The sequence below is a fragment of the Camellia sinensis genome, chromosome 6, assembly GCF_055761805.1.
Source record: "Camellia sinensis isolate YWXY chromosome 6, ASM5576180v1, whole genome shotgun sequence".
Taxonomy (NCBI): Eukaryota; Viridiplantae; Streptophyta; class Magnoliopsida; order Ericales; family Theaceae; genus Camellia; species Camellia sinensis.
Genome location: NC_138966.1, coordinates 173,091,951 through 173,164,039, shown reverse-complemented (window position 1 = coordinate 173,164,039; position 72,089 = coordinate 173,091,951). Strand labels below are relative to the sequence as shown.

The window sequence follows — 72,089 nt, the reverse complement described above, 5'->3', positions numbered from 1 at the left end:
CTATCATGGGTAATCAAGAATGCCGACGACCGAGGATCGAGGCACATTTCATCACTTGGAGTATGAAACGTCCCTCGTTTCCCGTGTTTAGACTAACTCCTCCTTCAAACACAATGCAATATGCATGACATGCACAAATGCAACTAGCATGCAATCCTAATGCAATGCGACCTAACCATGCAAACATGCAAGGATGAGACGCAAACATGCTACTAGCATATACAATGCTATAAACTATATGGCATGCACAATGCGACTAACAACCTAGCATACGCAATGCACACACGAAGATGGACATGCACAAAGGCATAATCAAAGCATACACAATGCGATGGTCAAATATGCAACAACATGAACCAAATGGCATACACAATGCAAGGTGGACTTAAACCAATATGAGTGGACCTCAGCCACACTCAAATCAGTGGCCATGTGATGAAAATGAGACAACCGAGATACATGCAAATATGCACGAATGCAAATGACCGATCCTAAGGCACAATATGCAACTCTAACTAAGCATGGCAAAGGATGAAATATGGCATAGAATGGCACATGATACAGCTCTGAAATGGCATAAACGATGGTCCCAAAACATGCAAATATGTTACCCAATGCATGCTAGATGGCCCAAGTACCGAAACTAGTGAAGTGCGTTACACTAGAGGTACCCAAAGCAATGCACGAATGGCAAAACCAACCCCAAATAGACCCTAGGCAGGTCTGAAACAGTGGGAAAATAGTCTAAAATGATGGCTCAACATGCAAAGAAATGAAGCTCATTCAATGGTCCGAAAACAAGGCATTCATGGACAACTCTCAAGCACACTTAAGGAGTAGAAAACATGAGAATATGGCATTCATATAGGCTCTGAAATATGATGCAAAATGACCCCAAAGCATGAAAACACCTCAATATATGCATGCAATAGACCTCAAATCTCAAAGCTAGGGATGGACATTGAACTACAAGTATGCAAAACAAGCATCATTCGACCATGAGACCCAAAAATAGAGCTAGGGAAGCCCAAAATATGCACAAAATCAGTTTAAGGCATAGCCAAAAAGTGCTAACATGAAGGGCCAAAACAACATGCAACATAGGCTAGTAAACATGGTTTACACTACATGTATATGAAGCACAAGAGAGGTCACCAAACCAGCCAAAAACAGAAGTACGTCATGCCAAAATATGCCCAAAAACTCACTGAAACTCAGTCAACACATGCAAGAATGAAGTGCTCCTTTGGAAGGCCATGCAAGGGGTTGTTCTACACAGGCAAGATAGACATCAAGAATGGCAAAATCACCTTTGGACAGAGGTTATAAGGGTCCTAAAACCCACCAAAAAAAGGCCTGGAATGAGGCTAGGAAGCATACGAGCGAAAGCCCCTTTGAAAGGCCTTGAAGAGGATTACTCTACACATGCATAATAGACATTCAAAATGGCCAAAAGGGCTTTGTACAGAGCTTATGCAGGTCACAAAACTTACAAAAAGTGGCCTGAAATATGGCTTCAAAACATGAAAAATGGAGCTCCTTTGTAAGGCTAATAAAGCTAGTAAACAAAACAAGGGGTGAGAGAGTCACCCCTCTCTGATTTTGAGGCTCAAAAATACATGTTAGCCACTGAAAATCCATTGGATTTCAGTGGCTAAAGGGCCAAACCAAGGCCAACACAAATGCTCTAATACATGGCTCAAAACATGAGGAAATGAAGCATGAAAAGGGGTAGATGACCCCCAACAAAAAAATGACCTTGAACAAACTTGAAGAGGAGCTCAAAACAAATCCTTTTTCAGTTTATGACAAAACCCAGAAATGCTTGAAAATTGAGCTAAAACATGGAGAAAAACAATGACCAAAAGAGGAAACTAGTGTCTTACCCTTGTGGAGAAGAAGGCCAGCAACTTCTAGACCAAAATAGGAACTCTCCAATCTCTGAAAATGAGCTCCTAGGTGCTTAGGTTGATAATGGAGGTGTTGTTCTTGGAGGTGTAGGGCAATGGGGCCAAGAACTTCAACCTTTGAAGCTAAATGGGAGAGATACAAATAGATGTGTGTGCCTGAGCCTTAAACAATTTCCCAGCAATGGAAAAGGGCCCTTTCCTTTATAGAGGAGAAGGTTTAAAGCTTCTCCAAGAAGCTTAAGAGCTAGCTTAAACATCCTTCATACACGTGTATGGAGGATGCATTCTGAGGCTTCCAGCTGGCACAGCTGGTTTCAACTCAGTGAGACAAAAAAGGAGAAAGCTGGCCGACCAGTTCAGGTGGTCGGCTGACCCCTTGCCCTGGTCCGCCGACCAGGGGTCAAAAGGTTCAAGCATCAAAGGTGGTCAGCCTACCCATATTGGTGGTCTCCTAGATGAATACAACTCAGTGGTGATATGGGAGACCAGAAATTATGGCCCAAAAGTGAGGGAGACCAGTTTCCCGACAAGAAAACTAGCTGGAGGAGAGAGAAAAGTGGTCTCCAAGGAGAAAGCTGGTCTTCAAGAAGACAAGGTGGTCTCCCACCCTTGTACCACCTTCCTAACAAAGAAACTAGGGTCCATGCCAAAAATGAACCCACACCGATGTAAAACGAAGGTTCGGGGGCCAAAACGCGTAGTCGGGTGCCCCCAAAAATAGGCTGTTAGGCACCGGAGGTGGCGCGTGACCACGAAGGTGGTCTCTCGGGCCACAGTGTCCCTCTAAGGAGAGGAAACAAGGTGTGTGCCAAAAATCGGAGCAAACGAAGGTAGTTAAGCGGTCCTGAACCGAGGCACATGGCCGACAGCTCCAAAAACCGGAAACTGGTCTCCAAACGGGAAAAATGGCCTACGATCACGAAACACAGCCTACGGCCATTGAGAGATGTCTACGAGACCTCTCCCTCCCTTCATAAAGAGAAAAAAGAGAAAATGGGACCTAGTTCGTAAATCGAGGCAAGGCATGAAAATGTTCCGAAGTCCAGAGGTAAGGCTCTCAACCGAGACTTTGTAACCTCAGAACAAGCACAATATGCAACATCACCAAGCGCTCAGTTGGTGACGTCTAAGTCTTAAGGTTGGTCAAAAATGGGGTGTCTACACTGAGCCATTAGTTTTGGCTGATTCGTTGCTAGAAATTTTTTAGAGCTCTTCCTCCAGTAGTAAGCTTTCTTCACCTTTGATAGACTTGGACAACTGCTTGGAGCTATTGACATCTTTTTCGAGGATTCCCTTCGAGGCCTTAGAGAGACCTACAATAAGAAATGACTTCCTTTAGTGCTGCAAGATTGTCGAGCAGTCTGGTATGACTGTCTCAAGTCATTTATCTCAGGCAGCAGCCACTATTGACTTCTATATCAACATTTGCCATGCTGCCAAGGCTGCAGAGGAGAAATTGGTTAAATATCAGAGCTTTGTTTCCACAGTGCATACTGAAATATCAGAACTAAAGGAACAACATTCTTCTGCTTCCCACTTTCGAACTCAACTACTAGAGAAGAAAGCTCGACTTGAGGAGGAGCTATCTGCAGTGAACCAGGCCTTAATCTGAACTAACACCAAACTGCAAATCACCAACCAAGGACTGGCTGACCGAAAGCAGGAAATGACCACAGCCATCTAGTTGTTCTCATCATTTAAGAATAGAATATTCATTGTAAAAGAATAACTGAGACATTGTAATGATTTCTGGGTCAATTTATTGCAGAATGTATTCAACTCTTTATAAAGAACAAATTCTTATTTATTATTTGAGTATTCTCGTGTTCTTGTACTTAGTGTTTATTTTATTCCTTGTGTTTCCCAAATGGTTGGAAAATAAGGCTTCAATTATCTACCATTAATCTTTTTGGGATGTATGTATCCATTCAAATTTCTCAAATGGTATGCTCCAAAAGGCAGGACTCTATGAATTTGATATGGTCCTTCCCAATTAGGTGACCATTTGCCAAACTTATGGCTTTTAATCCCTATTGGGAGTATTGTCTTCCATACGAAATCACCTTCATCAAAGCCAATGTGTTTGACTTTTTTATTATAGTTTTTGGCTGCTTTCTTCTTTTGAAAAAGAATGCTATTTAATGCCAGAATTCTAGCTTCATCTATGCTTTCTAATTCCAAGCACATACTCTGATGGTATTGCTCAGGATCTAACTGGTCTTGGCATCTTACCCTCAAGGACTTGACATTAATTTCCACAGGTAACACTGTATCATGCCCATATACTAAGGCATAAGAAGTGACTCCTGTGCTTGACCTTGGGGAAGTTCTATAAGCCCACAATACATCCAACAATAAGCTATGACAATCCCTAGGATTGTCTTCCACAACCTTTTGTATTCATTTTTTCAAGGACTTGTTGGATGATTCAGCTTGACCATTGACTTGTGCATAATAGGGGGTGGAATTAACAAGGCTAATTCCAAACACTGCCACAAAAGACTTTACCATCTTCCCATCAAATACAGTCCCATTATCAACAGTTATAGTCTGTGGGATACCAAATCTATGGATTAAATCTTTAATGAATCCAATGACCTCAGTCTAGTCTACAGCCTTGTATGGCTTACCTTCGACCCACTTAGTGAAGTAATCAGTGGCCACTAAAATGAAACAATGATGCTTCGAAGAAGGTGAGTGTATTTTCCCCATCATATCCATGGCCCATCCTCTAAATGGCCAAGGCTTCACTACTGCATGCAGGTCAGTTATGGGCACATGCCTTATTGTGCCATGCTTTTGACATGCCTAGCAGCCTTTTGCATATTCTATGCAGTCTTTAAGGATAGTTGGCCAATAGTAGGAATGCCTTCGAAGCAACCATCTCATTTTCACCCCAGGCTGATGAGCACCACAGATGCCCTCATGAACCTCAACCATAGCTGTTAATGCTTCTTTTGGGCCTACACATTCCAGCAATAAACCATCTCCCCCTCTTTTGTAGAGAGCATTACTATACATCATGTATTGCATAGATTGCAATTTAATTTTTCTACTGGCCTTTGAAGATAGGCCAGCCAAGTACTGCATTATTGGATGCCTCCAATCTTGTTCTTGTAAGTCATTATGGTTGACTTCCAGGACCACATTCCTTTTATTCAAGGGTCGTATTAATTTCTGATATGTTGTTTGGCTTATATCCCTTTGAGCATTATCCATTCTCTTGAAATTTGAAACTTTCTGAGCTACATCATTAGCTCTATTATTCAAGAATCTTGGGACATGAGTTACATTTGCTATTTGAAATTGAGAAAGCAGATGTAATGCAACAACATAGTATGGCAACATGCTTATACTTTGACATTTGAAAATCCCTTTCACTTGGTTAACCACCAATTGAGAATCTCCAAATATGTCAACTGCATGAACTTGTAATCCAATAAGAATTTCAAGTCCCACTATTAAGGCTTCATATTCAGCTTGATTATTAGAACAAGTAATTTCATCCACTCTGAAACCATGTGTGGTTTCTACTCCTCGTGGTGACTTAATCACTATACCAATTCCAGTTAGGCCATTGGCTTTTGATCCATCGAACCACATTTGTCATGGCTCAACACTAGCCATACCAAGTTCCATTATCTCTTGGCTTTCTGTTTGAGATGGATGGTCTGCCAAAAAATTAGCTAAAACTTGTCCTTTTACTGCCTTTTGGGGAACATATTCTAAATGAAATTCTGATAAGGCTAGTATCCGTTTGCCAATTCTTCCCCTCAACATAGGTCTAGATAACATATACTTAACCAAATCTGTGGTTGCAATTACCAAGATAGTTGTAGGCAAAAGATAGTATCTTATTTTCATTGTAGCAAAATACAATGCAAGGTACAGCTTTTCTACAGCTGAGTATTTACATTCACAAGAATTTAAAAACCTACTAAGGTAATAAACAGCTTGCTCCTTGCCTTCTTCATTGTCTTGGGCTAAGAAAGCTCCCAATGAATCTTCTACTGCAGCTATGTACAACTTCAAGGGCTTATCACCCTTTGGTGGCATCAGCACTGGAGGGTTGGCCAAATAGGCTTTGATACCTTCGAAAGCAATTTGATACTCTGTTGTCCACACAAATTCCTCTTCATCTTTCAGCCTTAATAAGGAAGAAAATACTTTAGTTTTCCCTGCAGTATTAGAAATGAATCTTCGAAGAAAATTAACCTGCCCAAGGAACTTTTGTAATTCTTTCTTACTTGATGGAGGTCTGGCTTCAATGATGGCTTTGGCTTTATTCTGATCAATCTGTATTCCTTTCTGGTGTACTACATAGCCCAAGAAGTTTCCAGATGATACGCCAAAAGCACATTTAAAAGGATTGAGTTTCAACTTGAACTTTCTCATTCTTTCAAAAGCTGCTTCTAAGTGAAACAGATGCCCCTCCATAGATTGGGATTTAACTACAATGTCATCAATATAACACTCTAAATACCCTCCAATGAGGTCATGAAAGATAGTGTTCATAGCCCTCTGATATATAGCCCCAGCATTCTTCAGGCCAAATGGCATCTTAACCCATTCGAAGGTGTCAATATTCCCAAGACATCTGAATGCTGTCTTGTGAACATCCTCCTCTGCAATGCAGATTTGGTTATAACCAGAGTGCCCATCCATCATTGATAAAATTTGATGCCCTGCTGAACTATCTACCAACAAATCTACTATAGGTATATGATACTCATTTTTTGGAGTTGCTAGATTTAAGTTTCTGAAATCAATGCATACCCTCATTTTACTATTCTTCTTAACTACATGCACAATATTGGATAGCCATTCAACATACCTGGCTGTCCTAATAAAGCCTGCCTTGAGTAGTCTAAGAATTTCCTCCTTAACTTTCTGAATCACTTCTGGACTCATTCTTCTTGGTTTTTGCTTGTATGGCTTGAAATTAGGCTTCATAGAGAGCCTATGTTCCACTAATGACCTATCCAATCCTAGTAGTTCATTATAAGACCATGCAAAACAATCTTTGTATTTCTTCAGAACAACCAATAACTGGTCCCTGTTTAGAGCATTCAAACAAGCACTTATATGGGTGGGCTGTTGTATAGAACCTTCCCCTAAATTTACCTCTTCTAAGGGGTCTTGTGTCTGAGAACTTACTAAAGCTTCTTCTTCGATTCCTTCTAGCTTCGAAGCAATCTTCTTGCTTTGTTCTGCTCTCAGATTCTTTAATTCAACATATTTACCCTCCTGCTCATAAACAAAGTCTGTCCATAAGGCTTCTTCTTCCTGTACCTCCTGGATTTTTGTTTCAATGTCCAATGCACAGTATTTGTCAAGGGCCAAAACTCTGGTCTGTTGCTGCTCCTGCTTGCAGCCAATTATCATGGTTTCTCTCTCTTGCTCTTGCACTTTTTGGACTATTGATTTTACATCCAATATTGAGAACTTAATTAGAGCCAAAGACTTGGCTTCTTGTGCGTCATCTCTTTGCCAACAACCAGGCATCATTGTCATCCTTAACGACAACCTCTTCATCAGCACTTTCCTGGACTAAGTGCTTCAGGTGTGTCACTTCCTCATCAGCCGTCACTTCGGCTGAGCCATCAGGTTTCCTCAGTATACTAAGTGGTGTCACTCCCTCAATATAAAATTTGGCCTCTGCGAAGTCCATACAAGCTATAAAGGGTTGAGGATCTACATCAATTTCCTCTAATAGCCTATGGCCATCATTATTTTCTAATGCAAAGAGGAAGGCACACATTTGTTAGTGTGGATCCAATCTTTACCAAGTAAAGCATTGTACTTAGCATTGCTGTCAATAACGAAGAATGTCGTCATGCAATCCCTGGTTCCCACACTCAGGTTGATGGGTAGAATTTCCTGAGCCATCTGTTTGTCCCTAGCAAAGCCAGCAATGGTTGTGCTGGTTGGGATTAACCTGGGGTTCTTTTTCTCTAGTTTCTTCAAGGAAGATTTCGGTAGTAAGTTCACTGCTACCCCATTATCCACCAAGACTCGGTTCAATTGTATCCCATCAAAGAAGGCCTTGATATACAAAGGCTTGAAATGTTGTGTCATAGAGTTCGAGGGACACTCAAAAGGATATGAAAGGCTAATACTCACCTCTTCTTCACTCTCATATTCAGTTTCCATTGGGGTAGCCATTCCGGATTCATCTTGCACCATACTCACTTGTAAGTCTTCACTAGAGACTGAAATTGGGTCAATTTCTTGCCCTTCTTGGTTCTAATCTCCAGCTTGGAATTCATGCGGTAGTATGTGTACCATATTTACTGACACTGAGCCAAATTGGATGGCTGGCTGTGCCTGTTTCTCCTCTTGGCCACCTTGTTCAGTTACTTTAGAAGCATCCTCCATGCTGCATTCTGACACGTCATTACTAACAGACTCTTTTGAATGGTCTTTTCCGACTGGCTTTTTAACCAAAAATGTTTATTCAGCCATGAAGGCTTCGAACATTTCTTCCTCGACCAATCCTTTCTTTTGGCCTAGGCCAACTTCTTCTTCTGTCCCGCTATCACTCTCCATCAAAGCTTTCTCCAATCCTGCTAAATTGGACTTCTCTCTGGCTTTTAGTTCAGAGTGAACTTTGGCCAACTGTTCTCTCCTGCAGCCCATTTTGCCTTGTGGAGTTGGTTTTGGAGTATGGTCTGACTTTGGATTCTTCTTTCCTTCTGTCTGGACCAATGAAGAGCTCTCTCCACTTTCTTTCAGGTCTTTCTGGTACTGAGTGTACCTACGCTGAATCTTCTTTCTTTGTGATCTCGAAATTACTGGGACCATATCTGGTTCATTTGTTTTTGGGTGTTTAAGTAATACCCAATTATTTGGGGCCACCAAAGGAGGTTTGATCATCCTACCTTGGTTTCCAACAACATCTCTTTGGGTAGATACCTCCCTAGGTTTGTTCTGCATGAGAAACCAATCTGGAACTCTAGGTACCCACGAACTTACTGACCCAGATGTTGAACTGTTCCTTTCTTCATTCGAAGCCAACTTCGAAGCTGGCTGTGAAGGCGACTGCTTGGTTCTGACTTCATGTTTTGGGCCTAACTCAGGCCTTTGATGAAGGGGGCCACTTTCTATCCTGCGTGAGGCTGATCTAGGGGGCCAATCTCTGGCTTTGATCCCATGAATCGAACCCTTCTCCAGTCTCCTTTCAGAATGATTGCTCTCCATTCTGTAGTAATTAGGTGGCCTAGACTCATATAAAGGTCGCTTGCCTTTAAAATGCATTCTATCAGCTGTTGGCTCAACCATTAATGGTTGCTGCCTACCACTAGTTGGATATGGCCTTTTGTTATAAGCATTGGTTGGTTTAGGACGTCTCTGCACATCCTTGTAATATTGCTTCCCATCAATTGGAAGCCCTTTCAACCACTTATAACTCAGTCTGCACCTGGGACACATCCTTTGCATTCAGCTGCCTCTAAGGAATCGTCATCCAGTGCTTCTTCATCAGAGCCTTCCCTCTGTTGTGAGAAACCTTGTCCAATAGCTGGTAGATTTTCAGTGTCTTTCTTGATAGTTGTCTGGTTGGCAACATGCATATGCACATTGACTCCTTCCAATTCTTTCAAGGACAAATTTTGGAAGTCTGGCATAATGACATTGGCTGCCACCTCTCCAATTTCTGGAAATGGATTACTGTCGATCCCCATGGTCTTTTCTACTTTAGCTGGAAATTTTAAGCTTTCTTTCCGAATTTGTTCTTGGATCTTGTCTTGAAAAACAATACAGTTCTTAGTCGAGTGAGACCAAGAGTTATGCCATTTACAATATACTTTTCCTTTAAGTTTATCTGGAGATGGAATTTTGACTCTTTTTGGTAACTTAAGGAAGTTGGCCGCAAGTAAAAGATCAAAAATGTCATTTGCCTTAGTTAAATCGAAAGAGTATTTCCTATGAAGGTCTTTCTTTTTAAACTGCTGGTCAATTGTTGTATCCTTATGAATTAATGCTTCACAGATCACAGGTTCTTCCCTACAATCTCTACTACATCAATCTCATAATTAGGATCTCTATAATACGTCTTGTACGATGCATTATTTCGATCTTGTTCCGCCTCTAGTAATGCTTCGTACCTAGACACCTTATAAATCATTTCCACTAAGTTTCTGAACTCAGTTGAGTCAAACTTCTTTCGAAGCCTAAACTCTAAGCCATTTTGAGCCAATCTGACGAATTCTAGCTTTGGTAGGATGACTCTACATTTATTTTGAGCCCTTTTAAATCAGGCAATAAACTGGGTAGCCTTCTTATCAGGCCTTTGACTCAATCTTACCAAGTCTACCATGGAAACCTCTGGCTCCGATTAGAAGAATTGGGCATGAAATGCCTTTTCCATTTGTTGCCACATTTGGATAGAGCCAGATGTAAGGTTAATATACCACACAAATGCTCCCCCAGCTAAGGAATTTGGGAATAACCTTAACTTTATATAGTCATTATTAGTAAATTTACCGAATTCACAAATGCTCCCCCAGCTAAGGAATTTGGGAATAACCTTAACTTTATATAGTCATTATTAGTAAATTTACCGCATTGAGCAGCAAACCTAGCAATATGCTCCACTGTTGATTGGTTTCTATTCCCATAAAAAATGGCAAAATCTGGTATACTGAAACCTCTTGGGTATTCATGTGCCCTATCTATCCATTCTCGGTATGGTTTCCTGTAGACAGGAGTCTGGACCCCCCGAGCCATCGGTCCACACATCTCTCTAACGATATCAGCAATTTGGTCCCTATAGACCATATTTTGTGCTTACTGAACCAGTACTGGAGGAACAAACACAGGATTTGGTGGGCAAACTTGTGCCTATGGTCCTCTTGGTCCATAAGGTGGTATATTTGGGACTGGTTGTCCCTGTGGTGCAGGTTGCTGTTGGGGGTGTGGGTAACCCCTTTGAGCTTGTCCTGCGAAAGGACCTGTGAAAGGTACTGGAACGGTGTTGTGTCTCTTCCATTTGTAGGAAAACCTTCCAACCCCCCGGGTATAAATTCGAATAAGAGATTGGTGAACCCCCTCGTGCTAGGTATAGCTTTGAACATCGGATTTGGAGCCATTCTTATTCCATTTTCTTATACTGGGCCAGATCCACCAATTTGCATGGCTTCACTATTAAGCACTGAGGCATTTTGACCTACTATAGGCCTCAAAAAAGGTTCGTACAAAGAGTGAGGTGATGGTCTTTCATAGTTTTGATTACTAGTTTAACCATTAGAATGTCCATTAACTTGCATAGGCTGTTTATCTCTAGCCAATCTTTGCTGAGGGACATTTGAAACTTTCTCCATGTGTCTTGCAATTGTTGGTTGGTGGTTATTCATTCGATCCAAAAAGGATGTTGCCCACCTTTCTATCGTGTTCATTAACTGCTGTCCCATGGCATCTACTAAGCCACCCCATGGATTTATTAGCTGAGTAGATGGAACAGTGGATGGTTCAATTCCTTGGTCTCGTCCAATATTATGAACATGTGGTACTTGTTCTAAAATGCTGGTCTGTTCAACCATAGGTTCTGATAAAATGGGAGTTTTTACAGGATATGTTATCACATTATCCTCTGGATTAGGTATCTCTACCTCTCCTTCCACGCCTTCTTCCAAGCATTCATTTTCTCCTTGTCTCCTACGTCTAGCCATTTCAATTGGTCCCACCGGGCATGCCAAAAATATATGTTGACTTTTTGGCTTTCGAAGGTTATTTTTGTAATTGCGAGCGTGCCAGCAAGGATCAATCAGTCCTTACAGAAAATTAATTGCCAACCAATTATCAGACGATTGTGTTTTAGTTCTTTCAGCCTCAATGAAGAGGACTTTTACATGTGGCTTGATTTAGGAGAATTAAGCAAGATAACAATTAAATGAAGAATAATTGAAGCATTTCATTAACATAAAAACTTACAATGATCCAAACTTAGCCTCGTAGAGGTTTACAGTAACAATCTACTACTTAAAACTACTCCTATGAACGAAGTGCAGTGCAAGAATTTAAAGTACAGGAATGTAAAGAACAGGAAATGTAAGACTGGAAATGTAAAACTGGGAAGGAAAATAAGTAGAATAAGACTGATTTTTTGGATCTGAGTCTGGGGGTCTTTTTCTAGGCCTTCTCTGCTATTTATACTTCTCAAGGATGACCATCGAATTGCATTTCCAATCGTCGAACTGTTTCTCCATAATCGCTGATCATGTTGCCTTACAATTGGCTCCACGGTGCCATCACTTGCAGTTAGGCTTCCCTCTTAAATTTGAATTTAAATGTGAGTAACCGTTGAAGCCACATTACCTTGCATCTCTTTGTTGATCCACTGCTACTCAGATCTCGCAATAACCAATACTAACTGCCACGTGTGCGATCAGGATCGAAGACTTGAATAATCTTCCTGTATTACCCTTATTCTACCACATGTCGAATTGTAATTGGCTTATACAAAATATGTAACCAACAGTAACGTAACGTGACACCTACATAAACGTAACGTAACATGTCACGTTACATTTCGCAAACTTAATGAGTTTTTATTTTTTTGAATTGTATGTGAAAATGTTACTGGTTTATCTTGGTGTCACGTTACGTTTCATATAAATATGATGTATGATAACATTCAATTAACATTCAATGTTGCCACAGATCATAGGTGTCACGTTACGTTTATGTGGGTGTCACGTTACGTTACGTTTATGTAGATCATAGGTGTCACGTTACGTTTATGTAGATGTCACGCTACGTTACGTATATGTAGATATGATCTATGGTAACATTTAATTTCCTATATATAGTTTTATAATTATTTATGATATTAACAACTAATATTGAGGGTAAATATATCAACAAACTTCCCACGAAACTTATGGAAACATAAGTTTTTTAGTAGGACCATATGTAGCATAAATTTTCCTAATAAAACTTATAAATAATTTTTCCTAAAATAAAATGTCACATTAAATCCATAATCATTTCACTTTTTCTCTCACAAATATCATATTTAACTATAAAAAAATTCAACTATCTTTTTAAACATAAAAATTTTAACCTTCTAAAATAGTTAAAAATTAAAATATCTTACTAAAATAACAACTTCTCAAACACTCACAAACAAATTGTGCTTTTATAATTGTGTAACGCTCTTTATATTGTGAGATTTTTAGTTAATACAGAGGAGTTTGATATTTGATAGTCTTGATCCAAATTTTCAAAGAATTTGACTAAGCACCTCACAATTTGAGCGATAGGGTCATTGGTGTGTGGTCAGGTCAACAAGACAAATCAAAGCCAACAAAAGTGCAGATGCTATTTGGGAGTTTATTGAAGATCCACAGTTCTAGAAGATCCACCCAGCAAAGCAACCGAATGCAGAGTTGTTGGTGGTTCCGCATATGCATGCTTCAATAAATGTCATCACACGACTTGAAATTAAAAATGCTTTTTGACTTCGTATTATAAAGATTCGAAAAAAGCACATTCTTTAATAATTATGAAATTAATAATGTGATAATGAAATTCTTAACTGCAGAATACTTGTAACTTTTAATTCTAAAGCTATTTACAAGGAAAATAACTATTTTTTTAATTTTATACCTTTTTTTTTAAAAAAAAAAATATTGTCCTATAATTTATTCAATTTTGTGTTTGCTCTCTATCCGCCCATTGAAAAAATATAAATTATAATCTACTCGAATCTCAAAAAATAATAATAATAATAATAATTTGTACTATATGACTTGATGATTATCATACTAACAAGAAATCTCTCGAAGATAAGATCAACTTAGACTAAAAAATTTTATAGAATAAATTCAAAATGCATACAATTACCTATCAATCAAGTGTATCAAGTAAATCTGGACAAGTACCAGAAAATGGATTAGAAACCTACTTTGCCCAACCATAGTGGCAGCCCTTACTCCTCATCCAGTTGATTCATTAATTAACTTAAGCCGAAATGCATGTATATTGAGAAAGTTATCATAATTTTAAGAAAGATATTTCAAAAATTCAAGAAATCTAAAGGAAGAGTGATCAGACCATCTTTGGCTGGGTAGTTTGGTTAATGAAAAATTATCTACTGGTCTTGGTGAACGAAAAATTATGTACTAATTTTGAGACAAATTCACATGACGTTTCAATATGATATTTATTGATTAAAATTGTAGAATCTAATACTTTTTATTAAGAATTTAGAAGACAACTTGATAAGTGTGGCATGATAAAATGGTGTGCAAGCAATATTTTAAAACAACCCAATAATCACTTCCTGACTAACATGGGTGAAATTGGACCCTTTTGAACCAGTCCCAGTCTCATCTTGGGAGGAATTTTTTTTATTTTTGTTTTTGTTTTTGTTTTTTAAGTGCCAAAATTAGTTTCAATTCAAAGGCCCAAAACAAATTTAAAAAGGGTCCAAGATGATTTAAAAGGATTGGTTTAGCCCAATGTCCAATTGTTGCCATGATTTTGGACATTTCACAACCAAAGCCCAAGGTTAGCCTTGAGAGCGAAATACTTGAAACTTCCTAATTCTAAAGCCATTTACAAGGAATTTTATATCATTGAAAAGTGCTATGAAAGCACTAAATAATTTATGTTTATGAAATTCGCAAAAATTTGCACGTAAAATGATGCAAAGAAACCAAATTTCTCGAAAAAAATCATTGCACAAGTGGGGATAATTAGGTCTCGTTTGGGAACTTTTTAGTTATTTGGTTAAAATATGAATTAAAAAAAATTAATATGTTTGGGATAACTTTTTGACTTTTTTATGAAAAGATGTGCAAAGAGTAGAGAGAAAAGAGAATCTTTGACTTTTTTGTATGAGTTGTTAATTTTTTGACTAATTTAATAATTTTTTGACTTTTTACTTAAAAGGGAAGGTTCCCAAACGAGGCCGTAATATGCTTTGAAGGCCTAAAAAGGGTTTTTAAATTTAGAAATGGTTGAATCCTAGTCCAAGATTTAGCCAAAAATAATAAATAAATAAAATAATAATAATGCAAGATTTAGCATACATTCACATTTTGTTTTTATTTTTATTTATTTTGAAAACGTATGTATGTGTACCAATCGTTATTTTTGTGAAAAAACATGCTTTTTTTTTTTTATTTATAAAACTGGCAATGTTACATTATGCTATTTAGGACTATTTTCATTTATTTTTTTTAAAGGAGTTCTTATTTCCTTCTCACCACCACTTCCCACCTCCAATTACCGTAACAAATATGTTTTTTGTTCTTTTTTTTTTTAATTTTTTATTTTAAACAAATATATATATATATATATATATATATATATATATCAAGCACTAAGGATTTATTTATTTATTTTTATTGAAACATCAATGGTTCATCTGATGGTTAAATTCGAGCAAAAAATTATATATATGTATACTATATATATAAAGTAAAAACCAAACTTTGTGTCACGAAGCTTTTTTTATCCCAAAATGCCAAGTATTTTTTTTAATGTTGCTTTCACTTTTAGTTTTAATATATATATATATATATATATATATATATATATATATATATATATATTATATTTTAATAAATAATAAAAGTCCACGCATAAATTGTAGCCCACACACAGAAGAATGTTCCCAAGTAGAGTCGATAAGGAACCTAAATACCACATAAATTGGAACTAAAATCATTTGGTTAGAATTTTTCAAAAAATACTTTTCAGAAAATTTTACTTTCTTATTTTCTGATTTTTTTTTTTGTTTTTATTGAATTTTTTTTAATATTTTAAGTAATTTTTTTAAATTTTTAGACATACATAACATAAATATATCTAGAAAGTAAAAAAATTGTGAAGAAAACTTTTAAAAATTCACTAAATACAAAAAATATTTAAAAAAACGAGAATTCAATACATTTTTTATATTTTTATGTATTTATTAATTTTTTAAAATATTTTTTTATAAATTTTTTACTTTTTAGATAAATGCATTTAAAAAAAATAAAAAAATATATATTTAAAAATATTCATTAAAACAAAAACACGGGAACCAAAAAAAATCAATTTTTAAAAAACTTATTAATCTAAAAAACTGAAATCAAACGCAGTTAATAACCATCAGGGGTGGTAGCCCAATAAAAAAAGCAATTCGTCTCCACAGGCTTGACCTAAGGTCGAATCCTGAGAGAGTGTGGAAGTGTTCTCTTTGAGACTTCTCTCTATATTTCAGTTCGAACTCTCGGTGGTCTGTGGCGTATAGTTGAGCTCTATAGTTGAACTCTCCTAATATTTCAGTGATGGGTCCCTTGCATGATGAGAGTTAATCAATTACCCGGATCAGGGCCCACGAGCCGTGATGACACCTTAGAGCCATTTTTTCCTGATAAAAGAAAAAAAAAAAAACAGTTAATAATTTTCTAACTTTGCTCTCCGAAATGCTCTTCAATGGAGGTGGTCCTAATTGGATCCTCTCATTATGCGTCTCTCTCCTCTCCTTTTCTCCTCTCCAATGCACACAGAAACCCCGATTTCTCTCTCAAGGTAATTCACAAGAAAACAGCCCCACGCAAAATTCTGAAATTCGTTTTCTATTTCTTTTTTCCTTTGTTTTCTCGGTAACCAAACAAAGCTAATTAAATTAACATATGAATTTGGGTTTATGCGTTTACTTGATATCTAAATACGAGGTGAAAATTCTGAATTCGATTTCTGTCTGTTTTCTTGGTAACTGACATGGATAGGCCCACAAGGCATACGGCCCACAGCAAACCACCCCAAACCCATCGCTTGGGACCAATAGCATAACCCGGTTGGCAAAGCCCAGGACAGCTGGAGGCCATCTAGGCATGGGGGGCCAATGGCATTCGGGCACATGGCAGGTGGAACACAGGCCACATCAGCAGACAAAGATCTGTAGAGTTATTACCACAACACATCACCATTAATGCAGCCCATCACAGCATTTATTTCGACAACACCTCCCCGTCGGAACAGAGCCCCCTCACCCTGAACAAGGCAAGCTACGGCACAGGCTTTCGGCGGAAGGGGGGCACGTCACAAGGGACAGTGAAATGATTACCAAAGGATATAAGCAAGAATAAAAAGACACGAGGAAGGTTATGCTTCTTATCTCTCTCTCTCTCTCTACATTTCCTTCTTCCACTGCTAATTCTCTCGCCGGAGGGTTCACTGGGGGACTGCCCCGTTCCCCTTTGGACTTGCTTGCAGGTCATTTGACGGAATCATCACCCTGAACCGGAACTTGAAGAGCCTGGACCAGCCCGACCCATCCACCCAGGACGGACAGCATTATCAGTTGGCGCCGTCTGTGGGAACCTTGTGGTTTATTCGTGCGCTAGTTGTGTTCACTATCGCCGGAGCCCTCCTTTTTCACCATTACCTTTTTCCTCTCACCCGTCCAGGTGTATGGTCACGACTAGGTCCATGGCCTCCCACCATAATACCACCGATCATCAAACAGACCCTTCCCATCTAAACAACCCACCACAGTACATCATCGAACTTACTAACAGTATTAACCGCATGGCCGAGCAAAACCAAGCCCTGATCAATGCTTTACTCCAAAGAAACCTCCCCGCTCCACCTCCAGACATTCCACCCAACCAAGAAAGAACCCGGGCCACACTGCTCCACAACCCCCTCCCCTCAACCCAGAAGGTTCACAACCCCCTCCTCCTCCACATATGAACCTACCACCTCCACCTCCACGCCCGCCAGTCGTGCCACTAGCCCCTGAGGGGGAAGCCAACAGTGTCCAGCCCCCATTGACCGGCCATGGAGACAACATTCCCCTCTGGGACGCTAAACTCCGAGCTATGAAACTCCAACTACAAGGGGTCATGCAGAACATTCAGCACAAGCCCTCAATCACTGCCAACTCGCCTTTTGTTGCCTTCATCCGCGACAAACCGTTGCCCGCCAAGTTCAAAATGCCTACCATTGACTCCTTCGATGGCACGACGGACCCAGTCGACCATCTGGAAACCTACCGCACCCTCATGATCCTCCATGCTTTCCCTGACGAGATCATGTGCCGAGCTTTTCCAGTGACACTAAAGGGATCAGCTCGGTTGTGGTTTAGCCAGTTACCGGCGGACTCCGTCTCCACCTTTCAACACCTCAGTGACTCTTTCTTGAGCCATTTTATCGGAGCCCAGCGTCAGAGACGCCCAGCCACCCAACTCCTAAACATTCGTCAGACCGAAGGGGAGTCGCTCCGCAGCTTCGTCACCCGTTTCAACACCGAGGCCCTTCAGGTAGTGGAGAATGACGACAAGGTCATCCTCACTGCTTTCATGGCCGGCCTGCGGTCGTCGAATTTCCTTTTCTCCCTCTCCAAAAACCCTCCAACCACCATGGCAGCCCTACTATCCAAAGCCCAGAAATACATGAATGTTGAAGATTCCCTGGCCGCTCGGCAAGAGCCAACCCCTAAAAATCCGACCCCCAGAGACAAGAGGAAAGACTTCGAACCCAGAACCGCCCAGTATAATACCCAAACACCCCACTATAATGACCGATCGCCCCGAGCCGACCGGTTGACTCCGACCCGACCGCCCGATCGGTTTGAGCGGTACACACCTCTCAACTCCCCCATGGGGCACGTCCTCAATCAGATCCAGCGGGACTACCCCCTCAAGTGGCCCCTACCCTCACGAAACCCTTCCACTCGGAAAGACCAGTCCAAATACTGTCGTTTCCACCAAGACCATGGCCATACCACCGACGAGTGTATTAACCTCAAAGATCAAATCAAGACCTTCATACGCCAGGGCCGCCTCAGCCGATTCACAGACACCCGCCCTCCACAGAGGCAAAGAACCGACCTTCCCCAGAACAATCGCCGACACACACCATCCCGCAATCAAGCCCCACCTAACCAACGCCACGATCGCCCACCACCACAGCCTCGGCCTCCAGGTAATCCCCCTCTACCAGTCGCAGAAATCAGAGTCATTTCAGGCGGCCTTGCTTGCGGGGGACCATCCTGCTCGGCTCAGAAGGCAGAGCTCAGAAAAATCAGGCAGGGCTCAGACAAAGTAGTGGCGACGGTGGACCGACCTCCCAAACAGTCAAAACAATGGATCGAACCCATCACCTTCACCGACACCGACTGTGCAGGAGTCTGTTACCCACATGATGACCCCCTTATCATTTCCGCCATCCTCTCCAACTACAAGGTCAGACGAGTCCTCATAGACAACGGCAGCTCTTCAGACATTATCTTCCTCAATTGCTTCCGCCAGCTCAAGATTGGGGAAGAAAGCTTGTCTCCTCTCCAAACACCTCTGGTCGGCTTCACCGGCGACCGTGTGACCTCCATCGGCTCCATCGATCTACCTATCACCATTGGCGAGCACCCGCGGCAGACCACTAATTTGCTCACCTTTCTTGTGGTCGACTGCCCCTCTGCTTACAATATCATCATTGGCCGCACAGCCCTAAACGCCTTCCAAGCCATCACATCCACATATCATCTTGCCATCAAATTTCCTACCGATCTCGGTGTCGGAACTGTCAAAGGAGAACAGACCGTGGCCAGGGAGTGTTATGTCGCCTCACTCAAAGAAGTCAAGCTAAAAGAGGCCATGATCTTCGAAGGGCTTGACGTCCGAGACGAGGACGAGCTGGTCAGAGGTGAACCCGTAGAGGAACTTGTTGAAGTTAACATTGATCCCACCAACCCAATCAAAACCGCCAAAATTGACAGCCAATTACCTTCCCAAGCCAAGGCTGACCTTACTGCTCTCCTGACCAAGCACAGAGATGTATTCGCCTGGACCCATTCTGACATGCCAGGTATCGACCCCTCCTTCATAACCCACCACCTCAGCATCGAACCCCACTTTCGACCCCACCGCCAGAAGCAACGCATTTTCCATCCGGAGCGCAACACTCTTATAGCCGCAGAAGTTGACAAGCTCCTCGAGGCCCAATTCATCAAAAATGTGGACTACCCTAGGTGGTTGTCCAACGTGGTCCTCGTCCGCAAACACAATGGCAAATGGCGGCTTTGTGTTGACTACTCTGATCTGAACCGAGCTTGTCCCAAAGACAGCTACCCCCTTCCCCGCATAGATCTGCTGGTCGACGCCACGGCCGGTCATCAAATGCTCAGCTTCATGGATGCCTTCTCTAGGTACAACCAAATCCTGATGCACACATCTGATCGGGAGCACACATCATTTATTACCGACTGAGGTACCTACCACTATTGTGTAATGCCGTTCGGATTGAAGAATGCTGGGGCCACTTATCAGCGGCTGGTTAATGCCGTTTTCCATCACCAAATAGGTCGAAATATGGAAGTGTACGTCGATGACATGCTAGTCAAAAGCAAATACTCCTCCGATCACCTCACTGATTTACGCGAGACCTTCGCCACCTTACGCAAGTACCAGATGAAGCTCAACCCAGAGAAGTGCGCCTTCGGCGTAGGGTCTGGAAAATTTTTGGGCTTTATGGTCAGTCAGCGCGGCATCGAAGCTAACCCTAAGAAGATCAAGGCCTTGGTTGAGATGCAGTCGCCTAAGACGGTCAAAGAGGTTCAAAGACTCACCGGCCGAGCGGCGGCCCTCAACCGCTTCATTTCCCGTGCAACAGATAAGTACTTGCCTTTCTTCAAAGTTCTTCGGCAGACTTTTGAATGGACAGCTGAATCCGAAGAGGCCTTCCAACAGTTAAAACAATGCATGGCCAACCCTCCTCTTCTCTCCCAAGCAATCACAGGCGAACCCCTCTTCCTCTACTTAGCAGTATCGGGAACCGCAATCAGTGCAGCTCTCCTCAGAGAAGATGGCTCAATCCAACGGTCGGTCTATTACATCAGTCGGGCTCTCAGGGGCGCGGAGCAGAACTACCCCTTGCTAGAAAAACTATCCCTGGCCTTGGTCATTGTCTCCAAACGACTCCGCCCATACTTCCAAGCCCACTCCATAGTGGTCCTCACCGACCAGCCCCTGAAAAAGGTCATGCAGCAACCAGAACTCTCAGGTAGACTGATGCAGTGGTCCGTAGAACTCAGCCAGTTCGACATCTCCTACCGCCCTCGAACAGCAATCAAGGGGCAGGCTGTAGCTGACTTCATCATGGAATTCACCAAGCCGACCCCGACCACTACACCTCCGCCCCCACCAACTCCAACAGAGCCAGAAGATCCTCATTCTTGGACTCTCAATGTCGACGGTTCGTCTCGAAGAGAAGGAAGTGGTGCCGGCCTCATCTTCACTTCCCCTGAGGGCGGCTACTTCAAATGTGCCCTCCGTTTCTTGTTTGAAGCAAGCAACAATGAAGCCGAGTATGAGGCATTGATAGCAGGACTCCACCTTGCCAAGGACATAGGGGTCAGCCACCTCCGAGTATTCAGCGACTCCCAGCTCGTCGTCAGTCAGATGACAGGGGATTTCGATGCTAAGGAAGACACAATGCGAGCTTACAGGGACATGGCACTCCCCCTTACTCGCCTCTTCACTACCTTCCACATCAGGCACATTCCTCGGGCGAAAAACTCCAAAGCAGATGAGATGGCTCAGTTGGCCTCTGCTGACCATCCTACTCTCAGCCATGATGTCCGCGTCGAATATCTACACCACCCGGCCATTTCACCCGACCTGCAAGCTGTACAATACATCCAAAACAAACCCATCCCTTGGGCATCCGACATTCTCCTATTCTTGACCACAGGAGCACTCCCAGATGACCAACAGCAGGCTGCCAAAGTCCGATCCCGAGCGTCCAATTACATCATTGTCGACGGTATATTGTACAAGCGCGGTTTCTCCCGGCCATATCTACGGTGCCTCAATCCAGCTCAAGCAACTTATGTAATGCAGGAGATCCATGAGGAAATTTGTGGTAATCATTCAGGTGGCAGGTCCCTTGCCCAGAAGATACTCCGTACTGGGTATTTTTGGCCAACTCTTAATCAGGATGCGACCGACTTCGTGCTCAAATGCGATAAATGTCAACGCTTCGCTAACATCCCCCATGCTCCTCCTACGGAGTTAATCACACTCTGCAGCCCTTATCCGTTTGCCAAGTGGGGGATCGACTTGGTTGGTCCACTTCCCACCGGTCGAGGCCAGACCAAGTTCGCAATTGTCGCCATTGATTACTTCACCAAGTGGGTCGAGGCTGAACCCCTTGCCACAATCACCGAGCGGAACACCACCAGGTTTATCTAGCAATCGATCATTTGCCGATTTGGCATCCCTCAAGCCATCATCTCTGACAACGGCAAACAATTCGATAACGCGAAGTACAGAAAATTTTGTGCAGATCTCCAGATTCAACCATGCTTCTCTTCTCCCGGTCACCTCCAAGCAAACGGCCAAATTGAGGTCACCAACTGTTCCCTTCTGAAAATCATCAAAACTAAGCTCGAAGCTGCTAAAGGCCTTTGGGCTGAGGAACTACCAAACGTACTCTGGGCTTACCGAACCACTGCTCGCACTCCCACTGGGGAAACCCCTTTTCACTTAACATATGGCGCTGAGGCGGTTATTCCGGTCGAAGTCGGTCTGCCCACTCCCAGGGTTTTACATCCGGATTTGGCCTCAGCCGAAGAGCTCCATCGAACAGACCTGGACCTCGTCGAAGAGCTCAGAGAGACTGCTGCTGTCAGATTGGCTTCGTACCAGCAGAAAATGAGAACACACTACAACCGCCGAGTTCGACCACGAGAGTTCTCCGTGGGGCACCTTGTCTTACGAGAAGTGACTCTTGCCACAAAGAATCCAACCGAGGGCAAACTGGCAGCCAAATGGGAGGGGCCCTACGTTGTGAAAGCCCGACCACGACCAGGCACTTACCGACTTCAAGACATGGAAGGCCGAGATCTGCCCCATCCCTGGAATGCGGAACATTTGAAGCGTTACTATCAATAAGTTCATACTTTTGTATTGTCACTATTGTTGTATTTCCCTTTTTAATACATAATGCAAGTTCCGACTGCAGATCTCAGCTTTCATAATTCAACTGTCTGTATGTAGCTCCCATGACATTTTCACTTGCAGCACTTCAAAGCCTCAGCCAGACTGAGCACTTCGAAGCCTCAGCCAAACTGAGCACTCAAAGCCTCAGCCAGACCGAGCACTTCAAAGCCTCAGCCAAACTGAGCACCTCAAAGCCTCAGCTAGACTGAGCACTCAAAGCCTCGGCCAGACCGAGCACTTCAAAGCCTCAGCCAGACTGAGCACTCAAAGCCTCGGCCAGACCGAGCACTTCACAGCCTCAGCCAGACTGAGCACTTCAAAGCCTCCGCTAGTCGGAGCACTCAAAGCCTCAGCCAGGCTAAGCACTTCAAAGCCTCAGCCAGACCGAACACCTAAAGCCTTGGCCAGACCGAGCACTTCACAGCCTCAGCCAGACTTAGCACTTCAAAGCCTCCGCCAGTCGGAGCACTCAAAGCCTCAGCCAGGCTGAGCACTTCAAAGCCTCGGCCAAACCGAGCACCTAAGGCCTCAGCCAGACCGAGCACTCAAAGCCTCTGCCAGACTGAGCACTTCAAAGCCTCCGCCAGTCGGAGCACTCAAAGCCTCAGCCAGGCTGAGCACTTCAAAGCGTCAGCCAGACCGAGCACCTGGAGCCTCGGCCAGACCGAGCACTTAAAGCCTCGGCCAGACCGAGCACTCAAAGCCTCAGCCAGACTGAGCACTTCAAAGCCAAACAGGACCACATTTTTAACACTTAGTCACATTTTGAAGCTTCTTCACAATTCCAGGACCACGTTTTTACCTAGTTAAATTCCAAACATGCTCTCACGCATTTCATTTACTAATCAGATTATCTACCACCTCACCCAGTTTATTTCTCCAATCTTTCCTCTACAAGTTTACAATTAACTGTTTAGTTACAATTTGCAACCTACCCTTTATCCTCATCCGTGAATTCTTCATCCGCACTTAATATTATGTTTTACAATTTCCTACTCCAATTTTTCAATCAACCACTATCATCTTTTCAATTTTCATACAACTCCAATCGCACTCCGCAGGAAGGAACTTTTAACTTTAACTTTGCACGAAATTTTTATTGCACAATTTTTATGACCAGTTTTTATAACAAGACTTCATTCATTTTAGACAATATAGGCCCACACAGTCAACTGGCAACATAAACAAAATAACATTTGTACACAAATTCATTACAATTAAACTATTCATTCATTCATTCACTCACTCATACATTTACAATGTGTACACAAGTTCATTACAAAAAAAAAAAGAAAAAAGAAAAAACACAAACACAAACACAAACACAGAGCATGCCCCCAGACTCTTGCCCAGCCAGACTCCTGGCGACAACGGCGTCTACCACCATCTGAAATTCGGGGGACCCTTTATATTGCTCCACTGCTGCGACGCACAGATCAAGGTAGGCCGCCCTCTCAGACGCCGCCTTCGCCCTCTCTTCGTCCAGCTCTCTTTGCAGGGTCCCCCTTTCAGCAGCCGCCGCCGCCCTCTCCTCTTCCACCCCCTTCTTCAGACCCTCCAGCTCCACCATCGCCTTCGCCTTCTCTGTTTCCCACTCCCTCAGAAGCCTCCCCTTCTCCTCCTCTGCTCTGGCGCGCTCCTCTCCCAACTCCTTCAACAGATCTCCAATTCTGGAATCTGCTTCATCCTTTTGCCTGACCAGCTCTTCATTGCTGCTCATGGCCTCTTTATGCCGCTCGACCGCAACGGCGCAGGCCCTTTCAGACTCTTCTAACTTTTTCTGTTCGCCAGCCAGTTGGAACTCGAGCAACACGACCTTATGGCGTGTGTCCTCCAGCTCCAACTTGACTGCTGGCAGATCAGCATGGGCAGTCTTCCAGTCGGCACTGTCCTTCTTCAATTTGACCAACTGGGCCTTGGCCTCTTCAGCCTTTAACTTGGCAGCCCCTGCCTTCCTAAGAAGGGCCCCTGCCAAGGTAGTTACCTCCATTTGGGCAGAGCATAACCCCCTTAGCAGGTCAGCCTCATTATATCCTGATGCCGCGCGCAGAGCTGTCTCCTCCACAATCTTCACCAAGCGGTCTGCCCCCGCCCTGGCTGGGCCTTCTTCTCCCTCCAACCTTCCAGCTACCGTGCGCGCATGATAGATCGCCGTAGCCAGGCGAACCCCTCCTTCCTGGGGGGCAGGCCCCTTCTGGACCTGCTCCCTTCCGCTCGCCGCCGCCTCAATCAACCCAGCCTCTACTTGCACTGTTGGAGCAATCTCCACAACCTTCACTGTTGGGATGACCTCCACCACCTCTGGGCATCCTTGGCCACAGGGACCTCCACCTCAGTTGGGGCCACCTTAGCCCTCTTGGCTCCACACTCATCTGCGGCTTCCTCTGGGGCACTCCTCTTCTTCTTCTTCTTCTTCTTCAGAGCATCCCCCTCCTTTCTGGCCTGTTCTTTTACAGGGTCTACGGGGGGCGGCCGCGGCTCAAAACTGCTCAAGTCTTTTCCCCCCAACGGCCTTGGGCGCTGTCGGTTGAGGCAGTTGGTCTCCTCGCGCTTCCTTCAACTTCGTGGCCTTGGCCAGAACGGCCTGATCCTCTACCTCCTGAGCTTTTCTTCTCGCCTCCAATTCTGCTCGGTCGAGGTCCCCACCCTTCGGCTGCGGTCCCAACCTCGCCTCAAACAATGCGGACGGTTGAACAAGCTCGTCCCATCTGGCCTTCTCTCTCTCTCTCCACTCCTTCACTCTCTTCACCCTCTCTTCCGCCATTGCCCCCAGTCTCGACTCCATCGACCTAGTTGGCACCTTCCAGATGGTGCGCACCCCCACTCCCCCATTAGCAGACACGTAGAACCACTGTGGCCGCCACCCCTTGATCGATGTCAGCAGCCCCGCCACCAATTCCCTCCCCATCACCGCCTGTACGGTGACCCAAGTTTCTTGCTGCCCCGACGCCTTGTAACACGAAAAGAACTCGTCTACCGTCATGGCCTCCCCTCCATTCGCCTTGGGCCACGCACTCACGCAGGCCAGCAGAATCTTCCATGCATTGGGCATCAATTGCCCCGGCGCCACCTCCAGGCGATTCAGCACGTCAACCACCACTTGGGGCAATGGCAACCTCAGCCCACCTTTTAGCGCCTCCTCATACAGGGAAAACTCCCCTGGCCTAGCAGTAGACAGCATTTCCCTTGATGTTGGCAGCAATAACTCCACCTCCGCCGGAATCTGGTATCGTTCCCTGATAACCTCCAAATCTGCCGCCGTGAGTGTGGATTTGTCCGCCTTAGTGTGCCACTGATCTGGCTTTACCTGGCTTAGTGGCTTTGGAGCCAATATCAGGGCTGACGCCTGCGATTCTCCCACCGGTTCCCCCACTCCCGCTCCCACCATCCGTGTCTCCGTCCTGTATCGCGCTGCTAACTCCTCCGCATCATCGTCTCCTAGCGGGTCCACCCTCACATTGACTACTTCTTCTTGTGCCATTTCTAGGGTTTGCTTACAAATCACTTCTAACGCAGGAGCAAGGAAGTTGAGAAAATGCTACACAGGTGTGTCGTACGCAATGAAGGAATTAACACTTGGATATTTTGAGTTTTTGTAAAACGGTAGGTGAGGCGCATTATACCAAAAATCCACGGTTTACCCGTATTCCATGGATCCACATTAATTTTCGCCCGTTTCAAAACCTTTCAAATCAACCGCCAAAACCGCCTTTTCAAAACCCCCCCTCATGACCTATCGTTTCATTTCTGCTCCAACGCTTCACTTCCCCCACGATATTGCCACGTGTATGGCCACGATGCACTGTCCCCTCCCCTTACCCTGTCATTTCCATTTCAAATCATCACATGGCCCCACCCTACCCCCTCTCTTTTTGAGCCCCGCGTCGTCCTGGTCGGCACGCCTCACGGTCGACCCTCCCGCTCGACCACCTTCGCGGTCGGCACGCCTCTCGGTCGACCCCTCCCGCTCGGCCACCCTCGTGGTCGGCACGCTTCTCGGTCGACCCCTCCCCCTCGGCCACCCTCGCGGTCGGCACGCCTCTCGGCCGACCCCTCCCGCTCAGCCACCCTCGCGGTCGGCACGCCTCTCGGTCGACCCCTCCCGCTCGACTACCCTCGCGGTCGGCACGCCTCTCGGTCGCCCCCTCCCACTCGGCCACCCTCGCGGTCGGCACGCCTCACGGTCGACCCCTCCCGCTCAACCACCCTCACGGTCAGCTTCTCCCGTTCAGTCCCCCTTGCGGTCGGCACGGCTTCCAGTCGGCCTCTCCACTCGGTTTGCACTTCTCTTCCTTATTACTATTCCCTTCGTTGGGCTAAAGATGCACTCGGAAATGAGGGACTACTGACATGGATAGGCCCACAAGGCATAGGGCCCACAGCAAACCACCCCAAACCCATCGCTTGGGACCAATAGCATAACCCGGTTGGCAAAGCACAGGACAGTTGGAGGCCATCTAGGCATGGGGGGCCAATGGCATTCGGGCACATGGCAGGTGGAACACAGGCCACATCAGCAGACAAAGATCTGCAGAGTTATTACCACAACACATCACCATTAATGCAGCCCATCACAACATTTATTACGACAACATCTCCCCGTCGGAACAGAGCCCCCTCACCCTGAACAAGGTAAGCTACGGCACAGGCTTTCGGCAGAAGGGGGGCACGTCACAAGGGACAGTGAAATGATTACCAAAGGATATAAGCAAGAATAAAAAGACACGAGGAAGGTTAAGCTTCTTATCTCTCTCTCTCTCTACATTTCCTTCTTCCACTGCTAATTCTCTCGCCGGAGGGTTCACTGGGGGACTGCCCCGTTCCCCTTTGGACTTGCTTGCAGGTCATTTGACGGAATCATCACCCTAAACCGGAACTTGAAGAGCCTGGACCAGCCCGACCCATCCACCCGGGACGGACAGCATTATCAGTAACCAAACAGAACGTTATGCGAATTGGGTTTATGCGTTTACTTGCATTGGCGAGATAGCTTACTTGTAATTTGCTAGTTTTTAGAAGTGTTATCTTTTGTTACTGTAAATAATTGTATTAGTAGAATGACGAAGCCCCATTTGAAAAACAAGGCTTTTGCTCTCAGGAGGAGGTTCATGACCCCCAAAAGTGGGCAATTCTTCCTCTCTCTTTTTTTCTCTATGTTTTAATTGTATGACATAATTTGATGCCTTTTCAAAGTTCACATGGAGATGGATGTTTATCGGTGTAATTCACAATACATTCGAAAGCTTTTAAAGTGAATTTTTGTTCTTTAAATGATACAAGCCTATTGAACTACACTTATTGCAGAGTAAACAGACAAAGTGATCTGAACATCCCTCACATTCTTGGAAAGATTTGTGAAATTCAGTAATGACATAAACCACATGCTTTTCATTGCGTCTATGTATAACTGATTTAGATAGGCAGTTAAATTTTGTTATAAGGAGAAATATTTTATCAACTTGCATCTCCTGAAATAGGAAGATACTGATTTTTGGTTTTATGTGCAAAAGAAAATGTTCAACTGTATTCTTTGCTGGTGCAGATTCAGAGGTCTCTTCCCATTAGGATCATAGAAACTCGATTACGGAGTTCCTTATCGTATATAAGCAGCGATGTCAATGACAGGCCAAGAAGTTGCAAGCCAGTATTCTATTCTTTACAAGATTACAGACACAGGTTCTTTTGTCAACCAGTACGAAAGATTACATTGCAATGTGGTTTGTTCTCAGTATGGAATGGATGCCTTTTCAAGTTCAGGAAGCACACAATCTGTCTTCCGCATGTAGTAAAATGTTAAGAAAATTTTAAAAAGCATGTATCCTTTCTTTTTGTCCACATCATTGTTGGTATGGTCCTTGTTATGATGGTTTCTGTTGCTGTTAGCAAAACTCCTTTCTGTAAGTTGGATCGTTTTGTAAATTAAAATTTGGTTTGAAGCTTAAGAGAATGGCGATTTTATTTCTCTTTTTTTCCGGTGGTTGAAATTTTATTTTATTTCCTATCATAATACTTCAATGCTAACATTTTGCAGTGGCCCTGACTGAAGAGATTCGTCTTTTCTTAGAGGCATGGAGAACAATTGACCGTGCATCTGTTGACAAAAATTTCAATGGACAAAGTTGGTTTAGGTACAGAGAAAATGCATTGCGCAATGAACCAATGAACACCCGAGAAGAGACATGTACGCTTTCGGAGCTTCTTAGTCTTGTATTTTCCAGTGGGGTTTGCATGCATCCTAGAATTAGTGATAAAACTTTGTATACTATAAAAAGTAAGACCACAGTGACAATAATTCAATCACGGTTATATTGTGCAGGTTGGTGTGTACGTGTTTAATTTTTCCTATTATATGCAATTTATATACCACAATGATAATTCAGGTTATGGCTGTGATAGTGTGTTTCACTGAACACCCAAAAGATTGTTCTTTGTTGAGGTGAAAATTTTGATCAATAATAATCAGGCCGTTCTATCTCGATCATGTAGTTTTTATACTGTTATAGGCCTTCATTGGGACTAGTTATAACTTCTATTTTTGTAAGTTAAATGCAGAATGTTTTTTAAGTTCAGTTTATCTCTGTAAACAGATAAGGCAATCAGGAAAATGCTTGCCACCTTGGATGATCCTTTCACTAGGTTTTTGGAGCCTGAAAAGTTTAAAAGTCTGCGGGTACAAGGCAGTTTCTTCTTACCACTTTAATTCACCGTACTTTGACTTGAGAAAGACTTTTAGTAACTATTTGGGGTCAGCAAATTAGCACCTTTTCATATTGCCTCTAAAATCTTTGTGTTAAAGTTGGTGTGGCCGGAGATTGACCTCCAACGCCGGCGACGACAATGCAGATAAAGCTACAACATAGACAGACCTGCGATCCATATCCACGGCCTCACTGGTGTGAAGGTGTTGATTATTCCCTCAGAGAGACAAGAGTTCAGTTCAGTTATGGAATTTGTGGCAGCGGAGTGAAGGTATGTGTAGAGGTCCGGCGGGCGGCCAAGGCGAGACTGCCGCCCGCCGGTGAAACAGAATGACTAGGTTGTTAACCTAGCTCTGATACCATGTAAGATAAATTGATAGAGAGAGAGAAAATAAATTGTGTATATATTGATTGATATTGAATGTTGTTGATTGATATATATTACAAGATTGTTGTGTTTCTATATTGATATTTTGTTATGTTTACAATGATCAAATATATAGAAGAGAAGAAGGTAGTAGGTGAAGTGGTAGGGGATGAAGTGGAGGTGGTAGTGGTAGGTTAGGTGAGGAGGTGAGTGTGTGTGGTAGGTAGTAGTGGGTGCTACAACGGTCCGACATGACCCCGTAAACTGTTCTTCTACAACGGTCCGACATGACCCCGTAAACTGTCCTGCTACAACGGTCCGACATGACCCCGTAAACTGTCTTCTACACCGGTCCGACATGACCCCGTAAACTGTCTGCTACAACGGTCCGACATGACCCCGTAAACTGTCTTCTACACCGGTCCGACATGACCCCGTAAACTGTCCTGCAACAACGGTCCGACATGACCCCGTAAACTGTCTTCTACATCGGTCCGACATGACCCCGTAAACTGTCCTGCTACATCGGTCTGACACGACCACACAGTGTCTGCTACAACGGTCCGACATGACCCCGTAAACTGTCTGCTACAACGGTCCGACATGACCCCGTAAACTGTCTGCTACAACGGTCTGACACGACCATACCGTGTCTCCTATCCTGTTTTATTTTATTTATCAGTTTATTTTTCTGTTTTGTAACTCTCTCCAAACTCAAGTTGGTTTGTGTCTAACCTCCTTGAGTTTGAGGGGGGCTGTTAAACCCACTAAACCTAACCCACTACTACCTACCACACACACTCACCTCCTCACCTAACCTACCACTACCACCTCCACTTCATCCCCTACCACTTCACCTACTACCTTCTTCTCTTCTATATATTTGATCATTGTAAACATAACAAAATATCAATATAGAAACACAACAATCTTGTAATATATATCAATCAACAACATTCAATATCAATCAATATATACACAATTTATTTTCTCTCTCTCTATCAATTTATCTTACACTTTGAATATATCTTTTGAAGGCAGTTAGGGACACAAGGCAGTCTTACAGGTGTAGGGCTGTCAATTGGCTACCCTACCGGAGGTGATGGATCAACTGCAGGACTGGTGGTAATTTCAACTGCTCCAGGAGGTCCTGCAAATAAAGCTGGTATTTTGTCCGGGGATGTTATCCTGAAAATTGATGACACAAGTACAGAAACCATGGGCATATACGATGCAGCAGACCGTTTGCAGTGAGTTTTGACTTATTTTTGGCCAAAAATTAACATTCATTCAATGAGATCCCGTGCTCATAGAAGAATGATCACTTGTCTTGCAGCTTATATAGAAGATTTTTTCATAGTGCAGTAACTTCCCTGTATCGGTTTCAGAAATCTGAGAGAATGATTTATTTATTTATTTATCCTTTCTGAAATTACAAAAATTATATCGTCAAGATGATTTGGAAGTATCTTTCTTGCCTACAACTAATTATTGTTGTTTGATGAACTTTAATGCTGAGAAGTTCAGATAGCTGGAAATGCATATCACGTTTCATATTGTTTAACTGAAATACTCCAAAAAACTTTACTTCTGATTGTCTTAGTTAGGTTCTTGCCTGTGTGATCATCTACTATCTTCTTGTTTCCTTTCAAATGTTTGTTAGTTATTTATGTGATTGTTGATAATCTAAACATTCAAGTGAAATGCAGGGGACCTGAAGGCAGTGCACTGGAACTAACTATTCAGAGTGGACCTGAGATAAAGCACCTATCTTTGGTGTATGTTTAACATCTTATTTTTTTCTGCTTCAATGAGCTATGAGCTTTTTTTCTATGTAGTTTTTTGTTTTAATTTTGTAAGGGGATTGTTTTTTTCATTTACTGTTGTGGACCAGTAGTTTATGACTTGTGGTGCTTAGTTATACTTGAGATATATAGATGAATGAGAATGCATGTTTGTATTTAAGTAAGAATTTGCAGATATTAGTAATGCTAGAAACACAGAGACCAAACACAGAACGGGATACAAACCTCTCACAAGGGTTGGGGCCCATATTCGTGGGATCCACCCATTGTGAGAGGGTTGTGTCACATTCTGTGTTTGGTTTCTGTGCACATAGATTTATTGAGCAGATATTCTAATCCTACAAATGTAAAAATTTACCAACTGCTGCTTTTCAGGCGAGAGAGAGTTTCATTGAATCCAGTGCAGTCGAGGCTCTGTGAGATAACTGGTTTGGGGAGGGAGGACTCCAAAGTTGGATATATCAAACTAACTTCATTCAACCAAAACGCTTCTGGTATGGTATAGTTATAGTTACTTCCTCTAAGTTATGTGAAATTATGCACTTGTAGTTTCAGTCAAAGTCACTTGGATAACATGATGAGTCCATTAATTTCCCAAAAGCTTGTTTTGACTTCGTAGCATATAACTTATCAATGATTGTTCTCATTTGGATAAGCTCCTATTTTGCTAGTCTCTATCAAATCATAGGCTAAGATGTCTTCTCTCAATACCTTATCCCATGTGACATGATTTTGCTTACTCTATAAGATTCAAAACAATTTTAACTTTGAGTGAGAGAGAGAGAGAGAGAGAGAGTTGTTAAAGTAATAATGTGTTTATGTCTTGTAGGCTGAAGATCTAAGATCTTAATAACTTTTTTCATTTTGGACATAAAATGATGTTGGAAAAACAATGTTTATTTATGCTTTTGTCCATGCTGTATATTCTTTCGTTATAGACAATACAATTCTTGATGTACTGAAAATATACGTCACTTATAGGTGCCGTCAGGGAAGCAATTGAAACTTTAAGGAGAAACAACGTTAACGCTTTTGTCTTGGATCTTCGGGATAATAGGTGACAATGACAATGCTCTCAGCATGCTTTGTTTTAAATTTTCCCTGAGCAAACTTTCTGAAAGATTAAATTTGATGCGGTGGTGGTCTTTTCCCTGAAGGAATAGAGATTGCTAAGATTTGGTAAGCTTGATAGTAGGATCAATATTGCACATATACTTTGTTTGGCTAACCTTTTCTGCTGCTTTATCTTTTTTCGAGTCAATTGGAATAATTTAGCCTGTCTCAATCAGGAATAATTTTCATAGTACTTCCTGTAGTTCTCATGTTGGCTATTGCCGACCAGGTTAGAGAAAGGTGTCATTGTGTATATTTGTGATAGTCAAGGTGTTTGAGATATATATGACACTGATGGAAGCAATGCTATAGCAGCTAGAGAACCCCTAGCCGTGCTGGTATGCAAACTTATATTCTGTGATTGTTATGATTTATGACAATGATTTTTGAAACTTTCGAAAAATATTGGCGATAATGTTGTGTGTTGACAATTATTCTGGAAAAAGAATTTACGATGAGTTTGGTGAATTTACAATAAAAGAGCAGTGTTGTTTGGTGAACCCACATATGGGAAAGAGTAAATGATTTTCGTTCTGCATCATGCAAAATATTATGATATATACAAAATATTATGATATATACGTATAGCTACTGTCTTATATCTCTCCCTTCTTTACAGCAAGATTCAATCAGTTTTTGAGCTATCCGATGGCTCTGGTTTGGCTGTTACAGTGGCTCGCTACGAGACACCTGCTCACCCTGATATTGACAAGGTCTCTCTCTCTCTCTCTCCCTCCCCATGTGTGCTTGAATGCTCATGTTTTCCCACTTTTTTATGAATCATAATCTTAGGTTGGTGTGGTTCCGGACCATCCTCTGCCAGTATCTTTTCCCAAGGATGATCAGGGTTTTTGTAGCTGCCTCCAAGACCTTGTATCTGCTTGCTATCTCAGTAAAGTGAAGCTGTTCTCGAGATGACACAACTTAAAAGACTGAATTCGAAAGGAAACACAATTAAGGCTTAAAATCTCTAAACATCAACAAAACCTTTGTCATCAAAATTAGAAGACTTCCATTCTGTTTTCAAACGAAGTGATTTTAAATTCAAATTTCCCATTCAAGGATTGTTTTCTGTATGGACAACATTTTTCCGGAATTTCTGCAGTACACTCTAAATCTGTATTGTACCGCATGACAAAGAAAAATATATTCAAGCAATGTATACTATGAATGAGGTGAAAGAAAAGGTGAACACAAGATACATAGAAAGGTTCCTTCATTCAGGTCTGAGGTGGGCTAGGGCTACCCAGGACTGCGAGCCCATTGTCTCCTTTTTTTGGTTTCTTCTTCTTCTTCCTATAACTCAACATTAGCCCTATATAATTGTAAAAACTGTAGTACAGAGCAAATAATTATAGTTTTTCCTTTAATCATTTTGTCTCTTTGTATTTACTTTTATAGAAGACTTTTCATAAAGCCTATAACTAGAGTGTTAGAAATTGTGCTACTCTTGCCCGTAAAGTCTTGCCAAGTTAGATATGTTAGATATGCATTAAGTTGTATTTTTGTTTGTATTCACAATCTTGTAATCTATATATTGGCCTTTATGCCAACATAATGAAGCATGTAAATTCTCTCCATCTTCTCTCCATCTTTTTGCTTTCCTTTTTGTCTATTATAATTCCATAACTCCACCATAATTCCATAATAAAAATAGTAAAAAGCTCATTTCTTTTTTTGTTTTGTAATTGGTATCAGAGCTTGGTGAAAAGCTTTTGAAAGTAAGATCAAGCTATGTAAGTATTTCTATCTATGTATAAATTTTTGATATATATAAGTTTGTATGGTGTGTTTTGTATTATAAAAAAATAAATAAATAAAAATAAAAAATAAAAAAATTCGTCTAAGTTTTTTGTGTATCTTTTGTATTTTATATTTTCATAATTATTTGTTTCATTTATAGTTATTGTAAAACCTATATGCTTAGTGTATGTCAAAATCCATATACTCGTTAAGATCTTTTGACTATTGGCCATAATTAAGTCTTTAAGATCATAAAGAGAGGTTTTAGGCACTAAATAACACATTAGGAGGGTCTAAGGTACCAACAACAATCTAAAATGGCAATTAATTCTGACGATATAATATGCTTTGAAAATACAAAAAATAATGTTAATAATAAATATGATCATAGTTTGCATATTACTAAAGAGTCTGCAAAGATAAATAGTGTGTGTTCTAGTTTAAATAATATTACTGATATTATGTTTTCTTGGTTTTCCAAATTAGATAAAAATCAAAAAATAAATCAAAATTATCTAGAGATTAAAGTTGAGTCTATAGAATCTAAAATAGACAATTTGGGTTTTATAATAAATATTGACTTAAATAAAGAAGCAAAAAACCAAAAAAATAATTTGGTGACAAAATTAGAAACTATATCCTTCCTAAACAATGATGGAATGAATAGTCCAGGAGATAGTGACATCCCTAGGCTATTTTATGGTACAGAAGATATTATGGTACTTCAAACCAATACCTATAATAGGACTGAATATGAAAATGTTGTTGAAATATTGGATTATTGGAGAAAATTATATAAAGACCCAGATTTAGGTATTGATGAAAGAAATAGGTTACTAGATCAGATAAGATAAACTTATCTAGAAAATGAAGCCCTTTTACAACACTTTAATTATGATATTAATATGTCAACTAATGATGATGACAGCCAATCATCCTCATCTGAAGAATCAATAGATCAAGATATTTCATCAGAAATAAATAAAGGGAAAAGAAAGGCAGAAGAGCCAATTGATCTCGAATTATTTGGCATATGGAAAAATGGAGAAAATTTTGACTTTATTCAAACAAATGAAGTTAAAAATGATACTAACATTGGAAGTACCTCCAATCCTACACCTGAGCCAGTAATATCTAGAAAATATAATAATCATAAGTATCCAGTAGCTCAAAATAGTACTTATTTAGATTTGTCTCATGTTCCATTTAAGGATCAACCACAAGCAATAGATGATTGGGTACAATCCTTGTCCATCATTGTTACCAATTATAAAAATAGTTGGTCAAAGGAAAAACTCATTGATTATATTGCAGCAACTCTCCAGGGAGATGTGTTGTTGCTGCAATGGTTAAGACAGTGGGAAAAATATGAAATTGGAAAAAGTCAAAAAACGGCTTTGTTAACAAATTTTCTCACGCTTGACACAATTTTAGCTGAATTTACAAAAATCATAAAAGAAAATTTAGGTGGTTTTACAAGAGATACTAATTTGCAAGTAGATGCAAATTATATTTTGACTAAATTAGAATTATATAATATTTGTCTTTTTGAAGACTATGTTCAAACTTTTAAAAAATATTATTATCTTATTGATCCACCAGCAAATCAATCATGGTTAGATCAATTTTTTCATAAACTCCCTAATCTATGGGATGAGTTATGTATTAAAACATATCTTGATTTTCTCAAAAAAATGGGGAAGGAAGAATATGATAATCTTGGTTTTCGCATTAATTATATTCTAAGACTGATAACAGATCGGTGTCTAGAAACAAAAGCGAAAAAAAAATAAAAAATTAAATTTTCAACTCACAATACAGTCAAAAATGTTGTGATAAAATTTTAAAAGAAAATTGAAAATTTGGTTGTAATACATTTCCTAAAAGAAAATGATTTTCCAAAAAACGTAGAAAATATAAATGAAAACTTTGAAAAAAGAACAAAACTTTTTCAAAAAAGAAAAAGTATATTTGAAAAAAGAAATCAACAAGTGTTTCAAAAAAGAAAACTTGTAAATGTTACATTTGTAACGAAGAAGGTCACTATACACCCGAACGCCCAAAAAGGGGAAAAAGTGCAAAGAAAATGATCAAAATCCTTAAAGAACAAGATTTTGAAATAATATATGAAGAAGAAATTTTTTATGAAGAAAAAATCTTATATGAAATTTCTAGTAATGAAGAAAGTTCAGAAGAAGAACTAATCTTCATGATAACTAATAATAGTCAAGAAATATCTCAAGAAGTAGATAATACATCTCAAGAAGAATTACAGGCAATTCGACTTGAAGATGTAATCGGAGAAGAAAAATTTTTTACCGATGAAGAATTAGCAAAATTCGAAAAAATGCAAGAAGTTGTTGTTCCAGAAATTTACAAACTTTCAAAATTCAACTTCTTTTCAGCAAGAGTGTTTGAACAATATAGTGGTAACACTCAAGCAAAATGGTCAGAAGAAGGAAATAGAAAAAGGTTGCAAGATGGAAAAAGAGATATCCTGAAATTCAATATATTCATATTGGACTAATTCAAGTAACCATAACAGCCTTATTTCGCCAAGGGATAGATACTCCTATCTTGGCAGTAATTTTTTATAAAAGATTTTCCGACCCAATGAAAGCAATCATTGGAGGAATTCAATCTAATTTGGCTAATGGAGTAGTTTGGTTTAATGTTAGACCAAATTTTTTTATTTCCATAAATGATCCTAATCTTGAAGATACAGTCAGAATAAGAATTAAAACACAAGAATTAGGAATGAAATCAAATTCTCATGATTTGGCGATTCGTTGAAAAACAATTCACGAATTAATCAAATTTCTTGAAACAAAAACAAGATCAAACGATAATAAAATCGTTGAAATTTTTGAACCAAGACCATTTGACACGGTAATACAACCTCGTCTAATGAATTTGAGCAATTTAGAAGTCCATCGACAATGGTTAATCCAAGACCTAGTGGGACAAAGAGAATCTTCTAAAACAAAAAAACCTGCACAATTACAAATGCAGGTATCAGAAAAAAATTTATATATTGAAAATACAGTTCCAAAAATTAAAAGATCAACTTCTGTATTCGAAAAAGATTTTCCTAACAAATCATTTTCAAAGTTAAGCATTGGAGAATCAAGTAATAATTCTAATCAAGAATCTATTACTTCAAACAATGTTCATATTCCTATTTTTCCAAGAACAAGAAATCTTGAACATATTAAGTCTGCAAATATGTATCATTTTCAAACAAAAAATGATAATATTATTTTTTCTCTTAGCCAAGGAAAAAGAAAATACACGTATGTATTTAGAACATTTAATTTTACAGGTTATAAACCCTATAGCCTCAATGTTCTCATAGATACAGGAGTTACAGTCAACTCATGTAAATGGAATGCCATACTAAAAGAAAAATGGATACTAATGAAGCATCCAATTTTGGTTACTGGAATTGTTGGCAAACCATACTCCCATACAATTTAAGGATAAAAATATAGCTATTTGGTTAAATGATAACAAGTTTATTATACCAAAAATTTTATGTTTTCCGTATATGCATGGAGATTTCCTTCTTGGCAATAATTTTATATATAAATACCTTCCAATGCAAATACAGGAAAAAGCTATTTCATTAAGCATAAATAATGTCTTAATTCATATTCCTTTGTTAAAACAACATAAATATATTTGTGATAAAGAGTTTGCGCCCGTGCCGCCTGGTGATTTAACTCCCATCATCAAAACTATTGATGAATCACATTGGATTTATAAAATTTTAGAAGAAAATTTTAGTGAACATCCATTAAAACTATGGCAACGTAGTCCACGTTATTGTAGTTTAAAATTGAAAGACCCTAATGTTATCATTAAAGTAAGACCAATGATCTATACTAGACAAGTTATAGATGAATTTGATATTCAACTCCAGGAACTTTTAGACAAAAAGTTAATTAAAGAAACTAAAAGCCCTCACTCTGGTCCAACTTTTATGGTAAGAAGCCATGCTGAAATTAAAAGAGGAAAAGCCCGAATGGTAGTCAACTATAAACGGCTAAATGAAAATTTAGAATTTGATGGATATTTTATTCCACGAAAAAATGTTTTGATTAATTTAACCAAAAGATGAAAAATCTATAACAAATTTGATTGTAAAAATGGATTTTGGCAAATTCAATAGACTGAAGAGTCAAAAAAATTGACAGCTTTTAGTACACCTAGAGGACATTACTACTGGAATGTTATGTTCTTTGGATTAAATATAGCACCGCAAGTATTTCAACGGTGGATGGATACAATTTTTAAAGATCTTAAGGATTGTTGTGTAGTTTATATTGATGATATACTTATCTTCTCTAAAACCAAGGAGGAGCATAAGAAACATTTAAAATTACTTTGTGAAAAATTTCAAAAACATGGAATTATTTTGTCTCCAAAAAAATTGAACTAGAAAAAGAATCAATTGAATTTTTGGGAATAATTTTACACCAGAAAGGGTGGTCTAAAATTACAAGAACATATTTTATTCAAAGTACGAGATTTTTCTGATACTCTCGAAAATATAACACAATTACAGAGTTTATTAGGCTTTTTAAATTATGGACGAAATTTTATCAAAAAACTTTCAAAAATAGAAATTCCTTGGTTAACCAAATTAAGAAAAAATGTTATTTTTGAATGGACAGCAGAAGATGTTACTTTAATTAAACAAATTAAAGAAAATGTTAAAACTTTACCAGATATTTATCTTCCTAAAACAGATGATAAATTAATTTTAGAAACAGATGCCTCAGAAGCATGCTGGAGATGTGTTCTTAAAGCAATACCAAGTAATTTATAGTATGATAAAGAGATACCTTTATTAGAAAATGGGATTAGACCAAAAAAAAAAATTCAATACCCATAAAATTACAAAAAGAAGAATTAATTTGCGGATATAATTCTGGAACATTTAAACCAAATGTACAGAAATATATTATTTTTGAAAAAAAATTACTTGCAATAAATTGGCAATAAAAAGCTTTTATATTGATTTAGCCCCAGAAAATTTTATTGTACGCACTGATAATAAGGCAGTAAGAGATTTCTTGATCAATAAAAAACCTATTGAGTAAGGAAGAAGATTAGCCTGATATAATAAAATTTCTGAATATACTTTTGAAGTAGAACATCTTAAAGGTACTAACAATTTTCTTGCAGATTTTCTTAGCAGAAATTATTTCAAAAAATTAAATTGCTAAACAAGTAAATTTAATTTTTGCAGAAGACCTCTAAACCAAGAGGAAACAATGGATAAGGGTAAACAATCCGCTCAAGGAGATTGGGTGACAATTGCTAAAAAAGCAATCTCCAGAGAAGAAAAAGTTTATGTTGTGTTTGCAGGAAGATAACTTGAAATTTACACAGAATGGAATGATTGCAAAATACAAGATTGTGGATACTCAGGAGCAAGCTTTAAAGCATATGATAGCATAACCAAAGCTAAAAAAAAGCTTTTTACAGTGCACCAACTATGCCTATTTATCAAAGGAATCAAATGAGAACTAACCCAGTTCCAACTAATATTCAGACATCTAAACCAGATGAATCTGAGATAAAAGATTTTTTTAACCCTGGTATATCCAGAGAAATTTATACAGAACTCAATGGAATTTGGAAAACTCACATTGTAGACAACAAAGTGAAATTTCGAAAACACATGGGAGTTCTGGCTAACAAATTAGCTGAGCAAACAGCTAAATTAAAAGATTTACAAAATTTTTGTTTCAATATTCTTAAACAAATGAATTGGAATGAAGATTTTAATTTTGAAAAAATAAACAATTTTCTTCAACTATTAGACCTCATATCAGATGAGTTTTGTGATCCAGTTTTTGAACAAATAAAAAGTATTTGTCGTTTTGAAAAAGCAAGAACTTTGCTTCCAAAAGAAATTTTTATGTTAATCAAAAATCGGGTTAAAGATCATCATGATAAGATTAGACAAATCTTAAATTAAATTTGAAAGATGGAATTCGCAAAATAACCATCATGACAAACCATGACATGTGGTTTTTTGAGGATATAGATTGGGGAATAACTAATCAAGTTATTTTTTAAATTTTAAATCCAATCCAATGGATAGATTATCCAATGATTATCAAAACAATGCTCTCATGGATAGTAAAAGGCTTTCGATGAAGCAAATATTTTACTTTCTGGATCTCCAGCACTGTGGGTTGGCGAGAACGAGAACATTTTTTTTCCAATCATACCAGATTTGGTATCTTAAAGAAACTGAAGATTTTGAATTTGAAGATGATTATTTAGATAAAGATCACCAGAGAGAGCAATTGAAAAATATCCAAAAAATTTCTTTGACAGAATATTGGATAGACAGTCTAATATCTGTTTCACAAGCAGCGTCCAACATCCATAGCTCAGCAAAATTGTCATTCATGGTTATAGATGGTAGAATATTATTTGTAACCCATTTTCCCATAACATATCAAAAGTCTCCTACACAAATTAATGAGGCTCTTGACATGTTAATAAATCTCAAAAAGAGAAATAATTTGGATCTTTCGTTGGAACTAGCCATGACCGCGGATGATATAGAACATTTCCAGAATGAGCAATACAGCCAAGATCCGGATTCCCCTCCATCAGAGACTGATGAAGAATATCACAATCTCATCAACAAGATGGAAGCATAATGGACCCCACTATCAAATGCAGTTGTCCCCTGATCTATTCCAGCCTTATCCAGGACACGTGGAGCAACCTGCATTATTAGGCGGAAAGTGATCAGCCACATCCTTTCAGCCGACGCTACATGACAAATCAGCTCAGCCAAAACTTATCTATAACAGTCTATCTCTTTGAAAACTGGAGAGGGTAGACAGTGTGTATCAGTGTATATAATTGTAAAAACTGTAGCACAGAGCAAATAATTATAGTTTTTCCTTTAACTATTTTGTCTTTTTGTATTTACTTTTATAGAAGACTTTTCATAAAGCCTATAACTAGGGTGTAGACTAAGGCCACGTTTAATAAGTAGTGATTTTAGTTTAAAAATTAAAAAGTCACCAAAAAAATAAAAAAACTTACAATTTTTATCTTATAAACCTATGCATAGTGACAGTGTACTAAGCAACAGTGTACTATCACAGTGTACTAGGCAACAGTGTCTTGATGCTTGTTGTACTAGGCAGCAACCTACAATATGAGTTGATATTTACAAATATATTATATTGTTTTATATGTTTTCAAATATATTATATTGTTTTATATATACTAGGCAACGGCCGTGTAGCCTTGGCATCAGGTTGCCGTCTATCACATTTTTGTCAAATTACCCACTTTTAATTATTTATATTATTTCTTTTCACATTTTTTTGTAAAAAGTCAAAAATTCATCCTAAACATACTATTTTTTTTTTAATATTATATTTTAGTCAAAAGTTACTAAAAAAATTGATTCCCAAAACAAGGTCCCTTGAACTTGGGTTTGGGGTTATGCAAGATTAAGTGCACAACTTCTTGAATGCGCAACTTCTTAAGTCCTAACTGCCCAATGGGAAGTGCTAGTACCATGAGAAAAACTTTTGGATCTTTTGCTAGTAGGCATGGAAAATTATTAGATACTCTCGGAGTACTATGTGATCATGCTATATCATCAATCACCATTTATTATGTTTTCTTATATTTTTTAATCATTCAACATAAAATCATAATATTTTACCTTCTCTACCAATCATACTAATCAATGCATAGCTAGGCATTGATAGGAAGATGTCTGGAAGTGTGGATGGCTACAAGGCAAGTTTGTAGTTACCTGTCTTGTGGTGGGGTAAATAAAAATTAATATAATATATTATGGATAATAATTTATAATTAATGACAAATAAAAAATATAATATGAGAAGTAAATAAGTGAAAATGAATGTTAAATGTAATATTTGTGTTAATTTTATTATAATAAAATTATATTATATATATGAATGTATTTAATAAATATAATTGAAATAGGATTAAAGATTAAGAAGAATGGAGCCGAGAAGCAAAACTTGTTTTGTCTCACTTTCTCATTTCTAAGAGCATCTCCAGTACTTACTCAAATTTTTCATTAAATCTGAGTAAACCTTTGATCTGATATGATGCGTTCCAATCATTTCATCAAATCTGGTCGGTTGGTACTATTGATAATTTTAGTATTAACTGATGTTAATTAAGCCATTAATTGACACTAATTAATTTATAATGAAATAATTTTATACTAATTGATACTATTAATAATTTTAGTATTAGTTGATGCTTATTAAGCCATTAATTGCCATTAATTACTTTATAAGGAAAAGAATAATGCTACATGTACCAATTAATATACTAATTAGTGTAACAATTGATGATGTTGTATAATTTAAGAGATTTTTGAGATTCGTAATGTAATTAATGAGTGAAGCCAATAATAATATCGTAACTAGTGTTGGTACACTAGTTAGTACACTAATTGGTGCATGTAGCACCACCGGAATGAAAAAATGAAATAATTTTATACTAATTGATACTATTAATAATTTTAGTATTAATTGATGCTAATTAAGCCATTAATTGACACTGATTAATTTATAATGAAATAATTTTATACTAATTGATACTATTAATAATTTTAGTATTAATTGATGCTTATTAAGCCATTAATTGTCAATAATTAATTTATAATGAAAAAATGAAATAATTTTATATTAATTGATACTATTCATAATTTTAGTATTAATTGATGCTAATTAAGCCATTAATTGACACTAATTAATTTATAATGAAAAAATGAAATAATTTTATACTAATTGATACTATTAATGAGATGATAATTTTTGCAATACTAATTATATTAAATTTTATTAATGAAATAATTTTTTTAAATTAAAATTGAAAAAAAAAAATGACAAAATAATCATTTTTATATCATATAAGGGCAAAAAAGACAATTATATAATAAAAAAATTATTTACAGCTTATTAACCAAACACTACTTAGCTGCTTAAATCCATAATTTCACAACTACACCAAACAAGTTAACAGTTTATGTTCACAGCTATAAGTCATAATCTGTTAAGTTATAATCTATAATCACTTTTTTACAGCTCTACCAAACGGGATTGTTAAACGCTCCCTTGATTTGATGAAAATGTATAGTTCCTTTCATGCGATATTAATTTGGTGAACCGATTGAAACATTATTTTTACTAAATTTTTATCAAATTCAAATTTGATGAAAGATATAAGTCTAAATTAGAGATGACAAAAACATCAAGCCAAACAAGAAAGGTCAGAAATCTTCTTTGAGGGCATCCATAGTGGATGTGTTAAGCAGTGTCTTAGTGTCAGAGACTAAATTCTAGCCCAACAATGATAGAGACCCCCTTTTTGGAGGACCCCCACAACCTCCAAAGTGATCTACACCACTCATGATGTGGGCCCTACATATATATATGAATGGACCCGACACATTATGAGTGGTGTGGATCACTTTAAGAATTGTGGGAGTCCTTCAAAAAGGGAATCTCACGCAGTTTCCATTCTAGCCCGCTAAAAATCACTGTTTGTGTTGATTGCAATGAAAGTGTTAACATACCCATTAAACATGGTAGATGCCAAGAAGCTGGCCACAGATAAGGGTGTAATTTTGGCCCGGCCCAGCCCGGCTCATGTCAGGCCTTGCGGGTTCTCGCCAAAAAAAATGGGTCGGGCCGGTCCACGAGCCAAAAAACTAGGCCTAGGCCCTAGCCCAGGCCCAGGGGTATTCGGGCTTTGGGCGGGCCAAAATAATTTTTTAATTTTTTCCACCAAAATTTTATTATATTCCATTGAAAATAATACTGGACATCGGGTGGCCCGGGCAGGCCGAGCCTCGGGCCGGGCTTTTGGGCGAGCCAAGCGAGCCGGGCTGGACTTCAAAACAATGGCCTAGGCTCTGGCTCAAGGCCTCAGGTTGGGCTTGGGCTCTGGCCTAAATGGGCCTTAATGAGCTAGGCCCACCTTGGGTTACGGCGTGGGTTTTGGGCCGCCCACGGGCCATGGACCAAAATTACACTCCTAACCACAGTTAGCAATCTTTTTAGCCAATTGAGAGAAAGAGAGATATAATCAAAAAAAAAAAAAAAACAGAGAGAGAGAAAAAAGAAAAAGAGGGGGGACGCTTGCTAACATAGTGCAATAGAGTGGGGTTCATTGCACTTTTTAACTATTATTTATTTTATTTATTGTTTATATATATACATATATATATATTCTTAACACACACATTAATACATACAGGGTGTGTTTGTTTTGAAGGATTGGGGTATGAGATTGGACTATTAATCCCACCGGACTAATAGTCCATTGTTTGTTTCAAAAGTTTTGCTCCGGACTAATAGTCCCCTCAGACTATTAGTCCCATATTTGTGGGACTATTATATCCCATGGAGGGGTGGGGATAGAAACTATGAGATAACTCATCACATGAGATTAGACAATGAAATTATATTTTTGCCCTCTAGTATTTAATTATGTATTATATTTAATAAAATTCAAAAAAATTTAAATGTCCCAATTTAAAAATAAAATATTTTTATTTAATTTTTATTTTTATTTTTGTTTTATTTATTTATTTATTTTAAATATTTTTTTATAGATATTTTATTGATGTTTTATTTTAAAATTTTGTTTATATTTTATTTAATTTCATTATTTAAATTTTAATAGATGTTTTATTTAATTTCATTATTTAATTATTATTACTATTTAAAATAAATTTATTTAAAATTTTAATTAAAAAATAACATATATTTATATTTAATTTTTTAAAAATAAATTTATTTAATTGTGCAAAAAATAAAATAAAATAAATTTTTATTTAATCTAGCTAAAAGCAATTAAAATATTAAAGCTATGTTTAATATTGCTATTACTTAGTAAATAATTGAAAAGGATAAAATAGTCATTTGAGCATTTATCTTTTTCCATAATATCCCAAACAAACATTGGATTCACTAAAAATAGTTCAATCCAGACATCTAATCTCATGACTAAACAAACATAAGATACAAATCCAGTCTAACCAAATAGTCCGGGGACAATGTATCCCAGGACTAATAGTCCGATGAATTACAATCTTCCCTTATCCAGTTTGTCCAAACAAACACACCCATATTGCACCACCACTCACTCTTTAAAATTAATAAATTCTTAACACACTTTAAAACATTTTTAACGCATTCATTGTGAATGCTCTTACTAAAATTTAACTTTAGTGATGTGATAGTGTGGCAATGGAAGAGAGATGATTCAATATTTTCCCCATATTAAGGCCTGGTTTGGGATATCTAAAAAAATTTAAAAAGCTAAAAAGGTACTAAAAAAGTTAAAAAGTCATCACTATTCACCAAAAAAAATATAAAAAAATTAATTTCACACAAAATTATTATAAACAACTCTGACGTCCTCACAGACAGCTGACTTTTTTGGAAAAATTGCACAGGTGGGGTGCACAAACAACATGGTGTTGTTCGGCCCGTGAAAGCCCATCACGGGTCCCATTTTGATAATCTGAACCGTTAATGTGTAGAACTCGTCGAATACTACATGCTTGTAAAAAATCACGTTGATTGAATATCGTTAATTACATGATCAAATCAATTTTTCATAAAATATGGATGGTGTTATAGTTAACGGTTAGAAAAAAAACTAATCCGATCAGATAACTATCGATATCTGATCAATGTGTTTTATTACAAACAAGTAGTACTCAACGAGTTCTACACATTGAACAGTTCCGATTAGCAAAATGGGACCCGTGGTGGGCCCCCAAGGGCCAAACAACACCGTCTAATTCAATACCCCGAAAAGGAGGGAACCATCTCTTAACCTATACTCTGCATACGCTGTCCCTTAATTCATCCCACCATACAGCCTATTTTATCTCAATCTTCTCCTATACACTAATTTATACAATTTTTTAATATACATTTTTCGTAAAAAGTCAAAAAGTTATCCTAAACAATCATCTTTTTTTCTTCTATTTTTTGGTAAAAAAAATGTACTTATTTAGGACATCCCAAACAACCTCTAAATATGTCTATGGCGGCAAATTCTATGGCATATCTCAAAAGAGTGTGTATGTATTCTAATTATGATGTGTTATGACTTATTATTATATCAATTATGATTTATTGTGATAATGGTTATAATATTATTTTAGTTATGATAAAAAAAAATTATGGTTATACTTTATATAATATTTAGTTATAATTTTTATATTTTATTTTATAAATTATGATTCCATAAAATTGAGTTATAATATTTATAATAATCAAACTCACGTCATCACAGGCATATGGAACACATCATTTGTTTTGGGATTAAATAGATGGGAGGGAATTAGGATGGAGGTGAGGTTATTTAGTGTTGTGTTTGTTTGTAGAGTTGGGGAGGGGATTAGGATGGAGGAGGTGATATAGATGGAGGTTAGTTGGGGGATTGAGATGGAGGAGGTGGAGATGGTATTAGAAAAATAGTGAGGGGATTAGAAATTTTATATTTTTTATATATTGAGAATTTTTTTTAAAATATTAATGTTTAATTTTTTATATTTTTTAATTTGTTTTATTAGTTTATATAAAAATAATTTAACAATTCTTACACTAACAACCATCATCAAAACAAACACAATTTTATTTAATCCCTTCACTAACAATCCTCTCACTATTAATTCCCTCACTATAAACCCCCTTCATTCTATCTCTAAAAATAAATGTGGCCAATAGTTATTTGTCTATCACTTACTAGTATTCTACTTGTTTGGAAATTTTTTACCAAAGAACATGCAAAAAAATAAGAGATGAGTTTTTTGGCTGGCAATTATCTATTTTAGCTTGTAAGTCAAAAAATCAATAAATTATAAAAAAAATAAAAATTTTATTCTCTCTATTTTTATACGTTTTTTTTTATCAGAAATATATTAATTTTTCTACCTTATATTTTAATTTAAATTTTTTTAAAAATAATTAAAATAATATATTCTCAAATGGGGTCTAATTGTTTTTTTAAATGTATCCAATTTTTTCAAAATTTTGGTGGTTGTTTTTGAAAAAGTTACGTTTGGCGTGTCGCACAATTCTTGTATACCCATTATATATAGTGTATATGCAAGAAACATCATCTGATGAGAAGGAAGTGGTTAACCAAACCAGAAAGAGGATCAGAAAAGATGAAGGCAAAAGAGGAGGACCAGGGATCCACCAATGCCATGTACCTCGACTCCGATGACGACGTCGATGACGTCACCTTGGCTTGCATCCGCGCCACCCTCGTCATCCTCCGCGGCCAATTACGTGCAGAGGAAATTGCAATTCAGTCCATGTTTCCAAAATAAATTTTAAATCAATGCTAAGGTTTTTATTTTACTATAAGGCTGTTTTTCGCATGCTGATTTTGATGGACTGACGAGGAATGTTCTCTTTAGTATATCAATATATGTATACACTACTCTGTATGTACGTATGCATATATGTATGGTTGGATGAATGAATGGATTATGTATGTATTTATGGTTTCTTTTGTATTGGCTTCTTTCGTTTTTCATTTTTCTGATGATGTTTCCATGTTTTTTTAGATTTGTTTGGTTATTGGGGTTTGGGGGGTTTTGACCGTAAATGTAAATGGAGAAGAAAACCATGAAACATTCAATTGGGGTTGGGTTTGAGGTTTTGAGCATTTCCAATTACTTTTGAACCAGAAATTTTACTCTGAATTTTACCTATAAATATCAATTTATGGGTCATATTTATTTATATTTCGACTTCACAATATACCAATTCGATTTTCACTACATAAATACACTATTCATCCACATTTACATCTACTTACCCAAATGCATTGCATATTTTTTCATTTTATTCTTGTACTTCAAAAATAAAAATAATGGGAAGAAAAAAACACCCTCTTATTCATATCGTTTTCAATTATGTGAAAATGTTTTCAAAAATTTAAATGCATTTCAATTTTTGAGAATTAACACAAACAATACCAAGGAGTCTTTTAACAAGTTAGTAAAAAGTCATCTTTTAATTTTTTATTTATTTTGAATCACATCAACTTTTACATAATTTATCCACAAAAAGTCACAATAAATTAAAAAAATTAATTTTTTATTAACTTTTCAAAACATCTCTAAATATTCCCAAAACATCATCCTTAAATATGCGTACATACGTAACACCACTGTTGCTAAAATCGGCATTCCTCTCAAACTTGGCTAATAAGTTTATTCACTAGTTCCCAAAACTTAGGATAGTCCAATTTATCTCAGTAAAAACTAGGGGTAAGCATGATTTCGATTATTTCAATTTGGATAAAATCAAAATTAATTTATTACCTATGATTTTATAAAAATTAAAACTAAATCAATTTGAATCAAACCATTTAAATACAATTTGGCTTGATTTTGAATCAAGATTTCATATAATTTATTCACAAAGAAAAACTATATAATATTTTTATTTCAATATTAATCAGTCTATGATTCAACTAACAAATGAAACCCAAACGGAAGAAAAGCAAATACTCCAGTGCGAGATAGCAAAATGTTTATTTTTATTTTCTATCTTTTGGAAATCAAGTTCTAATGTACAAATCACATTCCTCACAAACAAGTCTACCTTACAAGAGGTACAATAATATCAATCCATTTCTCACAATTTTGAAAGTCTTTTTCTTTAATATATTTTTTTTAACAGAACACAATTTTGAAAGTCAGCATCTGGTTTTTGCATCCAGTCTTTCCCCCTTCAATCAGACATCTCCTAAAAAGTTGTGCGTAATTTGAGCAACCTGCTTTGCCGCAAACCCATCGCTTTGCAAATTAACTCAATATTTTAGCTCAAGGTACTTCCTACTAATGTATACAACATACAACTCTAAGAACGCCTTGCAAGAGATACAAGCACTGATTGTAGCACCAATCAGGAAACTATAAAGCATCTAAACAAACAAGGAAGCACTTGTGATTTTGGATTTATTATGCTATGGATGCGATAGCAACAAATCCCCCATCAGTATGAATTGATATCACCGTTGAGCATGGCATGCAATCAAAAAACTGAAACCACAGATAAATATTCATAAATTAATACATTGAGAAAAGAAAAATGAGCAAAATAAGAAGCAAAGAGTCTATGGTAAAAATTGGCGAATACAATTGCATTTTTCAATATGGAAATATGCTTCATAAAAGGTAGAAACTATATAAAAAAGAAACTCACAAAACTTCTTTTACACCAGCAAGTCCAAGATCAACTATCCCTATTCACCAACTGGATTTTCTCACCAAGGCATTTGCGATCTTGATATCCTCTTTAATCCCCCCCTAGCTGTTTCCCTAAGAAGCATGAACACTTCTAAGGTGTCATGTCCATATCATGTCTGTATCAGACATCGATATTCATCGGACACTTCACAACACGTGTTGGACACTCATCCAAACATGACCTTTTTTTTTTTTAAGACCTGCGCTTTGGATACTTGGAGGACACATGTGACAATTGCTTAGACACACATGAAACTAATTGTAAGTTTGAATAAAATTACTTCGGGTATAATGATAAAACAAAAACAATGTAGATTTATAAGAATTAGTATTATGTTGCATTTTTTTACTATCTTCGAATGGTATATTCATATATAGGACATATAATAACTATATAAAATTATATATCTTGTGCATGTCTCCCATGTGTCATGTCCTACATTTTAAAAAAAATATTGTGTCGTCGTGTCAGTGTTGTCTCATGTGTTTGTGCTGCTTCGGCTGTGTACCTAAACAAACCAACTCACGAATTCTTGGGCTGTAATTCCCCATGTGGCCAGCAAGACAAATGAACCCCAAACTATTCATACATGCTTTCTTCACAGAACTATACTAAACTGATCAAGTTAGGACGTGTCACTTCCTAAACCAAACCTGACTATTCATACACAGCTCAGTTTATATATATGCAGCCCCAAAGGGAACCATGAAACCTCATGTATGCTACATCATTCATATACTTAATTGATATTGCATATAAGCTTAATATAACCAAGGCATATGGCACATCAAATAATACAAAACAAAACATATATGGCTGAAGAAAGGAACTGTCAACATATCAAAGGAACTATTGGAAAGAGAAACATACCATCCAAACTTAGTTGTACATCTCATGTATTGGCGCCTATTAGTTGTTACTAGCATTCTAAAGCATATGTTGGGACCTACAGGGAGAAAAGGAGGAAAAGAGACAAAAAAAACGCTGAGTTGGAATTACAAGTGACTAGAACAAAATAACTGTTACAATCATAAGTCGGCACCTTGCCCATAAACTAATATGCTGACAGAAAGATAATACCAAGATGTTCTAAATTTACATACAGGCAACTGTCTAAAGCATAACTAGGCACAAAAGTGGTACAAAGTTGTGCACTTGACCACTGAGACAAAACTAGGAAGAATAGGGCTAGGGAGCAACACACACACACAAACACAAAACATAGCATCATCAATATTAATGATAGTAATAAATTAGAAAAGTGCACCAAGTTTAGTCCCACTGGGGTCCAAAGTAGTAGATTGGGTACAGACCTAACCTTTGGCATTATTTGCACAAAGTGGCTACTCTAAGGTTCAAACCCACAACCTTGAGGTTGATAGTTTGGACGACTACTTTTCACACTCCCCTTCTTTATATTTTTATTCAAAATTTTGTCATTTTGTGTGCATTGGGAGTGGTATTATGTGTAATTTTTTTATATTAAAGACTATAAGGAGTGCATTTATATAGAATGGGGTTGCGAATGACACTTGTCTCTTTTGTTTTTAACTTTTTACACTGTTTTGAATTTTTGTTAAATAACTAACAAAAATTCAAAATGGAATGAAAAAGTTAAAAAAAAATTAGTTATAGATTTGGGCTTTGTTATACCTCTAGCATATGTTCATCAAGAACACCAGATGATGTGCAATTATCGCTACGAGAAGTTTCATATTGAAGGATCCTGAGCTTCCCTTCCTGCATTTTGTTAAAAAAACAATTTTGAGTAAAAAAATATCTCTAGAAACCAACTACATAAATTTATAACAAATTTCAGTTGGTTCACCTTGGTTCCATAGACAAGGCCACTACCAACTGAAGGATGGAAACAAGCTACATTGACCTCATCCTCTGCACTAGGAAGAACTCTCACAAGTTCCATATCAGAAACTCTGTAGACCTGAGTGACAAAAAATAGATTTTGAGGAACTGCAGATGCTGATAAACAAAAAAACTAAAAAATTAAATAATGTTTTGGGTGGCATTACTACCACTCTATCCTTTGCTGCATCCAGTTCATATATTGAGATTACAAGATACGATAAACACATCGGATGGATCATTTGCACCAGGAGGGCAACCCTTGGATTTTTTTTCACGAAAATCACCTTTTTTTTATTTTTTATAAAAATCCAAATCACACTTTTTACTACAGTCTAAATCTATGAAGCACAGATACGGATAAGGATACGAACACAAATACGAATGTGAGACACTCATTTCAAAAAAATCAGGACACCAACACCAACACCAACACAGAGAGAGAGAGAGAGAGAGAGAGAGAGAGAGAGAGAGATTACCTCCAGAATGGTATAAATTGGGATTGTTGTCTCTCCATCAATCACAACACTCTTAAGAAGTGAACTATGGCGACGGCCGTAAGCTAGTAACAAGTGCTCTGACGTGGGAGAGAACTGTAAAACAAAAAATAAATGCACAATCCAAAAAAAAAATTCCAATAAGATTATTAACTAGTTTATCCACATCATATGGAACACATATTGTATAATATCCATAAAACCAATAACAATATAGAGCACCGCTAAGAAACTTGTTATCTTGTTAGTTATTATTGTTATTTGAAATAAGACTACTATTGTAATTTTGTGATTATTGTATCATCTTGTCTGATACTTCAGAGATCCCATCACAATTTAGTGGTAGTTGTATTCTTTCCGTGGAGCAACAATCCTATTTCTACGTCCCGAGATTTGAGATGGCATCATAGAGCAATGATACACAAAAAAAATTATATATATATATATAGAAACTCACCTGTATAGAAGTTAAACAATGAGCAGCTCTGATTGCTCGCGATGCAAGTACCAATCCGAAACTAGGTACATGAAAAGGAAATTATATTACAAACAAGCATAAATCATAAATGAGAACTGAAAAATATATGATTAAGTGTGGAGTTATAATAGGTTTAAGCTTACGTTGCTTCCTCGAGGGAATATATCCGAAGTTCATATATGACTTGATGGGCTGAAATGGGGTGTCGTGTTGGTGATGTCGAAACCCCAGCGACATCATGGTGGACCTGGCTGTGTAAACCAGTATCAGATTCCAGATGAGGCAGCACACATGCAACACAGGCCGCTAGAAATCTTCCACAAGGTGAAAAATGGGCGCCCATTTCGCTGCAAACAAATTATTACAAATAAGCTTTCAAAGAGCTTTAATTAACATAATATGCAGTTTCTTCTGTTACTTGACAGTGATAAAATAGTCGGAGAAGTTCAACATCATCTATGTGTGACTACTAATACCAAGCTTTCCATTGTGAGACTACTACTCACAAAACTGGGAGTAGTAATTAAATTCGAATGCATGTGCTTTCCATTGTATGTGACAACTAATACTAAGCTTAGTAATATTAAAAATTTGAGACTACAGGAAAACTGCCACAAATTTAACAAAGAACAAAAACTATACCTACAAAGTACAGCATGTGGTATGGTTAAACGACATCTTCCAACATCAAGAGGGGAAGAAGGATCTTTAATATCATGCGCCCAAATTCTAAGCTTCACAGTGCAAGGTAACTCTGCAGTGGCTGCAGCAGCTAATGATGTTGCAAGATCGGATTGGATCCGGCTAACAAAAGGTTGATGATCACTCTCATCATGTGTGATGTTATTAGAAATAGCACCTTCACTAGATCCAGTAGCAGACATCATGCGAGAGTGTGCAGAACGGTGACGAGAACTAGATCTTCCGGTAACTCTAGAATGACCAACACTGAGAGGGATTACTGAGGGAACCGCTGCAGCAGAATTTTGCGTCTCTCTAAATGAAGATGAATTTTCATGAGCACCACCATTAAGAGAACTTAGTGTTCGTTGGCCAGCTTGGCTTTGGCCAATCAACCACCCCTGCAAGAACGGTAATTCCCAATATCTTGGGTCCCCAAAAGGAAAAAATTGATTACTTCTTTCTTCAGGTTGCACTTCAGCAGTTTCCATAGAATCCGTTGCAGGCTGAGGACCAGCATTTTCCATGTGTTCTTCTGGTACAGGAGAGGTACTAGGTTCAATAGGAGACAACAGAAGTTCATACTGCCCTGACGGAGTTGAATATGTGAGAAGCTGCACTGAAGCAGAAGCCTCCACTCTATGTGCTGCACTAGTTGAATCAACATCCCTATTAGTATGCTGCAAAGTTATTCTCTCATCATCTCTACCAATAGAAGGCCAAATCAAAAATGGTAAAGACACAAGAGGCAGTTCATTTGCCAAGTTAGAACGACCACCAGAATGAGCATCTGCCAAATACATAGTAGGGGGAGGATAGCACAAATAACCCGGAGAAGTTGCGAGTGTCATTGGGGAATCTGATGAGTCCAGATCATTGACCTGCAAATCCGCATAATAGTAGGATGAACGAAACTGGAATACGAAAATATAATTTTAACAATGTGAAAATTACCTCGGCAGTTAACAGAAATGGGGCAGCATGTGGATGAAAATGCACTGCCCGAAGCGAACGGCGTGTCTTCAGTACGATGGTTGGTGAAGAAGTGTCCCCTCTCCTGTTGTAGTGCCATATATATAGCTAACACAGATTCCAAGATAATTCATCATGAAATGTCCAATATAAACTATATGAAATGCTCTTGAGCCTAGATTCTCACCTTGTGGCCTGAAGCTACAGCCAAAAGATCCCCTTGGGCATGGAAAGCAATAGATGCTATGGGACGGTCTGCATGGAGGAACAAAATTGACAATTCAGATCTACTGTACATAGGCTGGGCATAAAAGATGCTCAAATTTTAAAAGTTGACATAAATGCAGAAAAGTAATTACAAAAATCACGTGATCCTATGCATTCTGCAGTATTTGCATCCCATAAGCGAACTTCATGATCTAAACTTCCACTTGCTATAATTTCAGGATATAACGGGTGAAACCTAACCTGCAAAGGTTCCACACAGGATATAAGATTGCAATGAATACCTGTGAACAACTACATATCAATAGGGTTAGAGGAATATAGCTAGAACAGCAAGGTTCTAATGATATTGCTAAAAGCTGCAAGCACTAACACCAAACAAATAGATAAATAAAATAAATAAGTAAGCAATATTAGAGATTTAACATAGATAAACAACAAAGATAACAAGACACTATCAGTGTAACATGAACACATGTCCTAACTCATCACATGATGTCACTTTAAACTGAAAAAAGCTAGAACAGGTAAAAAGACTCGGATAAAAACTATGTCTGACAAATTAGATGTGAACATAATCATTTGATCCAAAATTACTGATGGAATTGGTGTAGTCATTAAATTGATGGAAATCCAAACCTATCATGCATAATTCAAATATTGCACATTCCTACATGGAATTAAACTCAAATACCATTATGTCCAGTTCCCATATCCAATTTGTTTATAATGTTTGCCCATTGTTACAATCCTAACTCCCCTTGCTAGCTGGTTTTCAAGGGTGAGTTCTACCCAATTTGGTATCAAAGCAAGCCATCATGTTGAGTATGGGATCGGATGCAACCTACGCAAGTGTAGGATCAGATAGGTTGCAAATCTACATCAAGTCACGGAGGGAGCAACAAGAGTAGGCCAAAATGAATATGGACAAATTTTTGAGAAAAGACGAAATGACTCATCTAATAGAATGCTCAAACTCAAACACTCCAAAAACTGTAGGAAAAAAATAATAATAATAATTTAATTATAACCAAGAGAGTACTTCTAAGCCAACAATACAAGAGGTGAGACAATTAAAGCTTCTAGAAATAGGTTGGAGTGTTATTTTGTTTCTCCTTTTCTAATTTTTCGGGTCATAGGGTATCCAACTCGACACCTGTTTTTAGAGGTGAGACTAACCTCTGGATACACGAAGCAAATTGCACAACATGCTTTTAAATTGTAATACCTGCCACAAACTATCATGGTCAAGCAATAACAATACCAAGATTAGCAGTCTAGGAATAATTATAGGTTATCAAAGCTATGAATATTCGCACCAACTCAGCTACCCATGTAGATGTTGAATGTTACTCTTGTATTTGCTATATACAAACTTGAACAAATTATTACAAGTGAAATCAAATCCACCTAATAACAATTACCCTATTTATCACCTTGAACAATCTAATGCTAGTCTCACAACATGGCAGACAGAGTACAGGTTATGTGCCGCAAATTACAGAAACACAAAAATAGTGCTCCATTAACAGTAAATATTCTTCAACCCTTTTTTTTCACCAATGTGGGTTCTTATGATTGGCATGGGGGCTGTTCCAAAAGAGCATTCTTCTATAAAACTATTAACTTACAGTTACTTACATCTCATGGCAGCTAAAAAACTATCTTAAGACAGGTTGCAGTTAAGCAAAAAGTTTTAAAACGAACAAATGATCTGAAAGGGAATAAGTGAACAGTTTATTCAGGCTTACCACCCAAGGTGTCCTCCGATGACCACTCAACACCTTTAAGCATCTCCCTGTTTGAAAATCGATTGTTTTTACAGTATGATCGCCACTTCAAGCACAGAAACAAAAATATTATTTCAGAAATTAAGTCATTCTTGGCATACATATAACTCTACATAAGTCAACTATGGCTGATCAACCCTTGGTGTCAAAAAAATAAAATGAAAGAACAGGAACATACTGTGTCGAAGCAAGTGTTTTTCCATCAGGACTGAAAGCTGCTGCAATAGTTGACCTAGGAGGAGGCAACAACGGACAATACTTGGCTGACAAATGCCGCAACGACTCAGCCTCCACCCTGATACAATGACAAAGCATGTCAAAAGAATCAATAAGATTCATGGCTATATTCTTATTATTCTTATCCAACCATGTGAAAAAATAAAAGAACATATAATCACACATGGTCACACAAACATGGACATAATATCATGAAGATTACAGAAAAGTAACTACTTACCATGAAACAAGACCAAGTCTTGCATCTCTTGCTGCTTCACATTTTAACCCAAAGGAATCAACATGACGCTTAGAAGTGTCTCCCCATAACTTTTTTGAAGAATGTTTTGCCCGAGTAGATACCTCTCTCCGTGCCAAAAGTTGAAAGACATTGCTCCCACTGGCAAAATTTTAAACCAAACTAAATGAACAAAAGTACAACGAGATACGTGCAAATAATTAGGACCTTGGAAACATCATACTATGTAGATACAAAGTTCTAATGTTCCATAAATTGAGTACACCCACAACCCCCTTATTAGATGCACGAAGTATATCAAGTCCTCACATTGTTCTGTTGAAAAGATAAATAATGACCTAGATTATTCTTAAAACCCAAAGTGAGCAAATCTCTTCAAAAATACCCGAAACCTAAATTTGGCATGCATCATGACAAAAGAACTCAAAATGTTCAATTATATTGTCAATGAAACTTTTGGCAACAATACATACACAATTACGAACCCCCTAAAAAAAACTTAAATTTCATCAAACAACACCAATTTAAGAATAAAATGCAAACACAAGAACTAAACTTGTACTTAACAAATTGTCAGGATTAACATATCATGATTTGAGTTCACATCCAATACATATTCGATGCAACCTAGGTTCAAAACCCCAGATCAAGCATTAAATCTGAGCTGAATTACAAACAAACTCATCCGAAATCATCGAAACCTTGAAAATGAGGCTCAAAATCGAAATGACATCACCAAAACTCATAAAATTTCAGATCTTCACCCACTAAAAAAAAAATCAATGTTGACGAAACTACACGATCATAAACGATAAATGAATACGAAATTAGGGTTAATTTTCAGACCTGTGATTGGAATTCAGATGGTTTGTAGGGCTAGCGCGAGGGCTGCGGGGCTGCAAACTCGAGGTTGATGGAACATTCGCGTCGTCCGTCCAGAACGAAGACCTCATAATTTTCCCCAGAAAATCTCAACCTCATGCTCCGTTATTTTCCGGCATTCTGTTGAATTAATTCTCGAGAAAACGAGATTTTCCGGGAAAAACTTTCAGATTAAAGCAGAGGCCGCCATGATCGGATTATTACAAACAAAAATCGAAAATAGAGATCTCACAACGACAGAGCCAAAATGGGGAACCTAAATGATGAAAATAGTGAGAGGATGTTCTAAATACATCCCAAATATTTCTCCCTGCACCCATCTTGTACAGATATTATTGTTCTAAATTATTTTCATTTTTTTTTAATTTTAAATTATCAATTTAATTTATTTGTTTGTTTTTTTAAAAATTTTACTAATTTTCATTTATATGGTCTAAATAAAAATATATAATTTTATAATTTTAACAATTTAAATTATGCAATCAAACTCACATTTTCTTACTCATTGTATTAGACCCTTTTTTTTTTTTTTTTTTTTGTGAGAATAGGTATTAGACAACTTAGAGCATCTCCAAATTGTCAAATTTGGCATCCAATTCCAAATTTTTGTTATACTATAATATAAAAATGATGTTAGGCAGCATTTGGTTAATTTTGAAATCATAATTCCAATTAAAAAAAATTTCAAAATTCATAACTAAACATTTAATTCAAAAAAATTTCAAAATTAATAGCCAAACTTTTTTTAAAATTTTATTTTTTAAAAAAATCAAACATAAAATTTTTTATTTTATTATTTATAATTATTTCTTTTTTAAAAAAAAATATTTTTTGCAGAATTTTTTTTAAGAAATATGTTTTTTATTTTTTCAAAAAATGTTTTGTTATTTTTTAAAATATTAGCCAAATAATTTGTTATGATTTAGATATATATAGGTGATCTAAAATGATTTAAAATTTAAAAAAAAATTAAAAAATTAAGATATGTAAAAAAATATTTTAAAAATAAAATAAGAAAATATTTAAAATAAAATCCAAAATTTTTTAAATTTTAAAAAAATTAAAAATTAAAAAAATATATTGAAAAATATTTAAAAAATTAAAACATGTAAAAAAATATTTTACTTATGAGTTTCGTTACTTTTTTCATCCTGCCTACTCCGCTTATAGGCATCGGTCCATCTCTGCTATAGGATTGACTGCGTAAATACTGGGATTGTTTGGCAAAGGTTAAAGTTTAACTTTTTAAGTTAAAATTTGTAAAATGATAAAATAAGTTAAAATAATGAATGAAATAAAATATCACATCAAATTCATAATTATTTTACTTTTTTTTTTCACAAACACATGTAACTACAAAAAAATCCAACTATCTTTTCAAACATAAAAATTTTAGCCCGCTAAAATAGTAAAAAACTAAAATAGTTTACTAAAATAGCCAACTTCCCAAACAAGGCCTTCCTTGAAGCCTGTCGAATAAAATATTTAAAATAAAAAATTATTTAAAATAAAAAATAAAAAATAAATATTTAAAAAAACACAATGCACAAATGTAATAAATATAGCCCACATTAAAATAAACAAATAAATATTTACAATAAAAAATATTTACTTTAAAAAAATTAATCCAAAACAATTTCAAAATACAATGCAAAATTCATAACCAAATAAGTTTTCTTTTTCCAAAACTCGTTTCCACACTCAAATTATAATTCTAAAACTAAACCAAATCGAACCTTAAAATTTAGCAATCTTGTTTCAATGTTTTTTAGACACAATTATCATAACTTGTTCTTTGGATGTTTACAAAATACATCTTGCCTTGTTAGCAAAGCAAAAACTTTGATAATTTGTAAAATTTTGTGCTAAATTATATAGATACCAGTGTATATTCGTGCTTAAAAACACGGTGTATACCCGTGCCTTTAGGCACAATACAATTAATTTATCAAAGTCGTTACTAAAATATAAATATAGACCTTGTTAGTTTCAACTTTCAACTTTCAAATGAATTTCCAAACACATTATTGCTTAAGAAGATGATGGTTCACCCTTTGGGAACTCATTCTGTTTGAGCATTCATGAAAATGAGGCCAGAGACAATTATTCTTATCGTGTTGGTACAATAAAAATGTGCAGGTATTCAACTCATCTTGGTAATGAAAAAAAGAAAAGAAACAGAGAATAACATTCTAAACTAAATGTTGCAAGCATTCTATCATTTGGTGTCATAGACAAACCAATTTTCTAATAATTATACTAACCCAACACATTAGTTAAACCATATCTACTATTTTCAATGTGTTTTATTTTGAATTGCAGCAAGGGAATAAAATAAATGGCTTTAGCATAAATAAAAAAAAAAAAAGCGCCTAATATTTGCAAAAGGAAGGATGCCAAAAGTATAGAATAACAAAATTCATCAAGTAAATTCAAGAGAGTCTAGTCCCATAGGAAAACTTTGTTTTACCTTACTTCCAACCTACTGAATATAAAGAAATACTGGTTTCTATAAGGTAGGCAAGAGATCATTGGTGAAATAGCCAGCATTAGATAAATGATAAGGAGTATCAAACGACACTAACTAATGTAGTTCAAAAAAATAAAATTAAAAAAAGCGCACCAATTAATAGGGAGGAAAAATCTAAATCAACAACCAACATAAACACTCAATGGTGCGTTTTTTTTACAATAAATCAAAAAACCAACTCTAATTTGACAACAAAAAGAAAAAGAAGTAAAGCATAACACTCAATGGTGTTCTACACAAAATTAGAAACCCCAACCATCTTCCTCAAACCAGTTCATACACTCAATAATAATCTTCATACACTATCACCACAACCATACTACACTGCTAGCATTAGACAAATGATGAAGAGTAGCCAATTCCAATAAAAATATTCAACATCCATATTAAAAAACATACTCTTCCCAATGTAAAGCAGATTAGGGTCAATCTGGAGAATTAAATGTTTAATTGCAATACAATAACTAGTATAGTTCAGAAAAATAAAAAATAAAAAAAACCGTACCAACTAATAGGGGAAAAAAAACAAAAAACAAAATCCAAATCAACAATCAACATAAATACTCAATGGTGCATTTTTTTTTTTTTTTTTACAATATGTAAAAACCCAAATTTTTAATTATTCTTTAAAATTGATACTAATATTATTTAATTACAGTTGGGAAAACATATGATTTATTTGTATTATTATATGTAATTTTATAAAAACAATGTAATTAATACAAAATTTAGGAGTCAATGTATAAATAAGGAACTAATCTACACTTATCCATTTGAGGGATAAGATTCTAGCTTGATGATGGCTGCAATTAGAGAGGTTACGTGTCACCAAACGTGTTGAGCAAGTAGTCAATTTAGTATAAAAGGGGGAGTGTGGCTGTGAATGGAAAGAAAGAACAAAAAAGAGGAGAAAGGAAAAGAGAAGAAATACTAGAAGTAAAGAAGAAATAGTGGGGTATTCATTTTAAGGTGAGTTATATTATACTTTGAGTCACCATAATATATTTTACGTATGTTTTGACTTACCATAATTTATTTTATACAAGTTATGTTTTATAAATTATTATAGATTATATTAATATTTCAATTACGTGGATTAATTTCTGAATTCTATTTGTTAAAATGAAATCCATGAATATGTTTGTTTAAATTTTAAAGAATATTTGACTATGACCTTTTAAACAATTATATTTTGTAAGTACCACTACGGGAGTCACATGCCTTAGGGGACTTAAATAATCATTGACCTTTGTTTGGTCACTTTGTGACCCTCTATTGTCATGGATCTATTGACCTCTGTTTTGTGCGGAGCAAAGTGCTGTGCGGAGATAAGTGCTACACTATTGTGGGAGCCACCTCTATAATCCGTACGAGCCACCTCTTGAATCCCGACCTCTGCTCTGACTGTCTCTGTTCCGTTTTGTTTGGTACCGTGGTTATGGTTATTTATTTACATAATCTCAGTTTTGCTACTTAAATGATTATTTGTTCAGACTAAGTGATTTTAAATATTTTAGTTACATAACTATCCATGGTTATTTTGTATCCCTTATACTCTTGGCGTAATATTTCTTACTCTTCCATGTGCTTATAGTTGTTTACCAATTTTTAAGAAACAATACAATTCAGAAATAGCTTTTGAAAAATCTTAGATACGGGGCTGCGGAATAGACACACACAGCACTTTTATCATATTTTTTATATGTAAATATCGACCATTTTTGTCAATAAATTTTGTAATAAAAATAGAAACTCCGATGATTATTTTGATACCCTTACTTAAATATTATTTCCACTCGCGTTTATTAATTTGTTCAAGAATTAGCCGGAGGTAACTTCAGTTACTGGTCATCACAATACTTAACCTTTGGGTATGGGGAACGGGTCGTGACCAATAAATCAAAAAACCAACTCTAATTTGACAACAAAAAGAAAAGAAGCAAAGAATAACACTCAATGGTGTTCTACACAAAATTGGAAACTACAACCATCTTCCTCAAACCAGTTCATATACTCAATGATGATCTTCGTACACTATCACCACAACCATACTATACAGCTAGCATTAGACAAATGATGAAGAGTAGCCAATTCCAAAAAACTATTCAACATCCATATTAAAAAACATACTCTCCCTAATGTAAAGCAGATTAGGGTCAATCTGGAGAATTAAATGTTTAATTGCAATACATTAACTAATGTAGTTTAGAAAAATAAAAATAAAAAAGCGCATCAACTAATATGGGGAAAAAAAATCTAAATCAATAACCAACATAAACACTCAATAGTGCGTTGTTTTTTTTTTTTTTTTACAGTAAATCGAAAAAAAAAACTCTAATTTGATAACAAAAAGAAAAGAAGTAGAGAATAACACTCAATGGTGTTTTACACAAAATTGGAAACTACAACCATCTTCCTCAAACCAGTTCATATACTCAATGATGATCTTCATACACTCACCACAATTGGACATATCTCTATAAAGTTACATGTAAAGAGACAATGTAAAATACCTCTGTTTTGATGTTGAATGATGGGTCTCGAAGCCATTGTTGGGAAATTCAAAAACATTTTAAAAAAAATTGTGGGTTTGGGAGAATGAAATTCACATAGAATGTACTAAATTGATTCAAAAAATTGTGGGTTTGGGAGAATGGAACTGAAGAAATATGACCCATAAACAAAACCCTAAAATAAACAAAACCCTAAAAATGGAAAAAAAAAAAAAAAACTAAATCAACAACCAACATAAATTGTAAGTGTCACGATGATTGTTATAAAATTATGAATTAATATGATTTAATTTGAAAATATATGTCTGAATTGGGAAAAATATTTGTTGGGGCTACGACTTTGGAACAGAAATTGACAACCTTAATGGGTTCAGAAACTGAAATTGAGCACATAGGTAGACTAATGGAAATTTTTAGAGCCATTTGGGAAGTTTAATTGAAAATTGATTTCTTCTGATTCGCTAAGCCATATTTGGCTCATCATATGATATATATAGATAGATATATATGAGCCTTAGTGTTAGACTCAACAGAAAATAAAACTCTAAGAGGGAGATGTAGCTCGGCTTTCCGTGCTCCCTTTCGGAAGAATGAAATAGCCCCTACAGTTCGGATTCCACTTGTGTTGGTTCTGAATTTGATTTCACAAGTACAATGTGAAACAGTGGAAACACGAAAAGAGTCCAAATCCGACAATTGCTTTTGAAAAATCGATGTTTCAAATGCCAAAAATAGACTGTTTTGCCAGATATCAGAGTCGCCACTTAAATAATTATTTTGGAAAATTTAGGAAACCCGTGACTCATGCCAAAGGCCATTAGTCCGTCGTTACCAAAGTGTCTTGGTTCGGGAACTTAGGTAGGATAGGGGAAGGTCAATAATGAGCACACCACTCACCCAATCAAAGATCGGTCTCTACTAATTATGATGTGATTCTTATGTACAATATAGTTTTTATTTTATTTTTAACATACAAGTATAGACTAATTTCACTAGAAGTTGGAACGTTTGATTTCATGTTTGTTTTGAAAAAGTGCTTTGAATATGTACCACTTGAAAAAATGATCTCATATATATACATTTAATCAAAGTATCCCAATTTCAGTGAATAGCCTTCATCCACAGGCATTCAAATAATTTAACAATTAAGCATTTAGCCTCATGGTAGTATGTTTGATACGACAACAATCACACTTATGCAATATGCTAAAGCATAAAAACTTACCTCGTACTCCAAGCTAAAAAAAGAACTAGTTAGAAAAATGCATGATCCTAACTATATAATATGGCTAATGCAACACGTACAATATGCAATTAATAAGCTCGGCTACTAGCATGGCATGCGAGTTAATTCAAGGCATGTGATAGCGTATGTATTCAAGTAAAGAGTTTGAATTTGACATTTGAATAATATGATGAGCCGAACTTTTATGCATGCAATACAAGTGGATTCAAACATGAGTATGCTAAATTAAACATGATATTCTTAAACTAACCATCATAAGCTGGTAAATAAAATGGAGAAAGACGTGGGGTTGGAAAACATATACATTATTACAATTTTGTATGCCCTCGTGTAGAAGGGTCCGAATGTCCAAGTGTCCGAATAAATAATTATTACAAATCTGAATGAATAATAATAACTAAAAGGGGACTGTCTAATTTATTACAACAAATAATATGTAATGATTGTGCGATGCTCTTCAGGAATTACTCTGTCTGCCTTGCTGGGATTTGTTCTGTTTCACCCCTAGTCACTGCTTTCAACTAAAAGTGTATTGTTTTGCAATTTATTGGAGCCTTGCTGACCCAAAATGCGACTCAGTCAAGCCCCAAATAAATCCAATCATACCTTGTTTTCTTTGCGAAAATCTGTTTTTTGTGCCTGAGATGAAACAGTGTAAACAGGGTATTCCTAGCCATGTTTGTCTCTTCTACCCTTCTCTATCATAGAAAATACTCAAGAGATGAGTGAACTCGGTTCCCAAACCATCAATGGTTGCAAGTTGGTTTGCATGATGATTTTGGACACGATAGGACAAAGATTAATAAATGAAATGCATAATAACCACCCATCCCTCCTATCATGAAGTGAATTCAAGAAGGGAAGTAGAGACGCTTCAAGGTTCATCAAATTATCATGAATTGATATAAGACGAGCCTTGACACAATAGACTCTGGCATAACGTCTGGCTGTAAAGACGCTTAAAGATTCATCAAAACATCATGAATTGATGTAAGATAAGCCTTGACACAATAAACTCAGTATAACGTCTGATCGAATTCAATCAATTATATTGGTTCTTTATGTCGGTTGATTTATTTTAAACTCAATTTTATTAGCCTCTTTTATATTACCTTTCCTTTTCTTTAATCCATTAAGTCCACGGTGATATTTATGTCCACTAAGTCTGAAACACATTAAAGGGAAACAATTGTCGACTTAACCCGAGGAAATAAACCTTATTTTCTTCAAGGGAAATTACAAAGGAAGAGTCAAACTTATTTACCAGTTAGGGATTTCAACTCAAACCCAAGATGCGCAACAAGAACTAGTCAAACTCAGAAGAGTGATACTGACTTCAAAAAACCCAAAGTGAGCAATAATAACTTAAAATCCAAACTTGATAATAAGTGATAATGACACTTTCCTTGGTGATTTCCAAGGGTCAATTAATCCCTTAAAAGTAAACACACTGATAATAAAAAGAACTGAAAAAAATAAATTATTGTACTTTAGTTTAAAAAAGTTTTTATGCCTTTGGTGGTGAACCTCTTAAGATATTAAATCATTAAGCAAGAGAAAAGTTTATTTCTTGTACTTGAACCATAATCTTAATTGTTCACAACTTTTTAATTAAAATAATCGAAGAATGGAGGGAGGTTGCAGAGGTGATTATGCAAAGTTGATTAATTGGTTAATATAACACAAACATAATATATGAAACAAACTTATTGAAATAAATTAAACAGCCCCTAAATAACATACAATAGTGCTGAAATTAAACTATAGAAGATGCACAATTATAGAGAGATTAAAGCTAGTACAAGTATGAGGAAGGGTGGCTAACCCCTCCCCACTTTTACAATTTCAAATCACATAGTTTAGATGTTGAAAAAAATTCCCAAAACAATCCCAAATCAGCCCCAAAACAGTGGCAAAAGTTGACGAAAACAAGTGGGAAAACAAGGATTTAAGCTAGGAGTAAGGGACAAGCAAAGGGGATTAACCCTTCCACCTTTGGGTAGCTTTTAATCACAAGTTTCAGCCCTCAAAACAGTCCAAAAATAGTATGAAAACACAAGAAAAAGATGAACAAAGATTGAAATAAAAGCAAGAAAGTTCTACCTCTTGTAGAGAAGGTGTTCTTGTTATAAATCAAACTTGATTCCAAAGCACCTTCAAGTTTGAGTATGATTTTTAATTCTCAAATCAAGTTCAAGTTCAAGCTCTTGTATGGTCGTATGGATTATATGAGAGCTTCAAGCCTTGTGGAAGAACAATAAGGATGATAGCTTTGATTTTTTCTAACTCTTGATATTTCTAACTCACTCTTGATATTTCTAACTCGCTTGATATTGATTTGATCTCTCTAACCAAATTCTATATATGTTTTTCAGCCTCTTACAACAGTCTGAACCTTGTTATTTATAGGCCCCGAGCAGGTTTGATCAAAATATCTGCAGAATTGGGCAGCTGGCAAAACACTGCTGAATCTGTCTAAACAGTCAAGAGGTCCGACCGGATGTTGATATCTTCAGCCGGATATCACTTAGGTCCGGCCGGACTTCAATGTATTTCCACTGTCTCTTACTTTCAAGTTCAATACAGGTTGACACAAGGTGCAATATTGAAATTCCAGAGTAGAAATTATAGTGGGTATGGCAGGTTAGAATTGTTTAGAACTCGAACTCGAATTCTTTTATTGAGAATTTAAACCACTGACTTAATGTAATCGTCATCATCGAGTACTCGGAATCAAGCGCCTAAGTCTTACGAGCGGTCAAAATTGGGGTGTCTACAGGAAACTTCTAGAGACTAAGAGAAAGAAAAAGATAAGAAGAGGAAGAAGAAGATCCAAGAGGGGATTAAGCCAAATCTTCACCAAATCAAGCATCTAAGGTGAGAATCCATCCATAATCTCTTGAAACTAAGTGGAATTAAAGAGTTGAGTAGTGTAAATGTTGGTTAGAACTTACATGAGTTTAAAGAGAGGAATTGTAATCATTCATGGCATTTTCATGTTTAATCACTTGTTTTCTTGCATCAATTTTCAAATGGAAGGGAAACTCCATAGGAGTTTATGTTTTGCAACTCAAGAATGCAAGGTTTGAAGATTTACATTTCAATTCAAGTGTTTGCTTTCTATATGGAAATTAGTTTGATCAAACTATGATTTTGTTTGAAGCTAGAAATTGATCATTTACCATGTTTTCATGAGTTTGTGGTCTTGATTTTCATGAACTTGAAGTTGATTTTGCAAAAGATTGAGTTCCCTTTCAAAGCAGATTTTTGGACTGGAATTATACCCAGACTGCTCGAGCGGCCAATCCCTTTTTGGCCAAACTTGCATTCTGAAGTTCCACCGCTCATGTGGCCAAGGCCATCGCACGAGTGGCTAGGCCACAGTACGTGCGGCCAAACAGGGCAGTTTTTCGATTTTGTTTCCTTTCCATTTTTTGATTTCCGGGCCTTTATTTACACGGTTTTTACGTGTCATATACATCCATATGCATTGCATGAGCATAAAAGAAATTAAGAAAGAATAAAAATGCTTTATCAGATATGTAACGAATGAACCGATTGAACGAATTAAAGAAAATGTATTTTGTTGTGCTTGGTTATATTTCTGTAGGTTGAACTGGTAAGGTGGATTATCCGACCAAGCACTGTAAGTAACAATGTTGTAAAGTTATATTTATTTATTTTCGTCTGCCATTGTTAAGGATTGCTTCGATATGATTTACTGAGTAAATGAACTCATGTAATATGTTCACGTAGCCCTTACCCGGGGGTAATAATACCGTGATATAAGTTCATGTGGCCCTTACCCGAGGGTGACAATACCATGGTATATGTTCACGTGGCCCTTACCTGGGGGTGATAATACCGCGATATATGTTCACGTGGCCCTTACCCCGGGAGTGACAATATCATGGTATATATTCACGTGGCCCTTACCCGGGGGTGACAATATCGTGATATATGTTCATGTGACCCTTACTTGAGGGTAATAATACCGTGGAATATGTTCACGTGGCCCTCACCTGGGGGTAATAATACCATGGCTTTATGCATATGAGATATTGGTTTATATAATCATTTGTACCAACTATGATCTTAAAGACCACTACATATACACGGGGCCCTTAGGCAATAATACCATGGCTTTATGTATATAAGATATTGGTTTATATAATTGTTTGTACCAACTATGATCTTAAAGATTGCTACATGTACACGTGGCCCTATGACTGCTATGCTTGCATTTAACGAACATGCTACTGCTTTGTGAACGGACTTGTTATAGTAATTAATTGATTTTAATGTCTTCATCCATAACTTCTTTACGCATTTGTTATTCACTGGGCTTTAACTCACTGTTTTTATGTATATATATACATGAGCATTCTGGAGGACAAGCCTAAGAGAGGTCTTTAGCCGAGCCACCGTTTTGAAGCTTACTGGGTTTTAGTGCCTCCGGGTTAAGGCTAGGCCATGATGACCGTTAGCAAGTGTTGGTCTCGGTTTCTTCATGTATGTGTTTTGCATAAGATGTTATAAGATATGTATGTGTATATGGGTAAATTAACATTTATGTATGTACATGTTTGTTTATATAGATGCACAGCTCATTGGACTATTGGTATTGTTGTATATTACTTCCGTAGCCCTATTTATTTTTGATCTGTACAGGAAGGCCTTTGGTAATCTCGGATTACTAGCCGGTTACGATGCCAAACTTTTAGGAGCGAGTTTGGGTTGTGACATAAACACTCAATGGTGTGTTTTTTTTAACAGTAATTCAAAAAACCAACTCTAATTTGACAACAAAAAGAAAAGAAACTGAGAATAACACTCAATGGTATTCTACACAAAATTAGAAACCACAACCATCTTCATCAAACCAGTTCATACACTCAATGATGATCTTCATACACTATCACCACAATTTGACATATCTCTATAAAGTTACATGTCAAGAAACAATGTAAAATACCTTTGTTTTGGTGTTGAACGATGACTCTTGAAGTCACTGTTGGAAAATTCAAAAACATTAAAAAAAAATTATAGGTTTAGGAGAATGGAATTCAAATAAAATGTATTAGATTGATTCAAAAAATTGTGGGTTTGAGAGAATGGAACTAAAGAAAAATGACCCATAAACAAAACCTTAAAATAATCTGTTTCGAAGAACTGAATAACTGAAGAAAAACCAATAAAGAGACATTGTAAAATATCTCTGTTTTGGTGTTGAACGATGGGTCTTGAAGCCACTGTTGGGAAATTCAAAAACATTAAAAAAAATTGTGGGTTTGGAAGAATGGAATTGAACGAAAATGTATTAGACTGATTCAAAAAACTAGAGCCCAACCTAAATGACCCGTAAATAAAAGCCTAAAATAACCTGTTTGATTATCAAACAATTATCAGAACCTTGAAAACAGTTACAGCTCGACAGAGAGAGAAGGGGAGAGGCAGAAATTGAGTGAAACACAACATACCAAAACATTGAAACAATTCTGAAGCAGAAAAAAAAGACTGAAACAATTAGCGATCTTACCTTGCGGGCCGAGTTTGAGAGGCAGAAAGAATAGGGTGGGTAGGAAAAAAGAAGAAAGAGAGGGAGATAGAGATAAATAGGGAATAAGAAGGAGACGTGGGTAGGTGGAAGGCTGATAAAGAGAAATGTTTGGGCAGGAACTAAATGTATCTGAACCATTAATATATACTCAAGATTGATCTAGACCATTAAAATCAAATGTATCATTTTGATACATTTTCAAAAGCAATCCTGCTTTATTATATAGATTATATAAATATCAAAATTTGACAATTTTAATGACAATCTCATCAAAACACTTAGCTGCTATAATATAGTTATGACGGTTGAAATAACAGTCGTATTTGAGTTACTAAATAATTTAATTAATATTATCACATTTATTTAGTTAACAGTAATGTACGATCTTTTCGCAAAATATTAAAAGGTGTTCGTGAAGGCATTGTAGGAGACACAACGGGAAAGGTCACAACATGACCCATCATTTAAGGATTTGTTTGAAAATAATTTTTTTAGTATGATTTTTTGACTAATTTAGGCTTCGTTTGGCATGTAATAGTTTTAGCCTAAAAGTTAAAAAGTTACTAAAAACCAAGAAGCCTATAACCTATACTAAAAAGTCAAATATTTATTTTTTTTCTCTACTTTTTGCACATATTTTCATAAAAAATAAAAAATCATTCCAAACATACTATTTTTTATCTCATATTTAGCGAAAAAGTCAAGCAGTTATTAAAATAGTCTATTCCCAAATAAGGCCTTAATCTGACTAAATTAGTTTCGTTTGGGACGAATTTTTTGATTTTTTTGATTTTTTTGAATGTGATATTTTACGTTATTGACTTATTTAATTTTATTATTATTTAATTTAATTTAATTAATTAATTAATTTTTTTGTAGTTAATCTCAACTAATCTCCCATCATGTTGTCAAACGGTAGGGGTGTAAAAATGGCTCAAAACCCGCCCAAAGCTCGAGGTGGGCCCGGCTCGTTTCGGCCCGGTTAAGCCCAGGCCCGAGCCCAGTACCTTGGGCCTGGGCCTTCCATTTTGGGGCCCGGCCCATTAGCCTGACACGACCCAAAAAAAAATCGAATCCTGTGGACGGCCCGGCCCAACCATCAAACCCTATCTCTATCATTGATCAAATTTCAAAAAATAAAAATAAAAAACAACTTACGATAGTTAAATGATTAAAAAAATAATAAATAAATAAATAAAAAGATTAATCTTATAAAAATAAAAAAATAAAAAAAACTAAATAATTAAATAAATTAAAAAATTGATCTTAAAAAAATAAAAAAAATTAAATAAAAATTAATATAATTAAATAAATAACATTAATAATTTAAAAATAAAACAAAAATTAATAATAATTTATTAAATTAAAATCAAATTAATAATTGTTTGATGGAAAATGATGATATAATGTATCACGCCAGTGGCAGTGCACAGACAGTCTGTGTGTGTGCGGCTAGCCTTATTTTTATTTTTATTTTTTTAATTTCTTACTTCATTCATTGTTTGATGGGTGGGAAAGTGTACCTGTACCTAACGTGAAAGAAGAAAAAAAAAATTATATATATATATATATATATATATATATTTACTAAGTTGAAAGGTAATACTGAGCCCATGGGGGCTCACCACGAGTCTCATTTTGATAATCTAAACCGCTGAATATGTAGAACTCTTCCATTGCTATATGTCTGTAAAAAATCACGTTAATCGAATATCGCTAACTATATGATCAAATCAATTTGGTATAAAAATGCATGGTGTTATAGTTAATGGTTGAAAAAAAACTAATCCGATCAGATAGTTATAGATATCCGATCAACGTGATTTTTTACAAACATATAATACTCGACGAATTGTACACATTGCACGATTCCGATTAGCAAAATGGGGCCCGTGATGGCTCCCACTGGCCAAAGAGCACCGTCCAAATGGTTCCCCGAAAAAGAGGCAACAATTTCCTAAAACTTTGCCATGCCACCGTACAGCCCCTACCTACTATTATAGTACCAGCCTAGCCTCAATTTTGAGCCGTTGCATTGCAAATTTGCATCTCCTACAACTCAAACGGATATACATAAAACGATCATAATTCAAACGGTTAGATTTCAAACTACTATAAATATATTTCAGTTTTCAAAATAAATTTCACAACAAATCATTCTCTCTCTCTCTCTCTCTCTCTCTCTCTTAAAGTCTCTCAATCTCTCTCAACTCTCAATTAATTTTGAAGTGTCATCCCTAAGTGGCTATTGCAATTGTGCAACAAGAAACTTTTAGCAGAATAAGAAAATTTCTATATCGCATTCGCCAGTCGGTAACATTAATTAGTTTAATTAAATTTATTAACTACTCATTTTTTTCATTAATTATTTATGCACATATATTAATTATTATTTTTTACTGATTGAATTTACACATTATTTAAATTAATTGTTAATTCTTATATATCGTTTTACATGCATTACTATGAATCCTAATATGCCTAA

The 72,089-nt window shown here is 36.9% G+C and overlaps 2 protein-coding genes and 1 long non-coding RNA gene across 7 annotated transcripts; 2 read left to right on the top strand and 1 right to left on the bottom strand.

Moving 5' to 3' along the window:
- The first annotated feature begins 16,329 nt into the window (after nucleotides 1-16,329).
- On the top strand, nucleotides 16,330-32,797 carry LOC114262595 (carboxyl-terminal-processing peptidase 2, chloroplastic). 2 transcript variants are annotated; one of them, XM_082875341.1, is made up of 6 exons: nucleotides 16,330-16,579; nucleotides 28,389-29,027; nucleotides 29,434-29,516; nucleotides 30,949-31,161; nucleotides 31,621-31,689; nucleotides 32,092-32,314. In XM_082875341.1, exons 3-6 carry the CDS (start codon nucleotides 29,467-29,469, stop codon nucleotides 32,219-32,221), a joined length of 462 nt encoding a protein of 153 aa, XP_082731467.1. In that variant the 5' UTR covers nucleotides 16,330-16,579; nucleotides 28,389-29,027; nucleotides 29,434-29,466; the 3' UTR covers nucleotides 32,222-32,314. The 2 variants fall into 2 exon arrangements, with proteins under 2 accessions (XP_082731467.1, XP_082731466.1); XM_082875340.1 differs by lacking the exon at nucleotides 16,330-16,579 and having other exon boundaries at nucleotides 27,778-29,027; nucleotides 30,953-31,161; nucleotides 32,092-32,797.
- A 252-nt stretch (nucleotides 32,798-33,049) lies between these two features.
- On the top strand, nucleotides 33,050-33,758 carry LOC145793028 (uncharacterized). The gene is made up of 3 exons (XR_014333540.1): nucleotides 33,050-33,167; nucleotides 33,449-33,542; nucleotides 33,622-33,758. It is a non-coding gene; the product is annotated as an uncharacterized LOC145793028 (long non-coding RNA).
- A 15,404-nt stretch (nucleotides 33,759-49,162) lies between these two features.
- Nucleotides 49,163-58,373, bottom strand: LOC114262500 (uncharacterized). Of its 4 annotated transcripts, XM_082875339.1 has the most exons (16): nucleotides 57,720-58,349; nucleotides 56,856-57,014; nucleotides 56,577-56,693; nucleotides 56,360-56,444; nucleotides 54,743-54,851; nucleotides 54,571-54,638; nucleotides 54,366-54,491; nucleotides 54,190-54,292; nucleotides 53,373-54,057; nucleotides 52,874-53,077; nucleotides 52,710-52,770; nucleotides 52,235-52,348; nucleotides 51,721-51,834; nucleotides 51,546-51,632; nucleotides 50,763-50,838; nucleotides 49,163-49,684 (listed from the first exon to the last, which is right to left on the bottom strand). In XM_082875339.1, exons 1-15 carry the CDS (start codon nucleotides 57,824-57,826, stop codon nucleotides 50,812-50,814), a joined length of 2,166 nt encoding a protein of 721 aa, XP_082731465.1. In that variant the 5' UTR covers nucleotides 57,827-58,349; the 3' UTR covers nucleotides 49,163-49,684; nucleotides 50,763-50,811. The 4 variants fall into 4 exon arrangements, with proteins under 4 accessions (XP_082731465.1, XP_028058672.2, XP_028058676.2 ...); XM_028202871.2 differs by having other exon boundaries at nucleotides 53,373-54,292; nucleotides 57,720-58,373; XM_028202875.2 differs by lacking the exon at nucleotides 50,763-50,838.
- Nucleotides 58,374-72,089: the final 13,716 nt, after the last annotated feature.

Bases quoted from the DNA above. Each gene is read 5' to 3' on its own strand.
- LOC114262595 (XM_082875340.1), top strand. From the start codon at position 29,006: ATGAACACCCGAGAAGAGACAT. The intron at 31,162-31,620 runs GTGAGTTTTGAC...AGTGAAATGCAG, and splicing joins GATGCAGCAGACCGTTTGCA to GGGACCTGAAGGCAGTGCAC. The intron at 31,690-32,091 runs GTATGTTTAACA...GCTGCTTTTCAG, and splicing joins ATAAAGCACCTATCTTTGGT to GCGAGAGAGAGTTTCATTGA.
- LOC114262500 (XM_028202862.2), bottom strand. From the start codon at position 57,826: ATGAGGTCTTCGTTCTGGACGGACGACGCGAATGTTCCATCAACCTCG. The intron at 57,015-57,719 runs GTCTGAAAATTA...AAATTTTGCCAG, and splicing joins CATCTGAATTCCAATCACAG to TGGGAGCAATGTCTTTCAAC. The intron at 54,639-54,742 runs GTAATTACTTTT...TCCTCCATGCAG, and splicing joins CATAGGATCACGTGATTTTT to ACCGTCCCATAGCATCTATT.